A 72,089-nucleotide genomic window follows, 5' to 3' on the forward strand; every position below is an offset into this window, starting at 1 on the left:
CCTCTCGCTCCATTTGATAGCTGACTTTTGTGATAGATTTATCGTGAACCAATCCACATATAGTTTTCGCGTCTGACACATGAATAGCACTCCAAGACGAAAGAGACTCTCCCTTCCATAAGATCTTACACCGACCTCCGCTCCACTTCCTCACCTTGTCCGATAGAGTAAGAGATAAGTAGTAAATAACTTCCATCCATACATAATTTAAACGTAAAAATACCACGTTATTGTAGAAAAATATTCAGCACATACATCACAACATCGAATCATTGAAAATACCAATCCTACTTACCAGACAAGTATTCGGTGCCTATAATAAATCGTCTACTCAAAAATTTCCATTGTCCAGACACGAATATCTAGGTTATAGTCCTTCCCCAAACTTCATCCGAAGGATTCTAAGACTGTAAAGTCCTTCTTGGCATATCTATCCATGCGCGTAATTAAGACAGACCCATCTCTAGTCCTGTTAATCCATAATAGCAACCCTCATACAGTTATCCTACTGATCGGTTCCAACTCCCATAGTCCATTTCATTCGGTACTTACAACATAGTTCTTAACGTAGAACCCTAGTAATATCCTCCGAAAATCGTATCGGGCAGTAAGATCCATATATCCACAGCAAGATCCTAATTGATCAATTCGATTTTCTGAATAAATTCAATCTATTATCTCCATCGTCCTCATCTCTCTCTTATGTTATATTGTTCATTAGAGGAACCAGTGGTACTTAAGGAGTGAGATGTAACTATAGGGGCAAAACAGTAAATTGGCCTAACTATACTTACGAGCATTTATGAAGGGTCATCGTACTCATGATTGGTTATATCCGATGGACACATAAATATATCTGTGGTAAGAAGAGTTCAGTTGTTGATCTTTAATGGAATGTCTAACAGTTAACGAATGGTGGATCTCGTGGTTAAAGAGTTTAGTCAGTTATTCACGTACCGTTGTAACTTTGAGCCACAGGTCCATTAGGTCCCCTGGGTAGCTTGGATAAAGTCGAGAATTAGTGTTTGAGTCAGTTTGAAATGTTCAAATTGACAAGAGGGAGTTCGATTATATATGATATAACTGGACTGGTTAATTATATATGATATAATTGGCTAAATGTATGAATACATTATTTTGGAGGAAATCAAATATAAATATGATTTATATCAAGTGGAGGAGAAATTACTATAGTAGATATGTAATATCAAACTATAGGGTAAGAATATAATATGATTATATTCATTTATTATTAAATTGGTTAATTATATGATAATTGGCCGAAAACTTCTCCTCGGTCGTGCGTTAGTGGGAGAATCCGAAGTCAGTTATTGTAATCGAAGAATAAAATGAAATTTTGTTTCATTTTGCAAAGGTTCATAAATTCACAATCGGTGTGAAAATGTAACGATCGCCTAGTTTAAGAGCCTATACGATAGTTGCTATCGTCTAAACGATCGCACACCAGCGTCGAAACGATCGCTTAGCTTTCCTAAATGATCGCATAGCGTGCCATATTTTCTAAACGATTGTCTACCTTTTATTAAATGATCGCTTAGTAAAACTTACACGATCATATAGCTTCTTCTAAACGATAAGCATCCCCGGTATGCGATAGCTCTTTCTCTCCCACTTGCTTATTGTCTACACGATCTGTCTTTTCTCCTACCTCTACCAAATTCATCAAAGACCACACTTTGGATTCTCACTCCGAGAATACTAAGGGCTCCAACTGGTGGTGTCTTCCCCGCTGTTCACTTGTCATGACTGTTCGTGTAGACGATCGTGCTGCCACAGCCAACTGATTTGCTGGGCGATAGAGTTCGAGTAGAGGTTCTTCCACTGCTTTTGAGTTCGACGTTTGAAGAGAGTCTTCAACTGATATGAGAATTCTTTCCATTGTATTTTATTGTTCGAAGCATGCCGTTAATTAGTGTTAATTTGCATAACTGTCTGTTGGAATGTATGTGTCGTATTCGGTCACAATGAAATCGGAGAGATGTGAACGCACTCATGGATGCTCTTCATTAAGAGTTCCTTCAACCTCATCCCGCGCCACCCATGTACCACCCCGACTCATCGCACTACCCTTCCATAAATAACTACGTAACAGACGATCAACCTCATAAGTTACACATGCAGGCAACATGAAGATGTTACAACCTCCCAGCAAATGAGAGGGACCATGTTGCCTAACTTCTAATATGAGCTATAATTCTCTATATCAAAGGTGCACAATCCACAGCTTTCAACCGACCCACCAATAAAGGTAAACTTAGATACCTAACAGGCAACGAACCAAGAGAGAAATCCATAAACGCAGCTAGTTCCTCCACTTCTTAGACTCCAAATTCGCAACAAACAAGGAACTCTTCCCAACATTTGCAACTAACCTAGACAGCCCTGCAAAATCTGCCAAGACCTACCTCACAAACTCCAAAGAATCTCTCTTGGTGATAACAAGCAGAAATGCATGTTATTACAGTGCAAATAAGTAAAACAATGAGAGAATACGATGATAAAAATATACAAAATCATGTCCAAAAGCGTTAAACAAAGAATATTACGATCGCATGCGCCCATCGCATAAAAGCAACTAATTTACTTGTTTTGTACAGGAAAAATGCGTTGGCATAATGCAAATTGCGATCCAAGGAATTCGACGACCACACGCATTAAAAGATTGCGACCGCAAAGCCATGCGATCATATGCACTCGCAAGAATTTGCTCAAGAATGTGGCTACATAAAGACGACGCATCAAGGTGAAAGCATAATAAATCATGATGGGACGAAAAGCTGATGACGGTCGAATCCGAATTTAGTTGACAAGCCGTTAATGACACACTGTAGTAAGTACATTCAACTTTTCGGTGACCATTAATCGGCGTATCAGACAAAAGATTTAATGACCTCCCATCATTGCAATCATTATAGGAAAAGCTTCTTCACCTTGAGCTCTATTAATACCGAAGGCCACCACTGATAGAGGAGTTCACCACACATAGAAGATAGATAGTCGCAGTTGTTCATAGTTATTTTTATACTTAGAAAACGGAAATGAGCAAAAAGGAGAAGACGCCGAGAGGATATTCCTGGACAGTTCGGAAGACTGCCGGGAACCACTACTAAAGGAGAGAGGGCCAACACTTGCAGAAGCAAGGACATTCATCTGAGCAGAGTTGGAAAGAAAAGACAGTGTAAAAGGCCACGGGAAGCAAGACATTACTACCGGGCTTCTTATTTCTGCATTCTATTGTTATTTTGTATTCTGCATTTAATCTATAGACAATGGAAATCTTAATTCAACTTTTGCTCAATCTCTCTATATATCGCATGGGTAGCTAAATTTCTGAATGGGTTGAGAAGTACTTAGCTAGCACGACCTGAGATCTTCACTTTATGCGATCATCTTGTCTTATGTATGCGTCATTCATCCTTTAGAGATGCTTGAGAGGGTGGTCTAAAGATAGAATATAGGCTTGGGAAAGTCAGATTAGAATCTAGGCTCGGGAGAGTCAGATTAGAACTGCATAAGCAAGAGATAAAAACTTAGGAATAAGTTATGTTTTCTATTAATGCATCGCATGCACCCTAGAGATAGGATATGATAGTATGCGGTCACCTTGTGTATGTATACATCATTCATCATCGCATAAACAAGAATAGAGGCTTAGGAATAAGTCCTATCGACATTATGTATACATCGCATGCATCCTAGAAATAGGAATTATGGTATTTACATTGGAAGATGATTTGCTGTCATGTGTGTGTAGTATGATCGCATAACTTGAACGCAATCTTAGGAAGTGTTAGCTAAATCCCTTCTCAACTCGACACCGCATACTCATTCTTCTTCTCGTCTTCATCAACTCTTTACTCGAATTTGTCGCACAGTATTTATACTTAAACAAAACACCAACCAAACTTATTTCTTTTTGCCACCGCAAAGGAATCAAAATTTACTAACGCATAGTATCTCAGTAGTCCCTGTGTACGACCCTGGACTTACCAGGAAACCTAGTGAGATTTATACTCGGATTTTACTAGGGAAACTTGCATGTGCATCGCATAACTCATCAACGTAATTACACACCATTATTTCATCATATTTACAACGCATCACTCAGCTGCACAGAAAATCATCAAATCGTCTGCAAAAACAAAATGAGTCAGGCCCACACGCTTACATCGATCATGGAACCTAAACCACACAAGAGGTTTTCAACAACCTAAACAAGACCTCCATCACCATCACAAAACAAAAAAGGAGACAACGGATCTCCTTGCCTCAACCCCTTCCTACCAGGAAAAACCCCTTCAAGGGAACCATTAATCATCATAGAGAACTTAAGCGAAGTAACACAAGCCCTCACCCAACTAACAAATTGAAGGGGCGTACCTATAGCCAACAACACACGAAACAGAAAATCCCAATTGACCGAATTGTACGTCTTCTGAAGGTTTACCTTCAACACACTATGTGGCTTCCCTCTGCCTTCCTTATAGTCCCCCCACAAGCTCCTGACACAATAAAATTTTATCGAAAATTAACCTACTCGGAATAAATGCAAACTGGTTACCACTGATGAAAGCGGGCAACCACAACCGCAATCTCTCAGCTAAGATCCTCGAGATACACTTATACACAACATTGCAACAAGAAATAAGACGAAACTCCTTCATACGTTCCGCTCTCCACCTCTTTGGGATAAGAGTAAATAGTAGTAGAATTAACTCCACCAGGTAGGTAACAAGTCTAAAAAAAATTCAGCACAACATCACAAAAATCATCCAAAACCACACTCCAAGCAGCTCTATAAAAATCTACCAAAAATCCATCAGGCCTAGGAGCCTTCCCAAACTTCATCGAGAATAAAGCCTTTTGAATCTCATCCCGACTCACTAGCTTACCAAGCACCTCCACCCACTCATCGGACTAGTTGAACTACACAATATCCCCAATTCGGGCAGTAAGATCCATATATCCCACAGGCAAAGATCCTAAACAACCCTGAAAAAATTCTACCGCCATCCTTGCCACCCAGTCATGCACTGTCTGGCGAGTCCCCCAGCATCCACGACCGTAAATAAATCACTGCAACTGCAACTGCAACGAGAACGAACACAACGATGAAAAAAGCTGTGTTCATATCACCTAACTCCAGCCACCTCACCTTGCTCTTCTGCCGGAGCGACACCTCCTCCAATCTTGCCACTAATCAGAACACCTCAATGGCCCAAGCCGCCTCCACACACATCGACTCTGAAGCAGGATCCCTTTCTACCTCAGCCTGAGCAGCTTCTATAACCTGTTTAGTTGCCCGCACCTCATCAGCTAACACAGAGATACGCCTATCAAACGTTGCACGAAAAACTCGCTTCACTGCCATCAAATTTCACACAAAACTAACCATAGGAGACAGATCCTCAGACCTTCTCCACACTGACCTGATAGTATCAATAAGACCCTTAGCCTTCACCCAATGAGAAAAATAACGAAACGTAGGAGGCGGCCTACTTCTCGTCTCCCCTGTAGAAACCAAAAGAGGGTTATGATCAGAAATCTCCCACTGACCAACCCTAACCTCCGAATACAGAAAAGCTACCTTCCATGCCTTATTAGACAAGCATCGATCCAACCGGCGCAAGATACCATTCCCCTGAAGTTTACTAGTCCAAGTAAACCAGTTATCCATCACACCCAACTCAACCAGATCCGCCTCAAGTAATGCCCCATCAAACTTCTCCATCTTCTTCAAGCTAGGGCAACCACCAAAATCCTTCGAACTACTACGAATAGCATTAAAATCCCCCAAAACAACTCTAGGAAGTTGTCACGAGACGCACACATTAATCAACTGAGACCACAAATTCCTCTTCCCGCTCACGTGATTAGAGGCATACATAGCACCAATATATACCCTAGCACTAGATACAATATCCTTTAAGGTTCCAGAAATGAATTGATTCCCACTGACATCAATAGAAAAATCATAGACATTCTTCTGTTATATCACCCAAATCCTCTAAACTCCTCGCACACTATAGCTACTCACACAACTCCAAGTATCACCAAACCTACCCATCACCATACCAAAATTCTCGCGACAAACCCTCGTTTCAAGAAAATAGCAGAAAGTAACAGAGGAGGAAGCCCGAAAGTCTGCCATCACTGTACACTTGACAGGGTCATTCAATCCCCTAACATTCCAGGAACACCAAATCACGAACCTTGCAAGAAATCAGACCTACCACCTCCTACTGAGCCTTTTCCCGAACTCCCGAACATCCCATCCATAACAAACAACGGATTAGGATCTGTCTGCACTAGTGTCAATGCCAATGAGTCTTCCACCTCATCACACAAAACATCAAACTGATTATAATCATCAACATGCTTTACAAACCTCGTAATTCCAGGGAACCCATAAACTACTCTGCTCCTCAAGGGCACCGAACCCGATGACCCACTGCCAACCACTATGCCCTACACCTCCTCTATCACGCCTACGATGACTAACCATAGTAAATGAAGGGAAATCGAATCGCGAGGATTTCACATGAGCAGTGGAAAAAAGATCATTCTAAAATTATAACATGTTAAACATTACAATTACAGTCGTAACAAAACATACAGTTATGCAATCCATACATAAATTACAGCATGATAACTACAAATGAACAAGGAAAATGTTACGGAACATTTGTAGACTCCGTTTCCACGCTCCTTGCTTCACGAACACTCGAACACAGCAACCTCGAAATCTCGAACAACAATAACCGCTCCACAGCATGAACACTGCGCACTGGAACTCCGCGATCGCCTCGGTCACGAACACCCCAACTTCCTTTGAGATTCTTTTTCCGAGAGAAATCTTAAAAAACAATTTTGACAAAAACTTACTAAAATTAGGATAACATTTTTTTTCCTTTTATCTCAACAGTAACCATGAAACCACCAATAACCTCCAACTATCAATTGGTTAATTAGAGAAAAGATTTAATTACCAATAAATAATATTATTATAAAATATAAATGATAAACCACTTTCAATGACTATATTTATAACCTATAGTTTTAATATTTCATCTTCATGAAACATAAACCATAATTTTTTTTCTAATTCGCATGGTACTGTAAATGTAAATCTCATTATTACATCAATCTTCCACTAGACACTGTACTTCATACATCAAATAACCGATCATAATCATATTATAATGCAAAGAATACCTCTTGGTCAATTTGGGAACATTTCAATCACACCAGAAACTGATTCCTGCACTGATCCATTGTAGGCTATCAAAGGGGACCTTATGGACATATGTAGGCTCAAAGCTCCAACGATACGTGAAATAACATGACTAAAACTCTTTAATCACGGGATCCACCATCCGTTAAACTGCTAAGGTACCACCCACCCTTTAAAAAAAAAAAAAAAAATCCGACAAGCCTGAACAGTCTCCTTACCACAGATATATTATGTGTCCATCTTAACCAAATTAGCAGTGCGACAACCCTTCATCAGATCGCTTCGTAAGTACAGCTGGGCCATTAACCATTATGCCCCTGTAAGTTACATCTAACTTCTTCAAGTACCCACTTGATCCCTACTAATGAACATAAAAGTCGACTACTAATGATTGAGTCCTCTCTCCAAAGAAAAAGCTGCGGCCATTAATGTTACAGGGCCCCGGAATCAGCCCTTAAGGGAGCAATCTTCTCTTATTCCTACCTTTCGGGAAAGAGCGAATTCTTATCTTGTGGTTTGAGTTCCCAGCACATCCAGATGACAGGACAAGTCCCCAAAAAGGTAGACCCATGTTGAAGTCTTGGCAAATCTGGCCATATCTTACCTATACTTAATCAAAGGAATGGAAACCCCCCCCAGATCGGCTCTCAGAGGCATAGAGTTTCCAAAAACACTCATGGATTGAGGTTGTGTTCACCTATGGTCGTTTAGGTGAAGTGCAAGTCTCTAGTATCATGACATTATATAAACTGAGTGTAAGTCATCTCGTGGTCCGGATCTTATACAAATTATTTGTATAAGAGACCCCCCCGCTCACAACGTCTCTACAAATGTGAATAAGGTGCAAGGATCTACCCAAATTGTAGCAGTTTAACAAAACATTTGTTAAACCTCTACAAAAGCGGGCCGTATCCGTAAGTGTCCACTAGGATCAGGTATGCCTAACTTAAATCCTTTATAACTAACAAGACCTATTTAGGTTATCACTTAAGGCATGATCCACTTGTATATCACATATACATGCTTAAGTTCACATAAGATAACCAAGAAACTTTGTTTATTGGATATGAGTAAATGCCATAATTAAATAACAATTATTTTATTCATCAAACAATGTGTATCTTTACTAAACAACGAGACTCCAGGAGAATTAGGACACCAATTCCAACAGTAAACTCGTCATCACTCCTCATGCCCTTATTCCTATCCACTAGACTAACTTCCCTCGCACCAATACCCAAGTCCTGCCCCTTCCTCACACTCTCAATTCTCCCCTTCTCTCCAAACACCCCTCATTAACCACCACAATACACAACTCCTGACCCTTTTCCACACCCTGATTCTCACATACAGCCCCAGTATCCCAAAGGACCCACAACAAGCACACATACGAGGTTTCCACTCATACACTACTGGAATAATAAACTTTTGACCATGCATTCTAACAGTGAATGAATAGGGCATTAACGAATCACTATCCATCTGAACACAAACCCTCACATACGATAACCACCGCCGCTCTCTTGTTGCAACATCAAAAGAGACAGGTTTACCCACGACACTAGCTAGCACTGCTAAACCTCTATCCGTCCACAACTTCAGGGGAACACGCTCCAGTTTAATCCAAATAGGAACATAATAAAAAAACAAAAGTTTCAGGAACAATACCTGAGGACCACTGTCATAATAAGATGGGCTTGCCACCCAAGTGCCACGGACCATTCTCTAGCACCCAATCACGTGACTCTACCTTCTAGAATTTAAAGATATTCAAATTATTCTCCAACAAGGTAATAGTTGGCATCTTTACGCGTCCCCAAATTCTCTGAATAAGTCGACAAATAATAGAATACGAGAGTTTGACATCCACAAACTGACCCACCAAAGACTTCTCCTACAAACAAACACCCTCATCAATAATCTCCTTACAATGTTCAACAATAACTTTATCATTTTCAACCAATGGGGGAATGAACCCTAAATTTTCCCTCAACTTAGACCAAAAAAGGGTCGCCCACGAATTTTCCCCTTTCACGCCGGAACCAGAACCACCAAAACCACACCCCTCCTCCAACTAGTCCGACTTTGGACCAAACCCCCTAGCTAAACAGATTTTGGGAACTGGCTCCTCCCGTTCATGAAAGTTCCCGTGTGTCCACCGAATGACCCTCACTTCCAAAAAGCCCAGCCCATGAAATATCCTCATTGCCTGACTTCTGCCCCTCTGAGCCTCTCAACTCCGGCCCAGCACCACGCGGCCCACCCACCAAAGCCCCCGCGCCTTTCGACCCTTTCCCTAGCTCCCCTTGCACTAGTTCACTTCTTTCACTCAGCCTCAACTCACACCCAACAGGCCTGCTCACCCCATCTCCCTCAAGGCCCAACCCAACACTCTTCACAACCCGGTTTTCACCTTCCTCAGAACGACCATCAGACAACCCAAAATCCTTCACCTCCGCAAAACGAGCACCCAATCCCAAATCGATCTCCGGTCTAAGCAGACGAAAGGGTTGCCGAGCAACTCGACCTCCATTCTTCTCCTTCAGTCTTAAAGGCGACCGCTTATGCACCATCGTCACCAACTTTCACCGTGGTTAATCTCACACCTCAATACTATCAATGTCCGAACCTCAGAGCAAAGCCGCGGCTGAAAACGTACCAACAGAACACCTCACCTTCATCGCTTGCCAATACCTCAGATCTAAAATCGTCACTGTCTGCCAACAGATCGACTACTTAAAAACAAACGAAATAAGAAACCAGTCGCGAAGAACACCTCGAACGAAACACGAAAACTTCGAAACGGACGAACGGAAATCCCCGGCGAAGACGGTAAAACCTAGAGATAAAGCAAAACCTGACGATCCAAATTAACGTATATATTATTATCTAAAGTGTGGAGTGAGGGTATTGAACCTCAGACCTCGAGGTCGATAGTACAAGTACTATGCCAGTTGAGCTACGCTCATGTTGGCGATTTTTACATTGTTTTAATTTGTGTGGGAATAACACTTTTAATTAGGTCACAGATTTAAGATTGTTGTCTACTAAATTGTGATTAACAATATTAGAATAATTTAAATGTATTTTTATTTATTAAATTAAACAATATTTAAAATTAAATAAATTAAATAATAAAATAATTCAGTCACACATTTATTTATTCAACAGTATTTTGAACTAAATAAATCAAATCATTTTTAATGAAATCTTTCAATATATTGAATTTAATATTTGCAACTAAGAGATTAAACATATTTAAATGACTATTTTAAATTAGAGATCTTTCTATCTCAAATTAATAAAATAATGAGATAATGCATAATAAACATATTAATAGGATAATAAATTCTCTAATATATTGTGATTAATACCTATAAATTAAAGGTTATAGACCATCAATCTCTTTTTTATATTAGTCATAAAACTTTTAAGTGAATTGAAAGTATGTTATTGGAATAAGTGAAAATTATCTTATCTACTTTTCATATTTATTAATAGTCATATACAAAAATACTATTAGGGTTAGTTTGTAGTGCTGAGTTGAGATATAATATTTGGAGTTCATATGTCTATGTAGAGTTCATATGTATGTGTTTAGGGTGTATTATTAAGTTCATATGCTGGATATTTGATGTAGTTTTTCGAATTCTAAATGATATGCTTTTGTGATTATTATTTTTGTTTTGAAACTTTTTTATTCAATAATTTTACTTATCTTTGTTTGAATAAAATGTGGATTGTATTTTTTTTTAATTTTTAAAACTTTTTTTTTTAGCAATGAACAACAATTAACACATTACATTTATTGTAGAAATGTGGTTAAATAAAATGAGAAACCAAAGAGAAATCAAGACTTTTGATTCCAAGTAATTTTTCTCAATGAATTTCATTATCATCTTTTTCTTTTTCATCTTATTCTTATTGCTCTCTAATTTTACTATATCATGATTTTTTTAAATTAAATCTCCCACATCATGTTAACTGCCAATGGAAGATCACCACATTTCTTCAACAATTTCACTTTCAACTCCTCTAAATTTGGAGGATCATCAAAGAACAAATCTTTATTTTGAATTTTTCATTTTACAGTTTTTTTTTGTTTTATATTACATACTTTTCAACTACATACATATTTTTCGTCTAAGTATTCTTAACACTCATTTGGTATGTGAATTCAATTAAATAAAAATATTTTTTTTACAAATCGTTACGTATAAATATTACACTTGATGTAGACAAAATAATGTTTTTTATATAATCAACAACCCTACAACATGCTTTAACAGTCATCAGTCTTATAGTTGTCGAAATTGATTATCGAAGATGACTTTCACTGCAATTTGTAGTCGGAGGTGGTTGTTGGAGTCTAAACATGGTCACATAAAGGTGGTATTGGAGTTGGTTGTCGAAGTTTGTCATCGGAGGTAGTTTTCAAATCCCGGAGTTGGTCGGGAAAGTGGTTATCGAAGTTGATCATTGAAGATGATTTTCGCTGGAGATTGTAGTCGGAGGTAGCTGTCGGAGCCCGAAATTAGTCGCATGGAGATGGTATTAGAGTTGGTTGTCGGAGTCCATCGTCAGAGGTGGTTGTTGAAGTCCCGAGTTGGTCTTCGAAGTTGCTCGTTCAAAGGTGGTCATCGAATGTGATTTTCATTGGAGTTTTGTAGTTGGAAGTGGTTGTCAGAGTTGGTCATCGGAGTTTGTTGTCGGAGTCAATTGGTCGTCGGAGTTGGTAGTGCAAGGGTGGTCGGCGGAGTTGGGTCATCGGAGGTGGCTGCTGAAGGTCGAAATTGGTTGTCGGAGTTGGTCGCACGAAGGTTGTAGCAGACCAGAGTTGGTTGTCGGAGCAATCATCGGATGTGGTCGTCGGAGCCTGAATTTCATCTGAGATGGTTTGTCGAAGCCTGAAGTTGGTCGCCGGAGTTTTCATCGGAGGTGGTTGTATGAGCAGGGAGTTAGTTCATAGAATGTGACAATGGTCGATGGGTGAAACCATTAAAAACATTGAAAGAAGGGAGAGTTGAGGGTGGATTGGTAAAATATACCAACTCAATTCATGTTGGTGAGCCAAACACCCTCTTAGATCATTAAATGAATAACATATTAATAATATTTAATAAAATCAAATATAACTTATATAAAAGATGTTATATTTAAAAATTTTATAACACGTGCATCACATGTTGTAATAAAACTAGTTAGCCAAAAAGAGCATACCTCAATTGACATAAAACACATATTATGAACTTTTACGTCAAAGGTTTGATCCACTTGTTAAAAAAAAAAAATTGTTACTTTGCAAGTTATGAATTCATGTTATCCTTTTGAAAACATTGAAAAATGAGCGGTTGCAAATATAACAATCATGTTCGAAGTATTAATAGATATAACACAAGGTAGAAAAATTTGAAATTTTTTTTGAAGATGTAAAAAAAATTTAGATTTAGTTCTCAAGATCTTTCGTAGATAGATTTTGCTATATTTATAACTCTTTAAAAATATTATTATATACTTAATCATTAGTCTTAGAATATCATGTATTGCAATTGAAAAAAAAAACCCAAATTGTAGAATAAAATAAAAATAAATAAAAATATTCTTCACCTCACACGTACGTGCTCCCACCTTCATCTCCACGCCGTCTCCTCCTCCGTTTCAGGTCACCGCCGCCTTCCTTCTCGCAGGTTTGCACTGATTTTCTCTCTTTGTAGCATTGCAACTGGTATCCTCCCAATCTCCATCTATATCTTATCTCACCTGAAAAACCCAACTAGGAACTCGTCCAATGGAAGAATGGAGGAATTACAAAAAAATAAAAGAAAAGCAGCCTTTCAGCAAATTAGTACTTTTCGAACTGCCTTTGATTTATTGCATATGTCTGTATATCTCTAATTTTCCAGCATCTCCCTTCTTCTTTATTTATAATCAGTCGAAATAATCTATGGTATTGTCCAATTCTTTTTAGTCCCCGACTTGTTATAGTTATTTTGATTGTCCCTAGTTGGAAAGTAGACCTTGAGTTTTTCTTGAAAATTGAAATTCTTTCCCTTGGAATACTAATCACCAACGGTACTTCGAATCCCCCTCGAGATGGTGCTTTTTGGGTTCATCAATCTGAGATCATATCTCAAAAAAAAAAAAAAAAAGAAAAGATTTAATGTCCATTTGGGCTTCATGAACTCTCATATCATGTTAGGTAACACGAGGTTGATTTCAAAAACAATTGAGAATCACAGGGGTGACCCATTCGCTTGTGAGTTCCTTGAGTTTTCCAATGTGAGACCCCCAACAGAATTTTCTGGACACAAGAGTTGTCTAAAGATTCACCCCTTATAGAAAATTTTTAATATTGATTGAAACTAGAGCGGGAGTTTTGTAAATAGCTTGAGGTGGGAGATAGCTTTTGGGATTTTGCATATGAAACTGACTTTTTATCAAGCAATTATCTTGGAAATTTGAGAATTTTGATGGAGACTATCCAATAAACAGCTCTTCTAAGGGTGTTGTTGAAGATGAATGGAGATTAACTTTAGAATGTGCGGAAGTTGGTCTTCTATATTTACTTTATTACCACTTAATGTATCTTTTCTCAAGAATCAAAGAATTGTAGAAAACTTTTTTATTATTAAGTCCTAGTAGGACAACATTGCCTCTCTGAGCTTTATGCACAACAGAACAAATTGTTAGTGACCGTTGGTAAGTTCTGAAGACATTTCCCATTGTTGAATCAGTAAAAATTACATGATGCAAGAACCTTTGAATATGGGCGTTTATTTTAGCCTCGGTTGAATTACTGTCTGACTTGAATTTGGTTGGGAGCTTGAGTGTCGTTCCTTCCTGAATGTTTGGTTCCATCTTGTGAAAGAAATTTTATTTTTTTCCTGTCTGACTTGAATTTGGTTGGGAGCTTGAGTGTCGTTCCTTCCTGAATGTTTGGTTCCATCTTGTGCAAGAAATTTTATTTTTTTCTTAAATAACATTGAGTTGTTAATAATGATAAGAAAAAAACAAGAAGTCATGACCATGCTACTATTCTTTTTCAGCTTCCTTCCTTTCATTTTGGATTTTGTTTGTCATTTAGGATAAATTTTCTTTTATAATTCTCTTCGTTCTTTTGGATTTTTTTTTTCCTGAAGGGATAAATTGTACAATATAGAATTATAAAGTTGTAAGTTTGAATTCTGAACGGTACATAATTACAGGCATTCATAATTCTTGTTGCTGACTGTGAATGGGAGAAAGCTTTGATATGTTTTGAGATTTAAGTCGATAAAATTTATAATGTGTTGTTCTTTAAAATATTTTGCACCATTGGCTGCTTGATTTGGGTAACCTGATGGACAATTGGTATAAGAGACATTAGCACTTTTCTCAAAAGTCCTTGTGTGAAGGTCCAATACCTTTCCACTTTGTGGATTAATTTGTAGTTTATGATGGAAAAGTCTAAATTTATATAACGCTTTGTTTTGATTGAAATCTTGATTATGATCGTAGCTTATGTTCTAAATTTAGTAAATGTTTATAAAAGACGGCGTTGAGGAGGGTGGGCTGGTGGGGGCTTCATGGGAGGTGGTATCTGAGCTAGCTGACCTTAAAACTTCACAATGAAGCCTCATTTGTCAAGTGGTTGTGGTTGCACACTTAAGTATTCTTTGTTCTTTGCAGGAAGAGAAGGTGACAAAGGATCTTAATCACCTTCTTTGGAGTTGCCAGATGCTTGTTCGTTTTGGGATTGTTTTTTTCCCATACTTTTGGAGTTTGTTTGGCTCAATCTAAAAGGTTGCAAACCTATAGTGGATGAGGTGCTTTTGCATCTATTCCTTTGTGGGAAGGATCATTTACTTCATCTGGGTGGATTTTGTGCAGTTTTCTGGGGTCTTGGCTTGAGAGAAACATATAAATTTTCAAAGAAGTGTTCTTGAGAGGAGGTTTGGTCCTTCATTTGGTTCAATTCCTCTCCTTGGGCCTCGGTACACAAAGTCTTTTTGTTTTTGCTCTTCACATCTTTTTTTTGGTTGATTGAAGCCTTTTTTTAATCTTAGTTTGTCCGCTTTTTTTGTCCCCTCTTTTTTTGGTTGATTGTATTCTTTCATTCTTCCTCAAGGGAGACATAGTTACTTATAGAGAAAAAAAAAGGTGTGTGAGTCATCGAGGTAAGTCAAAGAGTGGCTATCTGATAGGATTGCTGTTTAAGTATTATAAGAGTATATTAGAAATTAGTGAGAAGAGTTTGTTATGGAATTTGGTTATAAATAGAGGCTAGGGAAATGAGGAAAGTAAGTAAGTGATTTAGGGCTTGAGAGAGATCTCAAGGAAGGGAGGGTCCAAGTCCCTCGAACGCTTAGTTTATCATGTAGTTTGGCTTTTCTTCTTCTTCTTCTTCTTTTTCTCTCTCTAAATTTTTTATAAATTTCAATATAATTGGGTTCTATCACTGATTCACTATCTAAATAGGTGAAGAAGAAACGAAGAAAGAAATCTTCTAAAGAAGTTCATTGATTTTAGTATTGGTGCTAGGATATTAAGGAAAGGTCCAAGTACATCGAATTCTTGATTTATCTTGTAGTTTGGTTACCTTTTATATTTCAATATAATTGGCTTCTATCACTATCTACATAGTGAAGTAGGGAAAAAAAAACAGAAGGAATCTTCTGAAGTTCATTGATTTTTGTATTGGTGCTAGGGTACTAAACTACTGTTTCTGATTAGTAGATGTGATTTCACTCTTTTTTTAAGTTTGTATTCTTTGAGCACCGGTCCTTTTCACTTCAACTTGTTCAAAAAAAAAAAAAAAAAAAAAAACACAAAACAAAATAGATATGATCTAAATTTATTTCCAATTAATTATATGTTTCATCATGTTCAATTTTTTTTTTAAAAAATAGTAGATATGATCTAAATTTATTTTCGATTATTATATGTTTTGTTGTGCTAACTAATAAAATTCTAATTGTATTTCCTCTTTTGTTGACTACTCAATTGGTTAACTTGCAGGGTTGAAGATATTATAGGAGAGTGAGCTGATCTTTATGCAGTTCATCCACAATGGACCGTCAATATTTTTTTAATGTCACTTAAAACTCCGCATAGGTTTGGTTATTTAGCATATGAAACAATGTTGCCTCAGAAACCATTTCTTTGGAGATTCAATCCTCTCTCCACTCCCTTTGTGTTTCCCATGCTTCCCGTCTCCAGTCGACAACCGATAGAGTCTTTTGCCACTTTGGAATTGATCTCATTGAGCTCATCACAAGTTTCGCCATCACATTCTTTGGCTTTTCTTTTAGAATCTGCAGACTATGTTAAGCTAGTTCAATCAGCTATTAAAACTGGGAACTTGAACCATGGCAAGCTTGTTCATTCCCATATGATTAAAACTTCTTTCAGGCCTTGTCTATTTTTGCAGAATAATCTTCTTAACATGTACTGCAAATGTGGGGATACACACTCTGCTGACAAATTGTTTGATAAAATGTCAAAACCAAACATTATAACTTACAACTCTTTGATTTCTGGATATATCCAGATAGGCACCCTTGACAAGGTCATGATTTTGTTTAATAAAGCAAGAAGACTTGGTTTGAAACTCGATAAGTACACTTGTGCAGGCGCTCTTACAGCATGTAGTCAAAGTGGGAATCTTTCTGCAGGTAAGATGATTCATGGGTTAATTTTAGTTCGTGGTTTAGGCTCCCAAGTTGTTTTGACCAATTCCCTTATTGATATGTATTCAAAATGCGGCCAGGTTGATCATGCAAGGATTTTGTTTGACCATTCTGATAAGTTAGATGGTGTTTCTTGGAATTCGTTGATTGCCGGTTATGTACAAAGTGGAAAATATGAGGAGCTGTTGACAATTCTGCAGAAAATGCATCAACATGGATTGGCGTTCAACACTTATACTCTAGGAAGTGCCCTGAAGGCTTGTAGCTCAAACTTCAATGGTTGTAAAATGTTTGGGACAATGTTACATGACCTCACAATCAAACTCGGTCTACATCTGGATGTTGTTGTTGGCACTGCATTGCTTGATATGTATGCAAAAACTGGAAGTTTGGATGATGCTATTCGAATCTTTGACCAAATGGTGGACAAAAATGTTGTGATGTATAATGCAATGATGGCTGGCTTGCTCCAACAAGAGACAATTGAAGATAAATTTGCGTACAAAGCCCTCAATCTTTTCTTTGAGATGAAAAGCTGTGGAATAAAACCTTCCATGTTTACATATTCAAGCTTAGTTAAAGCTTGTATTACTGTTGAGGATTTTGAATTTGCAAAGCAAGTTCATGCCTTAATGTGCAAGAACGGCCTTCAATCGGATGAGTACATTGGGAGTATTTTTATTGATTTGTATTCTCTGTTAGGTTCAATGAAGGATGCTTTATCATGCTTTAACTCAATTCATAATTTGACTATAGTCCCAATGACTGCCATGATTGTTGGTTATCTTCAAAAGGGAGAATTTGGAAGTGCATTGGGTTTGTTCTATGATCTTTTGACCTCCGAAGAGAAACCTGATGAGTTTATTTTGTCCACAATCTTGAGTGCTAGTGCAAATATGGGCATGTTAAGATCTGGAGAACAAATCCAGGGGTATGCAACCAAGATAGGCATCTCGAGATTCACCATTTTTCAGAATTCACAGATTTGGATGTATGCGAAGTCTGGAGATCTATATGCAGCCAATCTAACCTTTCAACAGATGGAAAATCCTGATATTGTGTCCTGGTCAACAATGATCTGCAGCAATGCACAGCATGGGCATGCAATGGAGGCTTTGAGATTTTTTGAGCTGATGAAGAGTTGTGGAATTGAGCCTAACCACTATGCCTTTCTTGGAGTTCTAATTGCGTGTAGTCACAGAGGGCTCGTTGAAGAAGGATTAAGGTAAGTTATGAAGTGTACTTGTTTTTTAATGTTGAAAGGCTTTGTGATAAAAGGATTATGGCAGGTGTTGTGGAGGGTTAGTCTAATCTAAAGTCCCTTGTCCTATAATTTTATGAAAAGGATTTGTTATTTTATTTTCTCTCTCTTCTGCTCCTGCTCCCTCTAGGCTTAAACAAGGTTTGGAGTTGGAGACTTCTGTCTCATACTCCTTTTAGTTTTTAGTTTTCATATTTGGTTTCTAAAGCAAAAAGTTGCTGGTGCCTTCTTTTGGTCTTTGATTTTTCCCCTGAAATTTAATCCAAAAAGCTCTGTTATATCATATATGGTTAATTTTTAAATCCAAATAGGTGAACAGTACTTTAACTCTCTGCTGTTTTGGAGAGTCACTCTTAGTCTCATGAATGAATATGTTTCTATTTCTTAATCCTTTCATTTGGTTTTGTTGGTGACAGGTACTTTGATTCCATGGAGAAAGATTACAATATGACAATTCATGTCAAGCACTGTGTTTGTGTTGTTGATCTACTTGGTCGAGCTGGAAGGTTGGCCGATGCAGAAAGTTTAATTTTGCGCTTAGGTCTCGAGCACGAACCAGTGGTGTGGCGAGCTTTACTAAGTGCCTGCAGGATCCACAAAGATACATTTACTGCACAACGTGTTGCACGGAAAGTAATGGAGCTTGAACCTCTAGCATCTGCATCTTATGTCCTTCTTTATAACATTTATATGGATGCTGGAAACAAGTCAGGTGCCTCAAAAGTTAGAAAGTTAATGGAAGATCGGATAATTAAGAAAGAACCTGGTCTAAGCTGGATACAAGTAGGAGATAAAGTCTACTCGTTTGTTTCGGGTGATCGATCTCACAAAAATAGTGAATTGATTTATGGAAAGTTAAACGAAATGTTAGCAAGGACAAAGAGATTAGATTCGGCAAAGGATGCATTATATTACAAATTTGAGCATGAATACATGACCAATGTGAACTATCACAGTGAAAAGCTGGCTGTGGCTTTTGGGGTTCTCCATTTGTCAGAATCAGCTCCAGTGAGAGTGATGAAGAACCTGAGAATTTGTTTGGACTGTCACATGGCTATGAAGCTCTTTTCAATAGTTGAGAAAAGAGAGATAATTCTTAGAGATTCAATTCGTTTCCATCATTTCAAAGACGGGTCTTGCTCTTGTGGGGACTATTGGTAGTTGAGATGGATTCATATTCGTCATTTACGTTGAAAATTGAAGTATCGGCAATCTGAAAAGGCTAAATCCAATTTTTTCTAGGCTATCTCATATTTAAAAGGATAGAGAACGATCTGTAAGTATGAAGATACAGACCATTTTTTTCTTCTTGCAAGTCTTCCATCTTCATAGATAGCAAATGCAATCTGGAGGGAGGCTGTTTCTTCTGAGATTGCCAAGGAACTTTAGATTTATCAAGCCTCAGAGAATAAGTTCTTCTGGTCACTGATAGTGAGCAGAGGTGTGTTGTGCAGTAACAGCAATGAAAGCTAAGATCATTTTTTCTTTTAAGTACCACTCTAGGATGAGGATCAAACCCCTAACTTCTAGAAAAGGAGGTCATATTAATTAACATTAAATTAAGCTCATTTGGCTGGTGAAAGTTAAGATCATCCATTAGTTTATATATGCAATTTTTTTATTAAACACTTTTGATTTTGGATCTGGTGTTATTCTTCATGCATTAGGAACTTCATTATGATGTCAAGGAAGACTATCCTCCTATGTACCTTACCACGCTTTTATCTCGGAAGTGAATCAATTTTGTGATGCTATGGAGGGCTGCTAAAGTGCGAAAGTGAACCTGGACTCGAATAAAAAAGGATTATGCACGTTGGGGCCCTTCAGGTATTGTATTTTTGCTTAGTTTATTGTACCTTTAGTTTTTATATAGTGTCATTTCTTCGTGCATATCTTAGTGGATAATGACATCAATTTCATTTCAAAAGTTGATAGTTTGATTTTTACTGGTCGTTGAACTAAAAGGATTTATATATTTGAGAACGAAATTGAGAACTAATTATTATTATTTATTTTTTTTAAAAAAAAAATTAATTAGAAACAAAGACATGCATGTGAAGCACATGCATGGTTTTTCCCCCATATTATTCTTTTAAGAACATACATGTGTAGATCTAGAGATAGTCATCTATTACTTTCTATCTTTTAAGAGGTGTTTGGCTCAAAAACTTTATATGTTGGTGGAGTTGAATTGATATATTTTTATAAACTCACTTCTCCTTTCTTCCAATACTTTAAATAACTCCACCCATTGGCCACTATTAGCGACTATCGCACTGCGACACTTCGAGAACCAACTCTGGGCTCTGACAACCACTTTCGATGACAACTCCGGTGACCAACTCCGGCTACCAATTTCGGATTTTGGTAACAACCTCCGATGACAACTATGGCGACCCAACTCCGACGACCATCTTCGCATGACTGACAACTACCTTCGACTATAAACTCCGATGAAAATCATTTTCGATGACCATCTTTGAGTAAGCAACTCCGATGCCAACTTAGGACTCCGACAACTACCTTCGGCGACGAAACTCCGACAACCAATTCCAATACCACCTTCATGCAACCAACTTCGAGCTCCAACAACCACCTTCGACGACAAACTTTGGTGAAAATCATCTTCAATGATCAACTTTGACAATCACCACCGCGACCAACTCCGACGACCAACTTTGGGCTCCGAAAATCACCTTTGACGACAAACTCCGGCTATTAACTCTAATACCACATTCATGTGACCGATTTTAAGCTCCAATAACCACCTCCAACTACAATTTTCAGCTAAAATCATCTTTGATAATCAACTTCGATAACCATTTGACTGTTATAAGAATGATGGCTGTTAAAATTTGTTGTAGGATGGTGATTATATAAATAATAGTATTTTGTCTACATTAATTGAATTCACATATTAATGAATGTTAATAATATTTGGAAAAGTATGTAACACATAATTAAAAAAAAAAAAAACCATAAAGTGGTGGATTTTTTCCTAGAACATTTTCTGACAAAAATAGTGAAAAATGAAGATTTGTTCTATGATGATCCTCTAAATTTGGAGGAATTGAAAGTGAGATTGTTGAAGAAATGGGGTGACATTTAATTGACTGCTAAGATGATGGATGAGATTTAATTAAAAAAAATTCATAACAAAGTAAAAATACAGAGCAATAATAGGAAGAAGAAAAAGAAGAAGATGATGGTGAAATTAAATTAGGAATCAAAAGTTTTGATTTCTCTCTGGTTTCCCATTTTATTTAATTATATTATTGCAAAAAATGTAGTAGGTTAATTATTGTTCATTATCCAAAATAGAGAAAGAAAGAAAAACTTTAAAAATTAAAAGAACAAAAATTACAATTCATATTTTATTAAACACAAATATCGATAGAATTATTGAATAAAAAAAATTTCAAAACAAAAATAGTTATTATAAAAGCAAATTATTTAGAGTTCAAAACCCTGATATTCCATATATATGAACTCAACTCTACATCCCAAATATGGACATATGAACTCAAACCAAATAATTCTACACCCTCAAACATAGATATATGAATTCTACAAACATATGAACACCAGATATTGTATCTCAACTTAGTGTCCCAAGTATTCTGATTGAGGTCTATTAACGATAGCCATCTATTATTGTACAATCTTTTTGGGTAGTTCGAAATGAGATGGAGTGCAATAATGTATAAGTTTTTTTTTCATAACAATTATTATGATTTCATTGTCTTCCATGAAAAACAATTATGGGAAGTTTAACCATGATTTCAAATTAATAAAAAAAAAGAAAAAAAATTGTGTAAGTTAATTATTTTGCTAATGTATGATAGAATTAAGTGTCATAGTGTGGTTGATGAGCACTTAAAAAGTGTCTTTAATTTAGCATTGCATAAATTGAGTTATTTAATGTCATTATGCTACGTGATTTTTAAAAAACCAAGATAAAGATTATTATTTAGAACATTGAAGTGAAAAATGGGGAAAAGAGTCTTAGATTGACTCGACGGCCATGGCGGTAGCAATTAAGACCCACTCATTTTTGTTTTTGGTCATAAAATTGTATTAATCTAGACGCACAAAGTAAAGATGAGTAGGTAATAATTGTTCGTGGAGTTAAAAAGTGTATAGTTTTTGTCATAAAAAATTTATTAATCTAGTCTTTCAATAAGTAGACGTTCTGATTTCTTTTTATTTATTTAGTATATGATCTGTCGAGTTAGTCATTAAAATTAGCGTCCAAAGTGATCGTCAGAGTTGGTCATGCAGAGATGTTCGTCGCCAGAATTGATCATCAAAGATAGTATTCATCAGAGTTGTCAAAGTTAGTTCATTGGTTGTACGAAGGTGGTAGTCAAATTTGGTTGATAGTAGGAATATTTGTTAAAACCAACCAAATCGAATCGAACAGAAAATTCGTTTTTTTTTTTTTTTAATTAAAGACTCAATTTGGTTGGATTCGATTTAAAATAATAAAAAAACTGAAAAACTTCGGTTTTGGTTTGATTTTAGATTAAAAGAAACTAAATTTAAACCGGACCGGACCGAACCATTATAATATATAGTTTGGGTCACTGAAAGTTTAGGTTTGCCCTCGCCGTCCTCCGATTTGCGTCTCCCGTTTCACAGTGACCGAGTCGCCACCTCACTCGTCTTTTTTCTCTTCTCCTCGACGTCTTCGTCTCCCTCCGGCCACCGTCGACCTCGTCGATTTCTCCTCAGTTCTGCGAGTAACGACTCACACCGTAAAGACTATTTTGTGAAATTGTTTTTACGATTTGCATATAAGTTAGAATATGCATTAACATTAATGATACAGGGTCAATATTATCAATCTTGGGACTGGAATGAAGAAACATAGTAGTTCTGTTCTTAGCTCTGGCAAACAAATCATGGAGGAAGAAAGTGAAGATTTTGAATCTTCTTCCTCAGACGATTCTCTTGACTCGGTATTTTTTATCAGTTAAATTTATGGCTGTGTTAAATTTTTAAAGGAATTCTTTTATTTGCAAGTTGATGTTCACTGTATTGTATAGGAAGAGGAGAATATAGAGCGTGAACTTGCAGATGTGACTTTTGAAGAGTTACAGAGAGCACGGTCTGATGGATCACATTCGATGTTCCAAAAGACCAAACAAGAGAAGAAAGGTGGGCGAGCAAACAAGAACAGGTAGCTTGTGGGTACTATTTTTGCTTTCTTAATTTATCTTTTACAACTTGCAAGTTAATGGAGTAAATGATTTTAATTTCTTTGTGAAGGCCAATGGAGGTTAGCAGTAGGAAACCAGTTAGTAGGTTTAGGGAGGTCATTCAGGCTCCTAAAAATGTGAGTTGGTTATTCATTTTTTATTTGTTTATTATCCAAATTTATGGCATTTGCATTGTTTGTATGGAGCTATGTTTACTGAACGATAATGAAAGTCACATCTCACTTTAATGGAGTTCTAGTGCAAGCTAAGAAATAGTTCTCTCTCTCTCTGCACTAACTGGAGCTTGTTTCATTGGTTATTTTTTGGTTTTCAGATGGTACGTGATCCCCGTTTTGAATCTTTATCTGGTACTCTTGATGTTGATGGGTGAGTTTTTCTTGATATGAGGTTTAACTCTCTGACATGTTGAAAGGAATGCTGTCATCCAACATAAAAAAATTTGTTTTAGATTTTTATTCACGCTATTTACTTCATAATTATCTTTCTTCAAATTGTAATGGTATGTTTGTATGCTTCTTTGAATCTTACAGATTTAAGAAGAGATATAGTTTCATATACGAGAATAAGCTTCCAGCTGAGAAAGAGGTCTATACTTTTCCTTTTCCTTGATATATCCCCCTATTAATATCATTTTTCATTTTTAGATTCTAAACCTAAATTCGACTGACCTAGATGCATTTTTTGTATTGAAACATTTACTGGTTCAACAGGAACTGAAAAAGCAGTTGAGGAAAACCAATGATCCAAATGTTGTTGAAGAACTAAAAAATCAATTATCTTGGATTGTAAGTATAGTTCTTTTGATTCATATCAACGAGTCTCATATTCTTTGTTTATTTATGTAATGCCATAGAAAGAGATGTTTTATGGTCTTTAATGCTAAAAATGGAAGAAAAATTAGAATGAAGTTTGTACTTGGTGATAGTTATTATGGAAAAGAAAGGCTCTAGCTTATTTTATAGGTTAAAGACAAAAACTTCTTACTTCATCATTACCAAGTTTCATTTGATCATAATCTGATTATTTTGTGTACACTGGTTCGCTGTATATAGATTTTAGACTGTTTCATGTATTTTCAGGACAAGCAATTCAAATCCGACTCCACAAAGCGTGTCGATGCTGCAATTCTGGCCAAACATAAGAAGAAAGAGAGAGAGGCAGCCAAACATGGGAAAAAGCCCTTCTATCTTAAGAAATGTAAAACTTTTTTCACTCTCTTTTTGAATGAGTCTTTTCCTCAGAGGTGTGCCCTTAAAATCTATAACATTACGGTCTTCTGCTTGAAACTTTTAAACCTCGGGTGACCTATGGTTAACTCTTAAAATCTAAAACATTCCAAATATGATATGTTTGTTTTTCCTAATGTCTATGTGGTATCCATGTCCTGAATTTATGTACAGGTCATGTCCTAGTTGTGCTTTGGTATCTGCAGTGTGGGTGGGTTTGTAGAAAATCATTAGTTTGGTAGTTCTTATGATTCAACTTTACCTTCTATTGTTGGCCTCTGTTTTTGTTGCTTTTTCAGTTACCTAGGGTTCTATTTAATAGGATCCTTGGTTGTCATTGACCGTGCTAATCACGATGTTTTATTAAAAGAGTCATATTTGGTTCCTTGTTAGATTTTATGTTTCTCTTTGAGTTTTGGCCTAGGAAGGGGAAGGAGGGTCCGAGTGATGTAAATATGCAAGGGTTGAGGGGTGTACGAGGGGGAACTCGTGAGCTGTGATTTTGTGGTTACCATTGGATTTGGGTAATTATACTTTTTAAATTGTGTGTCAGAGGGCTTCTTAAGGCCATTTCAGAGAGGAGAGGGTATCTTTTTGGTATTCCCTGCGTTGTAGCTCTTGTCGAGCATTGTGGAGAGGCAGGAGCTGTCAAAACTCCCTTGGCATTGCCAAAATAATGAATACATAATTCAAGCTCCATCAAAGTACCCTCCAGGTCTTATTTTATCGTATTGGAGCTTCTTTTTGTAGCTTGACTCTTCTATTGTCTTTATTTTTGTTTGGTCTTGGATTCTTTCATTTTTCACTATGAAAGTTCAATTATTCATAGAAAAAACAACGATTTCTTCGAAGAATTAATCTGATCAATGGGGAATCACATTATATTTGAAAAACTATGATTGCTTTTATCTTTAGCGCTTTAAGATGCTTCACTTGGTGGTTTTGCCTTTGTAATAGCCGGTGACATTGTCTTGTTTTTTCCAGCTGAAATTCGAAAGCAAAGGCTTATCGAAAAATACACCAGTCTCAAGGTATGAATCTGTCATATCTCAACATACTTCTGTTTCAACATGGTCAATTTAATGGTATTTATGCTTCTGAATTGGCAATTAACCATTCTGGAGTTTGAACAGTCCACTGGGAAGCTTGATGCTTATGTGGAAAGGAGGAGGAGGAAAAATGCTGCAAAGGATCGTAGATACATACCACATCAAAGGTCTAGTAAGCTTGATGAGCAAGATTGAAGTTAACAGGTCTTATCATGCTTGCTTTAAGGAGATTCATGTTCCATATATTTTAAATTTAGCCTGACTCAAGATTTTACTTTCCATTTCTTGGGTTATTGTGTTTGATATGTAAATCTGATGTTAGATTCCAAATATTTGAAATAACTTATTTGTCTTAGTTTCGCCGCATTTTTTTTTAAAGAAATAATGTGCATATTATCATATTATCAAAGTATGAACTTTTTCTTTTAAATAATCATCTCCATAGGAAGGAAAATCTTACCCAATACTGATTTTGTAGATGAATTGAACTTTTTTTTTAGGCCCTGATGAATTGAACTTGTTCCATTACTTATCTTGAAGTATATTACTTGTATAATAAGATCTTACTAGAACAGGATTTGTTCTATAGGTTGTACACTATGAAACACAAATACTTCATATGAGACAAAGAATCCGTATTAGACATGTAACGGATATCGATACTGTTATATACTTTTCAGATACGTATCTAACATGTGATTTGACGTATCTATTTTTATGTTTACCCTTTTCAAAGAAAAAAAGATAAGAAACTGATCTAATCTTTCTCAACTAAAAATAGATATCCTATTTAAAATGTTCACTACACGGGTGCAAAACTAAAAGGAAAAAGAAAAAGAAAATAAAAGATCAAATCCTAGAATATCTTCACATTTGAGTCTCCACAAAGTTTTCTAAAATATAATCAACTTAAATATCTTTAATAATTCGACGAAGAAGTTCTTTGTTTATCTTTATATTTCTCCCTCTAATCTTCTTCTTCTTCTCCAATCAATATGATTCACTTTTTTATTGCATTTTATTGACTATTTTACTTCAACATTTTAGATGTTTGTTGTATTGTATTTCAATGTTTGAATTGTATTTTGTACTTTTTTTTCATTAACTTGTATCTTAAATTTATCTATATTATGAATTTTTATTAAAGAAAAGAAAAAATGTTTTCAACGTATCAGTATTTTAATTTTTTAGAAATTGGTGTATTGTCGTATCCAATCATATATGTATCTCGTATATGTATTCGTATCTATGTTTCATAGATTGTACAACTGTGTTGCTTATACGATCATTGCTGGAAAAGGTAAAAGTTGAAACACCTGCTTTTGTTTGTTAAATTGTTAGAATTGAGTCTGGCAGAAAATGGGGAAATTGCTGAAGCTAAGACGACCATTTTTTTTTCTTGGTGAAATTATCTTTTACTCTAAGGATTGTAAACACATCAAATGTTCGAAATCTCTCTCCTCTCTCTTCTCTCCTTCACTCTGGTTTGAGCACCACAACTCAAAATTTTGGAAAAAAAAAACATTGTGTAATTGAAATAGATGGCTAAAATAATGACTTTTCGATTCAATGGTCAAACAAACTGTCTTCCAACACGTAGGTTCAAAAAAGTATACGGAAAAAAATCATCCAAATTGATCAATCAACTCAAAGCTATGACCTCTCAATCTAACACTAAAAAGTTAAAGTTGGTATACAAATTTAAATTACAAATTTTATTTCAAGTACATTGGATTTCTCCCATTGAATACAAATCGTGCATGTAAAAAATTGTATTGCGTGATAACGTGTGTTTAGTGTGTTAAGGACTGAGTGTGAAACAAAGAATGATTTAAGTAAAATAATCTTGTAAAGAAGACAAATATAAAGTTTATAAATAAAGGATGTGTTTGGGATTTATAGTTGGAGTAATGATTTAAAAAAAAGAGATTTGGGTACAATTTATGTTTGGTTCCGTAGCAATCAAATTTATATAAATGCTTAATAAAAGTTAATGATAGAGTAAAATATATGTTTCTTGAATATGTAACAATATAATTGAATTAGGCATCCATTGTTATTTCTATAAGATAGAATGTTGAACAATACTTTGGCTAAATCGATTCACCAGTTAGTATATGAGCTCTTTTGTTTTGTTTTTCTATTTTAAAGACATTACCAAGTTTGGTTATTTATTTCTTTGTATTTAGTTTTTTCTGTAGAAACATTACCAACTTTATTGTTCATATAAAAGTTCTTATTATGTTTGTACCTATTTCAAAATTGGAGCAGTTTATTTTGGGAAACATATGTATAATGATATGTATCAAATAAATAATTTTTCATTATTATAGGTATTTCTTTGACATTTAACAAAACTGTCATGAGATGTATTTATTTGACAATGTAATACTATCATCAACCGAACTTTTATGATGATATATTGGTTTAGTATGAACTGTGAATTAAATAATGTATCAGGATTAAGATATCCTTGACATAAAAAACATGACGCTGTTAAAGGTTTTTATGACAATGGCACAATGTCAATGTAAAAGTTCTGTTCATGGTTATTTTTAGTGGTTAATATCTATGTTGGGGGGGTAGAATAGTCAAATTCTTGAGTCATTTATTGACAATGATTAATTATCATAAAAAATTTGATAGTGACAATCTATTAATGTTAGCCGACAAAGTCATAAAATATTCAATAATGACCATTTTTTTTTAAGTGTCATCAATGTTCTTTTCTTGAGGGTTGATTTAAAAAAATTAAAGTCCCATTTCGCAACGATTTTGTTTTTGAAAATTAAACTTATAAATACTATTTATACCTTTAAATTTATTCATTTGTTATCTACTTTTATCGATGGTTTAAAAAATCAAACTAAAATTTGAAAACTAAAAAAGGTAGCTTTTAAAAACTTAATTTTGTTTTTAGGATTTGGTTAAGAATTCAACAATTGTAAATTTGTACTTAAGAAAGATGGTAAGAAATGGGAAGAAAATAGACTTAATTTTAAAAAACAAAAACAAACCAAAGGGTTACAAAATAAGATCTAAGAAATTCGGTTATGACTATTTCTAAGGGTTATGGAACTCCACATTTACAGTAATGATATTACATATAGTTAAGTAATGTTATTCCGAACATAATTTAACTGATTTAAGCATATGTATTCAATCGACAAGTCAAATGTTCGAATCTCCATGATAAACTAAAAAAACACTATAATGTTGAATGATTAGGAGCTTTAGATTTGGATAGAAATAATTCCAATTTCTAATTTTAAATATCACCACCCATAATCACCGATTCTTCAAGGTAGTATGACTATTAGTGGATCAAAAGAAAGTGTCTTCGTCCAATGAACAAAACCCAATCAATTAGATTGTTTTTATTGTTTAGGATAACACAACTCATCTCCAACATTTGTAATATATGGTTTAGCTTTGGTCAAAGTGTTTCTACATTTTATCGTTGTAAAATTTTACGTGGAATAATTTGGAAGTTTTCCCAAATTTGAAAAATTTTGAGTTGCTTGGAAGGCTTTTATATTAAGATATTTGTAATTATGTCACTTTTGCAAATATGTCACAAAATCAATAATCAATATGGCAGTTGCTTGAATTTTTAAATCAACTAGTGTTAGTGATAAACTCTTATAAACCTTTATGGTTTATAAATAATTTATTTATTTATGTTTATCACTAATAGACCATTCTACGTTTATCATGGATTGATGTCTTTTATTATCAACTATTTATATATCTATTATTTGATGAATAATTTTTATGTGTACTATCAATAAACTATTAATGTCCATTAATGATTTTTTAAAAAAATGTTTAATAGAACTATTTTATTTCCATCAGAAACCATTTTTACATGTTTGGTAGACTATTTTTATGTCTATTACTAATAGAAAATATAAACTGACGGTTACAATTTTGTAGATTTAAAATTGCTACTTCATTTGATAGATCTGAAAACAATTATTTTTCTTTTGCTTAAAGTCTTGTGGTTGCAATCTTTACATATTGAAAATTTTAAACTTTTGCTTTCAATTCTTTTCCTTATTTCATGAGGAAAATTGTAATATCGATTCCAATCATTATCTAACAAGTGCACCTTCAAAAAGGGTATAGTATTAACTTCGAGAAGCAACCAACGTGTGATGATTAACACTAAAGTTTTACCGAATTTGCTTTTAAGATACCGATTCTTTGAAATTTTGTTTTACATTTATCATATCCAAAAAAGAATTTTCTTTTTCTAATGGAGATGTTAAGGTTGTATCAAAATCTTCAACATTTGTTATTGATTCAAGACATGTTGGTTTCCTTGACTTCTTCTGTTTAGTCACAAAGGCCATTCTACAACCCATCAAAAGGGCAATCATGTATTCCACTCTAGAGCTTGTCAGTTTTTCTAGGTTAACTTTTTATTATAAATCATATAGTTTCTCCAAAAATCATGAAGCACATTGATGAGATTCTTTTTAAAGTTATGACAAGAAAAAAGAAAAAACTATCTTTCAAAGAAAACAACAACAATAGTAACCCGTCAAGTTTATCCTCTTTAAAGTTTTATCACCGATCTAATATAGCTTGTTGATACATACAAGTTCATTATATTGTTTAGCATTTAAAGGATTGATGTGCTACGATCTAATTATCTTAGTGTATGTTTCTGAGTAATTTTAAAATAACTTTTGTCGTGTTTAAAATCACTTTGAAACACACTTTTAATTGTTTATTTTCTTTTATACTTTCAAATATATTTTTTATACTATTAAAATTGATTTTAAATAATTAATACTTTCAAAATGATTCTAATAATTTTATATTAACATGCCATTAATATATCCTATCGAACCATCATACACGTTTAATAGAAATCAGAGGTGTTCATGGATTGGGTTGAAAGACTTTTTAAACTCAACTCAATTGTTCCGGTTGTAGATTTTTTCAACCCAAATAGCCCTTGTTAAAAAATGAACCCAACCCAACCCAATCAATGTGGGTTAGGTTGGTTCGGGTTAATCGGGTCATTTATTTAAAATTTTGTTGTAAAAAGAAACAAAGCGTAAATATGTAAAAATCCAATTTAATTATTTTCATATATTTAATTAAGATTAACAACTCAATTTCAATTTATATAGTGAAAATTTTCTTTCTAAAGTACAAAGAAACTACTTTTAAGAGTTTTTGAAAAATGAATTATTCAAAAAATATTGAAATTAAATAAAATTAAAATCAAAATATGTATAAATAATTGTGTTATAAGCAATAAAAAAATATATTTTAAAGTTAATAATAAATTCAGGTTGATTCGGATTAGTTTGGGTTATATTAGGTGAACCCATGAATCAACCCAACCCATAAAATGTTCATTTATTTGAACCCAACCCAATCCAAATGAATTGATAACCCAACCCAAACCGCATGGGTTGCGGTTAGATTGATCGGATCATCGAATTTTTTGAACGTCCTTAATAGAAATAAACACTAAAAAACATCCTTAAATAATCATAATAATTGTCTTCTTGTCTTGTTAGTATATTAATATTTTCAAAAAGGAAAAAGTTGATGGTCACGTCCACGTGTCATTTCCATGATAATAGTTAACATAAATTTCCAACCACAAGAGTGTATGCCACATTCACCCTCTTTCTTATGGTGAAGTGAAATAAAGGCATGATATGGAAATTCCAAATATGCCCTTATAGATAATGCATATCTCACACATTTATGCACATACATGTTCATCCTTTAAAATGTTATCCATAATTTGTTCACATTTGGTTGAGTCACGATTCTTCCTTAATCTCTTCTAGGAAAAGATGATCTTTTAGAATCTTATTGTCGTTAAATTTTCTTTATTTTTATGCATAGAAATCTCTTGTAGAATCACCAAGACATATAGTCATTTGTAATAATTTTAGTACTAAATTGGAAATAGATTGTTCGAAATTGTGTTTGGTTTAACTTTGTAATAGATATTCAAAATAAGTATAATTCAATTGACATAAAATTTGTATTATCGACCTCAAAGTTTAAGTTTGATTCTTGTAAGTAATAAAGAATAATAAAAATAACACTATTAAAAAAACTTTAGTGTGTTTGAAAAAAAAAACACTTTTGAAATAATTAGATAGGTTAGTCCTGGTGGACCTACATGAAAATACCATATTTTCTAACAAAAATATAAATATTGAGACATTTGTATATATGGCAATCTAACACAAAATTTTGTAGTTTTAGCATAATCTAAAACTATTTATAAATATATGACAAAATTTCAATGTGTGTTTTTAATTATCTATTGTGGAGAAATTATTTTAAATGATAAAATTGTTGAAAATATTTACAAAATATAACAAAATTTTAGAATTATCAATGATAGACACTGATGAACTTCTATCAATGTCTATCAATGTCACTGATAGACATGGATAGTCAGTGTCTATCATAGTCAGTGTCTATCAGCATCTATTATTGATAGTTATAAATTTTGCTATATTTTGTAAATATTTTGGTTCATTTTTCTATATTTAAAAAAAAATCCTTTAAGAATTATAGTTTTAAATATTTTGGGTTTTAGCTAAAAGAACAATCTCAAATCAACATACAAGCAAAATTAAAACAGGAAGAAAGCTAGCTCTTTAGGTGTTGTAAGTATCCCTGTAAACGAATAAAAAAACTGACCAATGATACCCCTTTAAAACTAACGAAAAACTTCCAATAATGCATTTTTTAAAAAATTACCGAATAATTGTAAGAGAAAAAAAACTTTTTGAGTATGTTTTTCTATAGAGAACATTGGTTCATATTCATCAAACTTGAACATCCTTCACAATGATTGATAAATGAATATCATAACTCAATTGTTTTCACTACATACTTTCAATTATCTGTTGTGGATTTTTCTTTTAAATAATTTTTGGGTGTCACATGTCTTATATTTAGGGTCCATGCCACAACTGTTGTGGATTATATGTCTGGCCAATTGGAGCGGTTCATGGCTCTGTCTAGAGCTTATTGGGCCTATACTAAGCTCTATGATGAACACTAAATTTTCATGCTCCTACTAATGAAGAAAAAGATGATGGAGCTTCCAAAGAAGATTAAAGGAGTTCTTAGTTTCCTTTTTCCCTTTTTTTATTTTTATTTTTATTCTTGCATAGTTTTGTTTGTCTTTTCGTAAATAGGTTAATTTAGTCTTTATTTTGTGTTAGAGCACCAAAACAAACCAAAATTATCTTGTTAATCATGTCAGTTTGAGCATGCTAGTCATTTGTTATGTAAGGTTGTACTTGATGATGATAATTAGAGTTTATCTCTTACTATCATGCTTTTCTATCAAACCCTAAAGAGCATAAAACTAAGAGTATTGTCTGAATTTGAGTGCAAAACCTCCTTAGGCTAGCCTTCCACATGTTCACATAACTTAATACACTAGGAATTCCTATCCCTTCGTTGAGCAATCTAGCCAAAGTGACAACCTATTGTTTTTTGTACTATTTATCCTTTTAGTCAATGAAGATATTGTCTCTCTCAAGTTTGCAAGGAGCACTTTTATGTTTTATTCTATCACAAGTAAAAATGTGCATTTAGTTATATATAAGAATTTATGTACGTGTGTTAGGCCTTATTAAGTAAGGAATAAAAAGTTAGGATGACACTTTTTGTTTTTGAGTTAACCAAAGTATAGCCAGGGGCAAGTAGGTAACATGTGCTTTCTTTTGTAGCAAATCGGTTAATGAAGGAAGTGAATGTTTTCCTTAAATATGACCCATGCTCGTAGTTAAATATCTTTCATGAGACCCATGTGGACAAACGGAGATGGTGAGGGTGACACTAGCGATCTTTTCTAGACAAGAATAAGAAAAGAAAAGAATAAAAACTTTTAAAATGGAAGCCTAGCAAAAGCACAAGTTTGACAGAGGAAGTATTTCCACTTAGGTATGAAGCTTGGTAAAACCGGAGAGTCATTAGGGACTACACTAGGTTTTATGTCTAGCAGCTAGATCAGTGTAGTATATTGGCTAATTAGTCGAGGGACGTTGAGTCTAAAGTTAGTAAAACTCTTGTGAGAGCCCTATTGGAAGTTTGAACAAGTAATGCATTAAGGTTTGAGACCTCTCCTGAAAGTTACATACTTTGCATTTACTCTTGACCAAACATGTTTATTTACTTCCACTATCTGTTATACAGTTTTGTTTGCTTGAGGACAAGCAAAGGTTCAAGTTTGGGGATGTGATAAATGTCAAAAAGTTCATGATTTCATTATATATTTTGTTACTTTTTCTTTAGTAAAGAAAGACTTCATATGATATTTTTAACCCTAAAATGGGCCTAAAATGAGTAAAATGAGAAAACATGTGTCTTTAAATTGTCATAAGTTATTTTTAACTGTTTTGAACCAATTTCATAAGCTTCACAGGGGTTTTGACTATTTTTGCATAAACGAGCAGTAATGCTCTTGCATCAAAACTCTAATTTTGATCAGATCGACCTCGATCATTCAAACTTGTGAGTTTCTCAGTCTACAGTAGTTTTTCAACTCCAAAACTACTTAGGGGATTTTAAAAACATGGATTTCGGTCATTCTTCATCTACCTTGGCCTATATAAAAGATTGGAAGCTTCATGGTTCCATAATATCCATTCTTAAGAAGAGATCTCACAAGTTACATCTAGAAATTCTTCAGGAACGAGCGTTCTTCTAAAAGGGAATAGTCTTTAAGTCTTCCCTACCCATGAGAGCATGTGTAGAGTGAGGATTCACTATTGAAAGAGGTTAATTAAATCTGTCCTAGAGTGCCTTTGAGAGTGAGGTTTTGACTCAAGGAGTTTATGTTACTATTTTTCCCGCACTTATCCATTCATTTCTTTTTGCTTTTAAATTTCTTTACGTTTTGCTCTTTAAATTAAGCATTTGTAATCCATACTTTTGAATTAATGAAGTTTATTCATTATTCTCTAGTCATGGGCTAATTTTCTAAGGGATTCGGTCATGTAGATACCTCAAGATAATATGGCTTGAGTTAATGCTATTGCAACACTTCACTTTATCATTTGTATTTCCTTTATTGCGTGAAGTGTGATTTTGTTAAGTTAAATCAACCATTTAATTTAACATGTTAGTTAAATCTTAATGCTTTAAGATAAAAATGAATTTTACAAAGGAATATGAGAAAATTGTACATAAGGCCTCTTTCTAGGGGCCTACATGAAAATTAGCCATGAGTTTTAAAACGAAAAATTTTGGCCTTATGCTTACGTCAGTGCCATATGGAATTACCACTTTGACCCCATGTGTATGCTTCTTCAAATTGAAACTCTCTTTTTTTTCTTTTTTTCTTTTTGAAATCTAATCTACAAATTTTTTTAAAAAGAAAAAAATTCTGGTAGTTCTTTTTCTTCAATCTACAACTTCTTCTTCTTCAATCGATTCTTTCTATTCTTCTTCGACTCAATCTATAATATTTTATTTTATTTATTTATATTATTTATTTTATTTTATTTTATTTCCCCTCTCTCTTCTTCTTCTCACGCACGCCTGAAACCCCCACGAGATCCTTGCTCCGTGCGTCGCCCAGCCCTTGTCGCCGTCGTGGTTGCCGTTGGATTTGTTGGATTTAGGTAAGTTGGTGTTTCTTTTCTCGAATTAGATCTACTGGCCATAATATTATGCTTCAATATTGTAATTCGCCTTTGTTTGGATTTTGAAATCGAGTTTTAGAAAAGCTTGGAAGTCAAAGGGGCACCGTCGAGGAAAGTTGGAAGTGATTTCGTCTTTGGGTAAGCTTTTGGGAATTTAAATTTTGGTTATCATTGCAATTTGTGGTGAATTGAGTATTTTGGATTTGGGTCTAAGGATTTAAATTTAGTTGTTTGGGCTGGAATTGAATGGTTGTATTCTTGTGATAGGACCGTTACCTTGAGTTGCTGTATTATTTTTGTTGCCAGATTAGATGTGAATCTTGATATCGAGGTAAGTAATCTTATTACTGGAACTGTCCACGTGTCAGACAATATAGTTATGATCTATTTTGTTGTTGACTGGATGTTCATATATACCTTATCTATTATGAGGATTTAAAAGACTAGATGCACATAGAGATATTTGAATGCTAGCATAATTTTATATATTATTATTCTATGAGATTCTATTTGATCTAAGGATGATGATATATATGTTTATGTTATAGAGTCATGTTATGATACCTTTGATGTTGTAAGAGTAATAGCATCCTCACTGTTAGTTAAATACCCACTAGAGATTGTGTTTCATTCGGGATTCACTAGAGGTGGTGATTTCCTTCAGGATCCACCAGAGGTTGTGTTTCCTTTGGGATTCACTAAAGATGGTACTTTCCTTCGAGATTCACCAAAGGTTGTGTTTTCTTTGAGATTCATTAGAGGTGGTACTTTCCTTTAGGATTCACAAGAGGTTGTGTTTCCTTCGGGATTCACTAGAGGTGGTGTTTCCTTTGGGGTTCACCAGAGGTTGTGGGTCCTACGGGACTTACTAGAGGTAGTGGGTATACTTAACTACAGTAGGATGAAATTCAAATATTCATGTATATATGTGTTCCATGAGGACTAAGAGCGTGTTTACGTCCCACCAAAGGTAGGCATCTAGAGGACATAGATGCTTAGCCTGATCCCAGTGGTGTTACTTACTGAGTATTTTATACTCACACTTTCTCATGTTTATGTGTCAGGTAAGGGCAGGGACGCGCCGGCGAATGACAAGAGGAATCTATGAACAAGCCACTGGGGACTAGTTTTATACTTCCGCTCATGATATTCATATTTGTTTTCATGTTTTTCAACTTTCAGTTTTGATGTTTGAGACTTACTATTAAGATTTATTTTCAGGCGTATTTATTATCATTTATGATTTATGGTAACCTATCAGTTGATTTTAATATTTGAATTTAATGGAGGTCTTTTAAATTTACCTTATTTATTTAGCATTTATTTCACTATAAAATGGCGCCGTTTTAAGTTCCATGCATGCATATGTTTAGTAACGGCCTAGCTTAAGTCCTAGGGGGTCGGATCGTTACATACTTTTCGGGAGGTGGAGTCCTTAGAGGTTACGAACATGAACATGAGCTTGTCATTGGATTCAAAGGTTTAAGGATTGCTTATTCCAACTCCATTTTCTCATCTATTTTTCTTCTTAATTCACTATTATGTTGTGTGTTTACCATCACACATACACCATCGCACTCTCCTCATATTTATTCGCTTTTTAGTTTATGATCTATACAATAACAATCATTTGACCATTATTTGATAAACACAACCTTGCATTTATAAATAGAAAGTCATTAATTGAATTTATTTTTCATTTAATTAATATCCCATGTTCAACCTTGGTCCTCATCGAGATTACCTCCTAATCGATTTATACTTGGGCTGTTTAGGAGAAAATTTGTGTGACTTTCACAGATTATTGCAGAACACATTTGAGCACGCAACATCCAAACAAAAATCCCAAGGAATATGGGACTATAAGAGCCTAGACATAGGTTGTCATGTAACATTAGATATAAGTTAAACCATAGGACTTAGAAATTGCATGAATCAATTTAAGTGTCAGTTAGCCATAGAAATATAGGACTAGCTGCTAGGGCTCCTAAAGGAACTTGTGAAACAAGACTGAATAAGAGTAGTTTTCTGTCCATAATCAGGTCAATGTTGACTTGATGTGGCTGCATAAGCTCAAGGTTTAACATTTGTAGGTTGAAGCTTAACTATAAGTCCTTGTTTTCATCTACTGTTTACTTTAATATGCAATATACAACCAAAAATCTCACTTAATTATTTCCATCGGTTACCTTCGATTTTGCATTGTGAATATTGTTTTAGAAAAAGTTGAATTGCAACTAGTCTCTTGGAATAAAATATTTGGAATACTATCAAGTTCTTTAAGACAGTGTATGTTTGCACTAGACCACTTTACATTATATATCTTAACACTCATACACTTTTGGTTGATCAGAAAGGGAGCTCTTTAGAAATGACCAATGGTCTCTCTTTAAACATGATGAAAAATTGCAAACACGACTCCTTAAAATATGACCGAACAATGATGAGAAAAGTAAACTTAAACTTGAATATCTACCAAAGTGAAATTGACAAATCATTATCATAGTTCGATTTTTTCACCATGTGCTTTTAATTATCTGTTGAAGACTTTCTTGTTTATTTTTTGGTGTTACAAGTTTTATATTTAGGGATTATGATTTTAGATATTTGGAGTTTTGTTTCTATAACAATCTTCGATCAATATACATGAAAATAAAAACGACAAAGAAGTTCTTTAGAAATGGTCAACGGTACTCCTTTAAAACTTATGAAAAACTACCAATGTTGCATTTTTAAAAACTGACTGAACAATGGCTAGAGCAAAAAATATTTTGGAATGTACTTTTCACAAAGAACATGGGTTCATATTCATTAAACTTGGCCAATTCCATAGCTAAATTGACAAATCATTACAGTGACTCATTTTTTTCATTACTTGTTTTCAATTATCTATCGTGGGATTTCTTGCTTAATTTCGGCTCTTATACTTAGGTATTATAGGTCTAAATATTTAGAGTTTTGTCTTTATAAGAACAATATTAGATCATTATACACGCAAATTAAGATGGAAAAGAAGCTATTTAGGAATGGAAAATTGTACCCTTAAAAACTAATGAAAGAACTGTCAATGTTACCCTTTAAAAACAACCAACCAATGGGCATAATGAAAAATCTCTGCAATATTTTCTTTTTGAAATTGACAAATGATAAATCATAATTCAGTTTTTTTCACCTTGTGCTTTAACTTAGGTCAACCTAAATTAAAACAACCTCATATCAATATATAACTAAATTAAATGAGCTCCTCTTTTGTTAGGGATTATTGTTTTAAATATTTGAAATTTTGCCTCTAGAACAACCTCACATCAATATATACCTAAATTAAAATGAGAAAGGAACTCTTTTAGTCTTCTTTATACGAATTAAAATACAATTCAATAAAATATTAGATTTAATAGGCAGAATGACAAAAGAATAACTTTAAAAAGAGGGAAGAAAAACTTAAGAGCGAGGGGAACAATTAAAAGCAAAAGATTAGAGAAAGAAGAAAAAAAACTCACTTGAAAATCATATCTCAAATAGTTGGTCCGGAATCACTTTAAGTGAATTTTGGATGCTCATCATCACAATTTTGGAGAAAAAACAATTTTAAGTGTGTCAAGATTTTTATCCTTCAAAAATTACTTTCAACCATACCTTAAAAAGTTTAACTAAAACTTATATTGGACGTGCAAAGAAAAGTGTGACTTATACATATATATGCTTCTTGGAAGAATATTAATTCTTGAGATTCTTGCTTTATTACATCTAAATCTAATTTTATGGTTGAAAAATTAATTTAAATATTTATAGGCTTCTTAAAAGATTCTTAATGCTTGAGATTCTTTACTTGTTTTATATTTTTAACAATATTATATCATTAAGATTCTTACATCTAAATCACATAATTTTAGTTCGATTTTTAATTTAAATACTATACGATTTAACTAAAGTTTTAGCAAACTTTTAAAAATAGTACCTAAATATTATTTTTAAAAAAATAGATCTATATTTTGAAAATCCTTTTACATATTTTCGTTAAGATTTCGATAAATAAACCAAAAAAAAAAATGTTAGTAATCTGATTTTGGAAACAAAAAGACAAGTCAAACCATATATTTCATGGTCCATTAAAACCATATAAAAAATTGGAGAAAATAAATTAAGTTTCACTCAAAGTTAACATTATCATATACAATATCTTGACTATTGAATAACTCTACCTAAGCTCATATGTTTTTTTATTAATAAGTTTCAATGTCATTTCTCCTTTTAAATCCGATCAATTTCAAATGAAAATCTTTTTTTTTTTCAAAGAAAAAAAGATAAAAATGGTAATACTTCTTATTCAAATAAATCCGATCGATTAAGAAAATTGACGCCTTAAATTATGATGGAAATAAATGTTAAATTAATGAAATGAAATCAAATAAAAATCATCTTTATTAGAAACTCTTAAATTTAAAGATAAAAGAGTTTTATTTTTTATTTATTTTTTAATTCCCTTTCAATATTTAAATAGCTTGTAAAAATATTAGATTGAATTAAAATTTTACAATTACAACAAATAATCGAGTTTAAGGTGTAAAGTTTAAGTATTTGATGGAATTGAAAGTTTGTATAAAAATTGATTCACATTGCCCAATTAGAAGTACGTAAGAGCAAATTAAAGTTCTAAATATATCATCAACGTTGACAGAATAAGATATAAATTAATACAAAAATTTGAGTGTTATTATTATTATTATTATTATTATTATTATTATTATTATTATTATTATTATTATTATTAATGGATAAGTGGTTATTAAATGTTGAGTTCACATATTATTTATGAGTTAAATGACCTGTTTTAGGTTTTTTCAACTTTTAAAAATTTTCTAATAGATTTTTTCAAACTTTTCAATTTTTGTCTAATAGATTCTATATCAACCCTTGAAACATTCAACAATTTTTTTAATTATCAAATTTTGTTTGATATAAAATTGTATTTGTTATCTAATTGACCAAATCATTTATCTTTGTATCTAATAAATTCATGAATTTTAAAAAATATCGAATAGATCACATACCTATTATATACAAAATTAAAACTTCAAAGATTTAACTATAAATAAAATTAAAAATTTGAAAATTTATTAAATATTTTTAGGTGGCATGTTTGGCAAGTGGTAGATTTGTTAAGTTTGAGGAGTTGATGGAAAAAATTCTTAGCACTACGGGAGTATTTATTCACACTATAAAATTATTTTCATAGATAATAATAAACTGCACACTAATGTCAGTGGACCACACTTTATTTTGAACAAAATACTACACTTAGTAAATAATAAATGAATGTAGTATAAAAATATTTTGATAATATCATATATGGTACAAGAAATTTTTCGACAATTGTTCAATCGTGAAGTTCACACTGTAAGAAGTTAATATGACTTAAAATAGATATTCATTGGAAGATTTAAAACTAAAGTTGAGAAGGTTAGAATTATAATTTTAACTTAAATTATATTACGCGAAATAAAATTTAAGTACGTTGAAACTTTGAAGGGAGAATTATTATTATTATTATTATTGTTATTATTATTATTATTATTATTATTATTATTTGGAAGATATGATTACGAGTAATTTTGTGTCATTAAATGTCCACCAAATTCCGGAATCTCTCTCACTATTTCCATAAATGACGTTTTCTTTTGCAACTCTCCAACTCTAAATTCTTCTTTCTCTATTTCACTTTCACAAACTTCATCCATTTTTAATAATAGTTTGTAAAATATGCTTTCTTTTCTTTTGTGGTTGGTCAATTATTGGAATTTTCTTTTTTGAAAAAAAGAGAAAACCGTCTATTGAGTATAAAAGGATTTTTAAAGAAAAAAAAAAACCGAATTTTAATAATCATTTGACTTTTTACTAATATCTTTTAAGTTGATTATTAGTATCATATCCATTAAATTATATTCAGATGAGCAAGATTAGTTAAGTTGAAATTTTGAATGCTAACCTAATATTCACAATCTTATATTCTCAAGAAAGAAAAAAAAATAATAATAACTCTAACATTTAGGATTATTAAGGAAAAGATTTGATCAAGGAATGAATGATTCAATCTCCCTCGCCGCTAATCCGAAAGATGATTGACATATCGATTATTTAAGAAAGAAAGATGAAAAAGGGCTTTCTTATATAGTTCAACGGGGGAGAGGGCGCAATATACATACATATACCCCTAATTAGAAGTCAGAGATTCTAATCTTGTTAACAAAATACATGTAGGAGTAAGAATTCAAGCTTATAACTACATGTCTTTAACGCATGTTTTGAGCTATGTCCAAGTGTTAATATTACTTTAATTGACAACAATATGTGAGGTAGAGATTCACGTATTAACATTTTAAGTCGATATTGGATTATGAATTATGTTGAAATTAACTTTTTTCCACGAGTTAATCTCTCTTGTTATAAATATTCCAAGATGATTCATTATAAAAATATCACAAATAAAAACAAAAATAAAAATTTCTCTCTCTCACATCAAAATAAGAAAAAGGTGTATGCATGGTGAAAGAAAAATGAGGTGGTTGATATGGGAAGTTTTCTTCATCCTAAGCGGTCTTTCCTCTTCACCTTCTCCGGCACCGGAAGCTTTCGTCGGAGTTCAAGACGGCCATTTTCAGTTAAATGGTTCTCCATTTGTGTTCAATGGCTTTAACTCTTACTGGATGATGTCCGTCGCCGCTGACCCGAACCAACGCCACAAAGTCTCCAATGTCTTCCACGATGCCGCCTCTGCCGCCCTCACCGTCTGCCGGACGTGGGCCTTCGCCGACGGCGGCTCCCCTGCCCTCCAAATCTCCCCCGGCGTTTATGATGAGATAGTTTTTCAGGTTCTTATTCTTTTCTTCTTCTTTTTCCTCTTTTTTATTCTTCTCTTTCCTGGGTAAAGGTATAATTTCATAAGTTAAAATACGGTAATATTTAATGGAGCCAAGATACACTCATATTCGTTATTTTTAATCATAAACGAAAAGAATAATACTTCTTAAAGAAAAAAAAATTATCACGTAATAATTTATGATTGAACACTTAAGTGAGATGTACAAAAATAATAATGTAGCTAAGTATACACTCCAAGATTTTTTTTTTTTTAAAAGAAAGTAAAATTACAAGTTTAGACTCATTGTTTTTAAGTTTGTATTTATCAATCTAATACACCCTTAAACTTTTCTTTTTCAGATAAAATCTCTTATCTATTTTAAAATTTTAAATACTAACTAATTTATTTGATATAAATTTGAATTCTATATTTAATAAATTCTTAAATTTTAATTTTGTGTCATGTTGAATCATTGATTTTTAAAAAAGTATAAAATACTTAAAATTGAAAATTGGTAGAGGTTCAAAATTTCTTTGATACTATTTAAAGTTAAAAGAATTTATAAAGACAAATAGATAGAAACCTATAAAAATTTAGAGAGTTATTAAACATGTAAATCAATCAATGTCATGGGTAAATTTTTTATTATTGCTTGTAATACGTGTATATATAACTATTATTTTAAATATTTAGGATTAATTTTATTTTGGAAACTCTCAAACGTCTGAAAAGTACGCAACAAAATCAACTTTTTCCTCTTTTTCTTCTTCTTATTATTATATTGACCTCCGAATTTTGGATCCTATTTCTTAATTAGGAAGTTAATGGGCTCGATCACCATTTAATATAAACATGTTCTATAAATAGTTTAAATATATAATTTTTTTCATTTGACAATATTAATTTATATCTCTAATCTTTTAAGTTACATCAAATAAAATTAAATAACAAAACAAATAAATTAGATTGAGTTACATAATCTTTTCGATTTGGTTTTCTATTTTTTCCTTAAAGATAATGTTTTGATAATTACGTGTATCCGTGCATTCTTTGCCTAACTAACTTGATCTGTTACACTTTTAAAATCTTGACCATTTTTTTTTAAAAGAAAAATTAAAACATAAATTTGGAAAAGTCATGAAAATCATTTGATATTTACTTTTTAAAATAAAGTTTATTAACATTGTTTTCACTCATAAATTTCTATGTTGTATAATCTATTTTCTATCCTGATTGTAAAAAGTAAGCCAATTAAAAAATTAGAAAAAAACCTTCGAAAGGAAATTCTGTTTTTTAGAATTTAACTCAAGATTATGTGAACACCAAAATAGAGAAATGCAAAGAAAACAAACATAAATATCAAAAATATAAAATGAAAAAAAGTTTTTTTCTCAAATAAATAAATAGTGATATTTGTTATACTTAAAATATTTTCACCAGTTTTACCATTTGAAATAATTACCAAAAAAAATTTATCATTCTCAAACGAAGCGTACTTTTTTTCTCTCAAAGAAGTTATAGAATTTTAAAAATGTTATACCAACAAATTAGTTTTAAAATAAAATCTATTAACAAATGGGCATAGTTTTGCTCAAATGAGTGTAGCTCAATTTGTATATACCATGTGTTAGCGACTAATAGATTGGAATCTCCTACCCATTATAGTACTAAAAAAGAATCCAAAATTTTAAATTTTAAATAAAAGTATATAAAACGAACCCTTAAAAAAATGTTATTTCGAGGATTTTATTATCAAATTATGAGGACAAAGTTTGAACTTCTAAGAAAATGGAGACTAATCTTGTGTTTAGATTGACTTTCTAAGTGCTTATAAGTAAAAAAAAATGTTTATAAACATTTAGAAAATCAATCCAAACATATTTTTAAATTTTAATTTTCTCCAAATTATAGATTTTAAGCAAACGATGTGGTTTTGAATGGTTAGGGACTTGACTTTGTGATATGTGAAGCCAAAAAGTATGGAATTAGAATGATATTGAGTTTGGTGAATAATTACAAAGACTACGGCGGAAGAGAACAGTATGTACGGTGGGCCAAAGCTGCCGGCGTTGATATTTATAATGACGATGACTTCTACACTAATCAACTTATCAAGAGCTACTACAAGAACCATGTTCAGGTTTCAACCTATACCCTATCTTAACTAATATTTTTATTCATATACTAATTAACTTTTAACTTTATTTGTGTACTATTTAATTAGTCTTTGAATTCTAATGTGTGCAATTAGAGTTGTTCATTTACCCTACACGGTTGGGACTTTGTGGGACCCACCCTCAAAAAGGTGAGAAATCTTATGGAGGGAGAGGGGAGAAATTTCTCTCCGTTGACGAAACGGAGACGGAGATGGAGACAGAGAATACATTTCTCATCCCCGATCTCGTCTCTACCCCGATAAATTTCTTTTTTCTCATGTATAGTATATATATACATATATATTATTTTCTTATATATGTATATTTTGTTATAATGAAATATATACACACATATATAAACTCACATTATGTGAGTACTGTGAATTTATTTTAATTTTTTTAATTAATTTTAATTAGTTTATTTTAAAATGCTTTAACAATTATTTTCTAATTTCCATCTAAATGTTTTTATATTTCAATACATGTATATATTTTTTATTACTCAAGATTTATTATTTTTAAATATCTAAATTGAAAGTTTAAATTTATAACATTTATATTTTATTTTTAAAAAAAAGTTATAGGATTAGATATTTTAATTATACTTTTGCATATAAAAAAATTATTATTTTATTAAGAAATCTTAATAGTGTTTATTTTTAGTAAAAAAAAAAGTGTATTGAAAATGATCCATTTAATATATAAAATTTTATAAAGGAGTATAAAATTTTACAAAATGAATAAACCAAAAAAATACAAATAGAAATTTTTTTTCCTACAAGGAACCTGATCCCCGTGAAAAATTTCGCGGGGATGGAGATTGAAATAGGGTGGTGGGGACGGGGACGGGGATGGGGAAGGCTTCCTTGTCCCCACCCTACCCCGTGGACATCCCTATGTGTAACAAATTTGTCCATGATATTTCAATTAGGGGTGAATACTAGAACCAACTAAATTCAATAGAAAAAAAATAGAAAATTGGTTTTTTTTGCTGAAGCACCGATTCGGTTCGGATTTAGAAGGATAAGAAACCCTAAATTTTTTATTCGCTTCAATTTTGGATTTGAGAATTGAACCCAAAATCGAACCAACCTATTTATATATATGTATATATAAAATAAAATTAACTGAATCGAACATTCATCGTTTGGTTTGATTTGGTATATATTTTCTCGAAAATATTTTATTCAGTTCAAACCAACCAACCCAAGAACACCCTTAGTTTCAATTATGAAAATATATCGTTAAAGTTTAATTAAGTTTCTTACCTATCTATATTAGTCAACATATTTGGGGTCAAATGTGTTTATTCTATGTTGTTGCGTAATAAAAGTTGACATGATGTTAGGATTTATTGTTGTACAATTCTTTTCAGAACATGTTGCCGTCGAGATTATTACAAAATTGAAAGAAATTAAATTTTAAAGTATATAAACTAAACTCTTAGTACTAAAGTTCAAGATTAGATTATTACGAAGAATTAAAATTTAGAGATTGAATTAATGGTTTTTATGAAAATTCAAGGACAAAAAGCATGTTCTTAACGTTTTTTAAATCTCATGTTTCTGTTTTCTCTATAGTTCAAGGACATGTTCAAATTTTGACTAGGACATGTGCCAAGCAACAACATTCAAATATTTAGGAAGACAATTAGAAATTTTTTAAGTTGATTAGACAAGATATACAATTTAATTATACTTAATTTATGTGTAAAACTCATGAACAACTAATTCAATTTTGAATCAATTGTTTAATGAGTAATAATATTCAACTTTTGTAGAGAGTATTGACAAGGAAGAACACAATTAGTGGTTTGAGATATATGGATGATCCAACGATTATGGGATGGGAACTTATGAATGAACCACGTTGTCAACTTGATTCATCAGGCAACACTATCAATGTAAGCTTCCAATAATTCATTCCTTTTTTTTTTTTTCTTCTTAATCACTTTTATTAGACGTCCCTAATTTGTTAACCACTTTTCATATTCATAACTAAGATTCGGTTTCATTTATAACTATAACGTTTATAGTTTTTAGTTTTCGGAAATCTAAGTTTGCTTCGTCCAAATTTACTTATAATAATTTTAACTTATCTCAAAAGAAACATTTGGAGTCTTAGTTAAAATTTTAAAAATAAAGATAACTTTTTTAAATTTATAGATACGAGTAGTTTTCTTGAGCTTAATTTTAAAATATATATATTAAAAATCAAATAGTAATTAAATGGAATCTAATTTATATGAACTAGTATATTTTAGAGTTGTCCATAGGATCGGGGTGGGACGGAGGATTCACCATCCCTGTCCCTGTGGAGATTTGTTATCCCCGTCCCCGCCCCACTCTCCATTTTGGGGAGTCGGGGTCGGGGAATCCTCATTCGGAGATTAGGTCCCCACGAAAACTTACCTGTTTATATCTTCATTTTTAATTTTTATTTTATTTAAAATCAATTAAATTTTGGTATTTATATTGAAATGGTAAATATTTTAAATAACAAATTATTATTATTATTTAATTTATCAAATTAATAACTAAAAATTATCTTAGATTTTTTTAATTATAAATTTAATAAAAATTTAAATTAATTATATTTTGAAATGAAAATTAAGAAAAAATAAAACAATATATATAAACAGTAGATAAGATACATATACACACACACATATATATACATATGTATATATTTATAATAAAAAGAATTTGGGTCGGGGACAGAGATGGGACAGGGATACCCTCCCCATCTCCGATCGGGGACCTCTTTTGTATCTTCGATTTGACTCCCATCCCTAGTCAAATCGAAGATTCAGGACAGGTACCCGCGGGGATCTGACACCACGAGGACTTTTGTCATCCCTAGTATATTTGATGTAATTGGTAATCACAGACTTTTTTTTTTTTTAGTTCAACTATTACAAAAGAAAAGAGTTAACTTGTCGACCTTTAAAATGATCATTAATATTTCATTCACTAAACCAAGTTAAAACTGATACATTTGACTTATTTGTATGTCATAATGTCTTTTAACCATTATTCATTAATGACAAGTAGAAATGTGGTCATTGTTATAATTTTGTGCTCCCTATTTTTTTTGTTTCTAATTTAAATAATTTTGTGTTGGTGAGTTATGATAGAGATGGGTAGAAGAAATGGGATCTTATGTGAAATCAATTGACAAACAACATTTGGTGGGAATTGGAATGGAAGGATTCTGTGGAGATTCAAGCCCAACCAAAATCAAATCCAACCCAAATAGTTACAGACTTGGCACAGATTTTCTCACTAATAATCTCAACAAAGACATAGACTTTGCAACAATTCATGCATATCCTGATGCTTGGTCAGTTCTTTTACTCCTCTCTCTCACATCACTAATATCCTATTTTCATAGGTGTTTTGAGGCTTCCATAATCTTTTAATTTTTATTCTCAATTTTGCTAATTAATTTTATAAAGTTCTCATTAACATTAGTTTTTTTTTAATATGACCTAAGGGAGATTTGAACCGCCATGAAAATTCTTATTGAGTTATGTCTACTTTGCTGATTTGTTGAAATTAATTAACAAAAGAGACGATATGTTTATAATAGTTTATTAACATCTTGAGAATGTCACATAAACATGACACTTGATGTTTTAGAGTCTTAACAATTATTTTCGTAAGTAAATGAGAAATATTAAGAGTAATCAAAAAGTATGGAGAATTATAAATTCCAAGGACCCAAAGTGTAAACAGTTAATAAGACAAAATTGATATTTTTTAATCATGGGTCCACAAACTCCTTGAGTTCACAACTTCATTCCCTCAACTTCTCCAACTGTTTGAGTCAAACATCCCGTCTGGGAAAAACGTTTCTATTGTAAACCACAGTAAAGAGAAATGCTTGAACCTAAAGCATGCATTGAGCCAAAACATAGTCAGAGAAGCAAATGGGAAAACAGTAATCAAACAAAGGCCCGACCATCAAATTAAACATCAAGAAGAGAGAGCATCTTAATTTGTTTTCCATTGTCACAGGCTACCAGGGCAAAGTGAAGCCACCAAAATGGCATTCTTGGAGGAATGGATAACAATTCACTGGACAGACTCCAAGACTATCTTAAAGAAGCCATTGATTTTTGAAGAATTTGGAAAGTCAACCAGAGGCCAAAACCAAACATCTAATGTAAGAGACAGAGATTCATTCTTAAGTAAGGTTTATTCAATTATCTACAACCTTGCAAGAAATGGAGCAACCATGGCTGGAGGTCTGGTCTGGCAAGTTATGGCTGAAGGAATGGAGTCGTATTACGATGGATACGAGATCGTTCTTCCCCAGAATCCTTCGACAAATGCCATTATAACACAACAGTCAAACAAGATGGCTGCCCTCAACATTAAAACTCAACATCACCTCAACAATAGATACTAAATACGTGTTCAGACTGTAATAATAAGTTTAGGTTAAGCTGAACTATAGGTTGGATTATGCTATTACTGGCTTATGGGTTAAGAGTAATGGCAAATGATAGCTTTCCAAGTGGATGTCCAAGTGCTAGGCACTTTGTAGTCAGTTTATTAGTTAGAAATAAAAATATTTATTTTCCTTCTGATATGACTATTTATGCCAGTCTCTTCATGGCTTAACTCTTTAAGCTTCTAATTCTCAAAAGGAAAGAAAATGGGCAAGAGGGATACAAGGGATCAAAGAAAGGAGGGAGGAGAAAGGGGGAGATGGAGAGAGATTGTGATAATTGGTACTACTAGGAAATATAATAAAATAAAAATCAATTGTTAGGGACGACGAAACTCCAGATATCTCCACTATGGTATGATATTGTCCACTTTGGACATGCACCCTCATAGTTTTGTTTTTGGTTTCACCCCAAAAGGCCTCTTATTATTGGAGATAGTTGTCATCCCTTACAAAATCACGATCATCCCCTTGTTTAACCGACTTTGAATGCATTCTCACCCAACATCAATCACATCCTGTTACCCATCAACAACTTAAAGGTAGGTATTAAGTTGATCATCTCATGACAAGGATTAGCTAAAAGCTACATTTTCATGAACTGCATATTATATATTGTGGATAATCTATAGTAAAGATTTTTCTAAAACCAAGAACTTCATCTCTTATAACTACACCAATATCTTATGTCTATAATTAATGCTTTGAAGGTAAACAATGAACAGCAGAGAAGTCTATATATAATATATAGGGGAGAGAGCTCAAGCGCATAAACTCTTTTGAAGCATCGTGAAGGCATGAATCATACATACTCTTTTCAACTTCCTTTATTTATTGTCTTTCAAAATCTAGTCACAAACTGGGAGTGGGACTATATATGAATGATACACTTTGAGAGGCATAAAAAATTTTCGATATAGACTAGTTCAAATTTTGACTATAAACAGAAAAAATGCATTTATCAAAAATCAGCTACAGGCATAACACAATAACCGCTTTAATATCAACTCGCACCCCCAACTTAACCTTTACATGCAAGGGTCAAAAAAATATACTCTCATACCTGATATGCAGTTCATCAAATCCATCTCTAGGTGCCACAAGATGACAAATCTACAAAAGACATCTGCATCTTCCAAATATTTCTGATAAACATAGAATTCACCCACTACAGTAAGTCCATTAGGGGAGGTTGTCCAGATGATGATTTATTTTGAGTAGAACGATATGTTGATGAAACCCCTCTCCCTCTTCCTCTTCCCCTACCAACAGTAGTTGAGGGAGGCGGGGCAAGTCTAGGTGCGATGTTATTCTCATTCTTACTCGGGGCAAATATGGATCCAAGATCAGTGAATTTTTTGTCCGCATCATATGCATGTTGAGATGATATGCCCTGGTTTTGCTTCTGGAATCCAATAGAACTTTGGGAATTGTGGGCCCCAGTCACCAGACTGCTTGAGTTGAAAGTCGAAGAGCCATGATTTTGTCTCATCGGTTCACCAGTATTTTTGTTGTTGACGGTCCAACTGGCATTGCTGTTCGTTTGAAAGTTCAAACTGTTTGGTGTACTCATGGATGAACTAGTTACATATTTGTTCATGGATGGCCCAACAGCCCCATTGTTGGAAGCTCCAAAAGCACCTCCTAATGATCCACTAGGGCGTGGAGGCCAGTCAGCAAAAGGGTCCACGTCATCCAAGTTTGAAGTGGATGATGCTCCAGCAGTTGCTTGCATCCCAGAATCAGCTATTCTGGGTGCACCAGCACTAGAGTTCCGGGGCGGCCACTCAATATTCACTGGAAGGCAGGATGCAACAGTTTGATTACTAGAGAGAGATGTTGTCACAACAGAATTTGTTTGTATAGAATTTCCTGTTATGGGTTGACCACCAAGAACAGCAGGAGCAGACGAGATATTGCTAGTAGAATTATGAGGGGGTGTATGTCCCTTAGAAATAGGCCCCCAATCTTCATCCCAAGCAGGTCGACTTTTTATAGTTGGAACGACGGTATCACTTGCTCTGCTTGACGATTGGGACAGTGCGCCATTAGAAACCAGAGTGGATTTCATCTCCGGTATTCCAGAATCAGAAACAGTGACTCCTCTTTTCTCTTCAATTTTCCTGCCATGGAAAAACACTGTTAGAATCAGATATGTACTAAGACTGTCCAAAACCCCGAGGCCGCATGCATGTGCAGTGTTTAGCAAACACTACACAAATGTTGGTTGCAGTGTTTAACAATATTACCTGAGAATGTCCTTGACAAAAAGCATATATTTAGCAAACTGCTGAACATTTAATTGTTGGGCTGTAAGAAGAGGTGTGAGTAAAGGAAGAACGTGCTCCGCAATAAATTCGATTCCATACTGAACAGAACGAGTTTTTGACAGAAGGTAAATTAGTTCAATTAATGCACAAAATCTTTGGCGACAGTATCCTTCCAAACAACAGGTTGAACTAGATATGGTAAGTACCTGCTTAAGGATTGAGTTTGCAACCCCAAGGGTACACATGAGCGTGGGAGCAGATCGGTCCACAGCTGTACAACGTTGAATTGTTTGCAAGATTTCTAGAACTGCATGTTTATCAAGCGTCTGAACCAATTCTCCAAAGCACAGCAAAGCATTGACTCTAACCTGTACATAGGAGGAAAAGCCAACATTATCGCTCACATCTTAACTTATGTAAAACACGTAACAAAATTCAGCAGTGAAGTGCAATTCATTGTAGGGATAACACTGGCGCACCGAAAACCAATAACTAGACCAAGATAGATTAAATTATATATACACAAACACTCATTTACGGGAGAAAGCTAGAATGTGTATATGCATGCAGATACTCATTATTCATTAATCAATAATGACAGAGAACAAATGCTAATTTACCACGAAGACACTCGTTTTTTTTTCCTAACTTCTTCGGTAATGCAAAGCAATAATCAGAAAGAAGCAGGGATCTTCGGTGAGTAATGCATGTCAACGTGGCCTTCAAAAAGCGACCATGTACCAATCTATTGTAAATAAACTTTTTTCTATTTTTCCTTTTTTTCTTTTTTTTTTCTTTCTTTTTTTTTTCTTTTTTTTTTGTGGGCAGCAGATGGTAATTCATTAGAAGGGGGGAATTACAAAAAAAGATGTCAACCAACCAAAATAAATAAACAAACAGTAAAGAACTTCAAAGCATGAAAAGCCACAAAGAACTGCAGATGCATACTTACCGCAGCAACTGTTGTCTTTAGAGCTAAAGCATGAACACGAGGCAAAATTGCTTGTTTCACTAGCTGTAAGAACACGATAATTTAAGTAAATGTGAATGCAAGCCTGCATACCATAAAAAAGGTCAAAACAGATAACCATTGATAATATATGCTACCATAGTTAATCGAAATAATGAATTTTATTGCACGTTGATTTCCTTTTTAGACAAGAAAATACGTATCAATGTAGTTACAGATTCAATGACAGGGAAAATTGCTCTAGGTGTGCAGTCCTGTGTTTGGCCCACGAGAGGTTTGAGACAGAGACCCGTTGTCACCCTTCCTCTTTATCCTAGTGGTGGATATTCTGACTAGACTAGTCCCTTCAGGATCAAAGAAGGGTGTGATCGATGGGTTTAAGGTGGTTAAGGAGCTAGTTCATCTAACCCACCTCCAATTTGCAAATGACACTATCATCTTGGTTTAGGGTAGGAAAGCACCTTCGTTAATCTACATCCGTTTCTGTCGTCTTTTTGCAAAGAAATTCAGGCTTGGGATTAATAGAGGTAAGAGTTCCTTGTTAGGTATAAATTGTCGTGCATTCAAGTTAAGCTTGTGAGCTTCTTGGTGGGTTGTCACATATGTCAATTCCCTTCCTCGTGAGTTCATTTCAGAGTTTGAAAACCAGATAATACTCAAAAACTTGATGAGACAACAGAAACTACCATTTCAATATTAGAAAAGGTTTTGAAGAATTAAAAAAAAAGGATTAGATTCCTCTACGGGAAGTTTGCCACTTTTGTCTCAATACCGTGGATGACTACACGCAAGATGCCATGGTTTTCTCTCTCTCTCTCTGGTGTTGCCCATGTCAGAATAGCTCTGAATCAGTAAATCACCTCCTCATCCATTGCCAATTTGCTCATGCTATATGGACAAAAGATTTCAGTGCCTTTGGATGGAACTTGGCTCCCCCTCTATACACTATGGATTGGATCAAATTATTGTTTTTGGACCACCCCTTCAAGGGTCACAAGGCTAGCTTATGGATTAGCGTCATTTGTGCAGTTTTGACAAAGATTTGGGAAGAGAGAAATGATTGCATTTTCAAAACCAGAGCAAAGCCGATGAAAGACATTCTTGAATCTTCTAAGTTTATTGCTCTTTTTTTACGTAAAGATTATCAACCTCTAAAAGACCACACAGCTTTGATTTTCTTGTTCCAAATTGGCCACATCTGTTGTACTCCCTCTAATAGAAATCTTCTTTACATTCTTTGGAGGATTCATATATCAATGGAGTTGTTTCTTAACAAAACAAAAAGAAAAACAGCTCTCGATGTATTTCCATAATGAAGGGGTTTGAGGGGATAAACTAGAAAGAAATCATAAACACAAGATATGGAGCTCTCACCTGTGTGTCAAGTTGCTTAGCAAGGGAAACTGATTTCCTCAGACCTTCCTCTTGTATGCGAGCATCATTATCATCATAAGCACGAACAATCAATGGCAGGACATTTGTTATTAATTGTTCTTGATTGGTCTAAAAAATGGCAGACTGGTTAAATGAGAAAAATTACATTTGAATATGCTGTCAAGTAAGATTGAAAAACAGAGGAAAGGGGAATATAAACACTGGAGGCTGAAGAACCAGCCACAGCAAAATAGATCTGGACTAGAGCACTACATATAATTAGCTACATTTTAGCTTGTAAATCAACCAACAAGCATCATCACACAAAAAGCACAATTACTTGAATTTACCTTGTTAATTATAAGATCGGCATGCTTCACAAGCAGCAACAATGTATCACCAGCAGCAGTACTCAGGACGGGAACAAGAGATGGCAAAGTTGATACCTCAAAATCATGTTTATCCTGCAAGCTTCAAGAAATTAATCTTATGTTCCAATACTACAGTCCAACAAAACTAATTAGGAAACAGATGAACAGCGGAAGACAACAAACATAAAACATCATGGACTCATTCATTAACAACTGGAATATACGAGAAAGGAATCTCCAATTGATCAAAAAAGAACCACTGGCAACCCTCGTCTCACACTTAGTACTAATTATTTATATGTAGAAAGAATATTTTTGTAAGCTCCTTGATATAGGGGTATAGTTTTCCTTTTTCTACACTTCATCCCATTAATGGGAAAAAAATCTGTTTTTCAGAACAGAGAAGGGGAAGATATCAACTAAGGAGAGAAGATAATAGTATGTCAGTCGCCTAAACATCATTTCCTCTCTTGTAACTGAACCATGAAATGTCTCTACTTTTTATCATAAGACGAATAAATAAAGCGACAAAATAGTCCTGCTAACATATCACAATTTCAATAAGCACTAGATTCAAGGCACTAAATCCATGTATTTCCACACAAATCCATAGAAATTCAATCTCCAGAATCCACAATCAATCTTTTTAAATCTCAACTCCTTGGCTAGTTTAAATACCTCAGACCCAAGGGTAATGCAAAAAACAATCTGAACCTAATGCTCAAAAGACACAAATTTCAATACAAGGAAAGAAAAATAATGAAATGAAAAAACAAAATTACAGAGGGCAACTTCAGATTATTAGTAGAACTACAGTATGCAAGGGAAACTCATTAGAAAAAAGTAAATGGAAATCAGGTACATAACACAAAATGAAACCCCTCGGGGCATCAATTATAAAATCTTCAACGCCAACTTTAGCATTAAGCCTTGGCAAGATTAATAAATAAATAATGAAAACATGAAGGTTTTTGTACCTGTGACTCTGCTATTGTGAGTACCATGGGAAGTATCATAGGCTGCATAACCAGATTCCGTAATTCTGCACAGAGAGGTGGAAGGACCTGCAAAAGACATAACAAAACTCTCAATTGGAGATCAATGACTTCATGAATATTCCTTTACTAAATGTCATGTATATTCGTTGGAAAGTGTAAGACTACTAGCAAACTCCTTGTTTAATCAATGTGTACGAGCATTTGATGAACTTATTCATATCCTTAACGTGTAGAGTAATTGGAATGAGATAACTTGTGACAGTGAAACATGGCACCATCTAAGGAAGACAAGTGTATGGCTGGAAATTGAATTATTAAGTGTGTATAATAAATAATCCAACCTATGAAGAGAAGAAAAAGAATGGGGGGACAACGATTGCTATCCGTGATGTTCATCACTGAGAATTCCAAATTTTGATGTTCTTCTTTGATAAGGCATCTTTGCAATAAAAAATAATATACAGTATCTTTGGTTCTTCCTCTTGCAGTAGCATCCATAAGGAGTTTCTCCAACTAAAGTTGTCTTTCATTTCATTTCTACAAAGTTACAAACTGGGGAAGTTTATTATAAATCCTTGGTTGTTCCTGTTCTTTTCTCTAATTATGAGCACTAAGACTAGCTTAGATGCATCTCACACCAACCACGGAGGACAACCACTTAAATGATAAAAATTTTGGCACAAGAGAAATGAGTAGGTGGTGGCTAGTAATACAGAATTTAAATCCATGATATCAACATAAGATCCTTATAGAAGCACTTGTATTTCCGTTTTGATCATTGTATAACTCTCTTGTACTATGAGCCTTAGCTCTTCTCCTGTCTCTTATACACATCTAGATGTGTATAAGAGACAGGCCTTAGCTCTTCTCTATATATTAATATAATGAACCGTTTCCTTTTCAAAAAAAAAAAAAAAACATAATGTCTGTAGCATGTGACCATGTCCCCTTGACCATTAGTCCCTTGGTCAACCAACAGTAGTTTTATTTAACTTGTTTCACATCCTCTTGCATATGTCATTCAATCGATGAATTTTTGTGTCAAACATAAGAGCCAAAAAAATTATAATCAAAATCAGAAAGCATGAGAATAACCAGCAAATTGATAGACCAAATTGGCAGAAACTCAGACCTTATACCGCAATATACGGGGATCAAAATCTTTCCACATATCAGATAGGGCCTTCAAGAAGTCAGACTTTTGCATGTTATCTCTTTCCTGAAAAGTATTAATGATAAGTTAATAGGTTTTCAATTTCAACTATCCTTTCATTGTAAGCAACTGCTTTCAATAACACTGAAACCCATCAGTAAAGCTGAAATGGAAACAATTACAAGCATGTGGTCAAGAAAGCGAAGAGCACGCAGCCTTGTGTCATCTCGGAAAAACGGGGAACCTGCAAAAATATCAAATAATGTAAATTTGAACTAACTACGACAGCACAAACAAAGAAACAATGTCTATAATGTGGTGCTTGGGGGGGGTGAGAATTCTTTTGTGAATCATCAACCATATAGGCTCCAGGTCTTTCCATGAAAAGCATGGCTGACTACCTATCAAAACTTCTATAACAATACATAATTTATCAAATACGACCATTCTGTTTTTGTTTTTCCAATTTTCCTTCTGAAAAAATATCTGACAGTTCATTAACATCCTGGGTATGTCACCACAGCTTTTCATGAAATGAAGTGGATAGTTAAGGACCGAGCATTAAGCATTACCAGTGACATAGTTAAAAGGAAAATGAAATCCAAATCTCATACTAGATTTCATCGTAATCACGTAATTTGTGCAATCCTTTCCATTTTACAACTTCCATGTACAGTATTAAATATTCAAAGTTACACTTGCAACTGACATCACCATAAGTTCCCTTGAAGCTAAAGGAGGATGTATCAATTAGATTGGAATATCAAATTGTATTACCCGTGAATTCCAATGCTGTTGGCCGGAAAGACTCATTTGATGATAGCATTCTCTGCAAGTCAGGAACTAACTCCGGAGGAATTGAAGCAAACGACTCAGTTGACAGGTAAGTTAAGGAATTCATGTACTAAGGGGGAAGGGGGNGGAAGAAACAAAAAAACAAAAGAAAAATACAAGAATTAGGAACTTCGATAAATGACATGACTTACAAGAATATTTGAGCCAATTACCTTTCATTTCCATATAAAAGCTCTTTCAACAGGTATATTATTCTCAGTCTATACCAATATTATTGAACAATTATGCATTCATATAGAGAGATGGAAAGTAACTCTATAATGAACACTTCGTACAAAAATAAAGACTCATTGCACCATTCACACGTGTACAAAACCAACCAATATATGACAGCATTATCAAGCTTCCAGCAAAATAATACCTAATGTGGTTTAAATACATAATTCAGCATCAATAACTTCCACTTCACTTAAGTTGAAAAGATTAGCCAATTGATTTGTGTCCCATGAGGCATGAATAAAAGGTAGTGGTACAGTAGCACACAAATGAGGACAATAAAACCATGCCTTAAACAATAACACACTAATAAAAATTATAGGCACACAAATAAAAGCGCAATAACATGAGCCACAGGGCAACAGCAGACTGGAACTTTCAGAATGTTCTGAATAAAATTATAGTAGACCTCCAACCGTACTTTTAAACAATATTTCATGACCAGTCATAAACACAAAGTTCCACCTAACCTCAAAAAAATACAATAAAAATTTTTTTAAAAAAATTAGAGTTTGTTTGGTAGGCGATCTATAAACACGTGCTTGGCAGATGTGATTTTTAAAGCTGTTTTCAGATTCTTTGATTTAAATAGTGCAAATTCCGAGGGGGAAAATGTTTCAATGCATCCAATTTTGAATTAAATTTGAAAATGCAGATTTATATCAAAAAGATTTCTAAAAAATTAATAAATATAGCATTTCACGTAATAAACTCAATTCATTTTTAGAAAAATAAAATAAGTATAATATATTCTAAAACCATTGCATTATTAGTGAAGCCTCATCCACAACATGCATGACAGATTCTTGGTTCAGTAATGGACCCCTCAAACATAGTTTTCCCCCAAACGACATTGCTGACTCTAGAGAAGCTCCCATTGCTGAGGTTTGGAATATTGGGGATCGGTAATGGACTTTGAATTTCAGAAGGAATCACAAAGATGAGGAAATTGTCGAATGGGCCACTTTCACACAACTTATTCCTTATGTTGATTTGTCCTTCAGACTGCATGCTTGGGTTTGGAAGCTTGACAAGAATGGGTTTTACTCCACAAAGTCATTGGATTTCCACCCAACATCAGTCAACCCCTCAATCTCCGAGGATCTTCTCAAGAAGATATGGAAGTTCCCCTGCCCTAAAAGATTAAATTCCTCCTTTGAGAACTAAACCGTTCTTGTCTCAACACCATGGATAGACTACAAAAACGCTGCCTTTGGATAAACCTCTCTCCCTCTTATAGCTTCCTTTGCCAGCAGGATTGTGAGACTCAAAATCACCTCTTCTTCAATTGCTCCTTTGTCGCAACTTTTGGGGCAGATTTGTTTGAAACTTTTCATTGCTCCAAGATCCCTCCATCTAACACACAAGGTTTGGCTAAGGATGTTGCTTATCGATCACACATTCAAAGCTACTAAAGAACACGAACATGTATGGTTAGCATTATTATAGCGGTTTTGTGTGAAGATCTGGGATGCAGAAATGCAAGAACACTCCAAGACAGTAAAATCTTCCAAGGAATTATTTGAATCGGCTATTATCAATGCATTCTTTTGGTAGTTTTTCTTTCCTTGTTGAAAACCCTATGATTGAGCCCATCTTTTTGTATATCTTTAGATATTTCATTCCATCCATAAAATGGCTTCTCATCCAAAATATATTTGAATATTCCATTCAATCAATGAAATACTACTTATCCAATATATGCGTATATGTGTGCACGTGTGTATTAATAATTATAAAGATAAAACTGTATAATATTGTAAAATAGTAATCATACAAAAAAATTAACATAAAACACATAAAGTAATTAACAATAGTTCATCTTCAACCTAATATTTAGTGAGAAAATACAACTAATTTTATGGTTTATAAATGTATTATAAATCACATTTGTACTATTCCTTAAATTGGATCCAATTTCTGAATTTGCTACTAAACACATATTTGAAAACGTGAAATACAACTTTATTTTTATTGATTTCCTTGTTTTCAAATTGCCAACCAAATAGACCCTTGCTAATTCTATAGGCCAATAAATCCACTTTAGTAACAGCACTGATTCTTAACTAACTAAACTAAAAACTGGAGAGAGTTTGTACTTAATTTAAGACCAGGCTTCTTTCTACACAAGAGACTTGAGACAATTGAAATATGTGAAGAAACACTAGAAAAATAAGAATTTCCAACTATTAATCAAAATGATCAAGGCGAGACTTTCCCACTTATCAGATATATATAAGCATAGAATGCAAAGTACACCATTGGCCAAGGTGATTGAGTTTAGAAAGAATGAACTTGGAAATACCATTTTAACATTGTTGTGGCAGTCAAACAAAGGCTTTCTAGCAACCAAATGGTAAGCAAGGCATCCAAAGCTGAAAATATCTGAGGAACAACCCGCCAAAGATGATTTACTCCTAACTAATTCAGGAGCAGTGTAATTTAGAGATGGCTGGAGAGGCAGCACAGAATCTTCAACGTCATATTCCTGTGCAATGCGACAAAATTAAGCATAGACACAGAAGCCTCAATTAGTTTTGGCAATGATGATCCTCGATTCATACCATATTATTGTATGAGCTAAATGTTTATAAAGAGAGGGGAAATTATAGAAAGATGGCTAGCTTGTACATCAACACGAAGGATAAAAGCTGCACAGTTATTTATAGATATAAAACACACTAATAGGATGTTAAAGTTACATGTAAACTGTAGGCTGGAGCATGAAACTGAAAGAGGATTTTTTTTTCCCTTTTTTTACGAACCAATAAAACAGGATTATAAAGAGTGAATAAAATGAAAAAGATTACAAAAGACTAAAAATTCATATAAATTGCAAGTTCCATAGCAAAAAGAGTTGACCTCCTTTTAAAATCTCAACTGCCTGACAAAGGCATCATCTAACAGTTGAGTAGTTTCCCTTATTCTCATTTTACAATGTTTAAAATTAACAAGCAACCAGTGGATATTGGACTCACGGCATAGTGGAATGCCTGCATGGTAGCCATGTCACCTGAAGTCTGATCTGCTGGAATTGCAAAGCCAAATCCAGCAAGTTTCCAAGCTCCATTTGAAGTGATAAGGACATTCTGCAAAGTCATATTTTCAAGCAACATAAACAGATCAAATCTATTAGAAACTCCATAATTATCTGCAGCTATTGAATCTTGATGTTGTCTCCATTTTTGAGGATCTGAGACCAATACAATATCAGCAACAACTCTTGCTCGATTGATACTTGTCTAAGATGTGGGCATTCTGTAATCTTCCTTTTTTTTTTTCTTTTTTTTTTTTTTTGGGGGGGGGGGGGGGGGGGGTTGTTGTTTTTCTCTCAATGGAGCAACAAAAAAAATCTCCATCACTATCCCAAGAAATTTAATAAAAGGTTTTAAGCAACCGAAAACAATGAGGTACTGAACAGAGAAGAAATTGTTTATAGAAAAACATCTTTACCAATTATCTTAGCCAATTCCAAAGCAGAAAAAGTTGAAATAAAATTGATACCTCCGGAGATATAGCCCGGTGAATGAGATGTGCATTGCTATGAAGAAAGTTTAAAGACTCTGCTATCTGAAGCAAACCATGCTTTATTTCCAGTAATCCCATTTCCTATTAAATGTAAATGAAGAACAAGCTGATGAGAACAGAGAAGCTTTTGTGAAAACCACACGCATCACATGATTAGAGATCCAAATGCCTAATCATGCATATGACACATATGAGAAATATATGTCAGAATTGGTTTTCTCAATCAACGAATGAAAGGGCCCATAAACCGCATAGAAGCTCTATCCCAGCAAATTTATCACAAATACTAAAATCACTTTAGGTCCTAAATTCATAATTTATCCACAAAACGAGCTCTTTACCATACTAGAAAAGGATCTTGGGCTGTGGCCCATAATGCTTCTCTTGCATTGGAGAATCTGCACAACCACTAATCCAACATATTCATTTCTTCTCTAAATATTACCAAATCCAGGCTGCAATCCATGGGAAGAAGCACTAGCATCTCTATTTTCCATTCCATTCGAAACTTAAATACGGGAAAAGAAATGATTTCCATAGAACATCGACTTCATCAAAAAGAAACCTAGAGACTTCTGGGAAAAAAACCTAAAAATTAGGCAGAACTCCGAATGTCACTTATCTTTTGACCTCCTCTCAGTGTACTCTTTCAAGATCCTTCTATACTTTTATAAGTACCAAGGTGAGCAACTTTTTCATAAGCTCTATTTGATTAGGATCGTCTCTACTCTTTTTCAAGCCTTCTACTCTTTTTTTTTTCATTTAAAAAAAAAAATGGTTGGTCTATGTCTCTCATAAAAAGGAAGGTACACATATATAATTGACGGAACAACACAAGCTTCTATCATTTCACAACTTCTTCAAAGCAAGAGCATATAAATTGGAAACTCGTGAAGAAGTCGTCTAAACATCAAGTTCAGTGATCATCGTATCCACAAAAATCAATTCAAATTCCTATAATATGTTGGCATTTACTAAATTACCTACTATCACAACTTTCAGACTAAAATTCAATTGAATAACATAAGAGGCTCCCCAAACTCAATCGGGTTTTGCATTTACTATACTAGTCCATATTGAAGAACACTCTGGGAAAAGAAAAAATCAAAAAAAATCGGCGAATTGTGGCTCTACATACCAAACCATTAAGCTCCTTAGGAACCTTGGCAACATTCTCCACATTCCCAACAACATTTGCCACCGACGCAAACAGCGGTTCGGTAACCATGGCCATGGCATTCTTATTCTCGTCCAACGCCTGCACCACATGAACCACACCTGGATGCCTCAGCCTCACCAACCGCCCCGCATCGGCTCGAATCAGATCCAAAAACGAATCCTCGACAGACTTCGACAACCCCGCGCGAGTCCTAGCCTCCGACAGAACCCTCTTATCCAAAACCCATACGCAAACAGTTGGATATTGCTGAGGCCGGGAAGAATCGCGAGCCTTGGCAGAATACAATTTCCAAGCCATGCCGGGACCGGCGGAGCCGATCTGATCGAGAAGCTCGTAATCCTGAAGGGGCTTGGGTCCGGTGACCTCCTGGACGGTGGTATGAACGGTTTTCTCGATCACCGCGGCGGTCTTGGCCAGGGCTTGGGTGAGGGTTTTCATATTCAACGCCATTTTTGTTCGTCTTCACCGACCAGTAGAAGTTGACCCACTAAAAATGACGAAGAATTGTGGATGAAGAAGATGATTTTGACGGAATGGAAGAAGGATTTGGGGTGTGATTCGAAGGAGAAGGAGATGGAGAATTTGGAAATTTGGATCAAAGCAACAGTGTTTGGGGCTCTTCCATTTCTCTGTCTCAGTCTCTTCGTGGTTTGGTTTCCTTAATTATTCTGCTTACTTCATTCTTTGCTGTTTACCGTTGAAAGGTTAAAATTATTATTATTATTTTTTTCCTTTAAGAAAGAAAAGGAGAAATTATCCAAAATAATCTCATTTACTTTTCACATTTCAAAAATAGCACAATTGTCACATCCCGCTCCAGACCACCTTCTTAGTCTAGAGAAAGGCGTGCAATAGTTACCAACCCTTGGGCTAACACTTAGTGCCTAATAACTCTTGCGGAATAACTCTGATACCAATTATAATTCATATGCAACGGGACGTCTTTAGGCCCACAATTTATTAACTTATAAACATAATATGTTTAGAGTCGTTACAACACTAGATTTACAAGTCCCGAAACCCACAAACCCTAGTCCCTATATGAACAATAGTAACATGTATACAATATTAACAGTAACCACCTAGCAAACAGTTACAAGTCTTTTGGTCCTTTAGTGACAGAGCAGATGCAGAGCTATCTTCAGAGGATTTGACTGCTACCTGAGGGGGAAAACAAAACATTTGAAAACGGGGTGAGCTTACGCCCAGTGAGTGACCGAGAAAACATAGTAAATTCTCATGTAGGATTTCAGTAATGAGTTTTTAACTGAAACATATAAAGCTGTTTTAATCATAAAACAGTAAAATCATTTCTCAATCCAACGTACCCTGCTATGGGTAAAACAATCCCAATACCAACTACTAGTCCAGAGAGAACCATTTTGCTCAATCTCGGACTCTATTCACCTGTGGCCACACTAAGTACCCTCACACATTAGGTACTTCTGCTCAGATACCTTTTCATTGTCTTTCAATATCGAGCTACTAGGATACCTTCTCAAACATCCTTCAGTATCTCGTTGGCTTGGTACCTTCTCAAACGTCCTTCAGTACCAATAGATACCTTCTCAAATGTCCTTCAGTATCTAGTTGGGTGAATACCTTCTCAAATGTCCTTCGGTATCGCATTTTAGTAAAACTAGTCATAAACGACTTTTCTCTTTAAAGCATGTAAAGTATAACACATATAAAATATGACTTTAAAGATGTTAACGCATGCTGATCAAATCAACACATATAAATAGTTTTTCAATAATTTCTTACACATGCATGCGTTCAAAACATAATTCACAACTTGCTTGGAAATCACTTAATAAAACTAGTAGGCATGAGAATATTCTTGAAAACGTGCTTTCTATAACACGTTGTAATCAAACAGTTTAAGCAAAATGTTTTAGTCAAAACATTTTAGCCATTCACCTTGACTTCCTAGGAGCTTTTCACTCTAGTAGCTCATCAGGCTCCTTTTCACCCCTAGAATCCAGACTCAAATTACAGCTTAGATTACTCATAGTTCTGAACCTTATTTTGAAATACTTCCTTCTACAAACTTATTCTAAGATGTATCAGGAAGCTTACCCTAAAATTTCAGCTCAGAAATCCTCGTCGTTTGGCCGGAATCACAGAATCTTCAAGACTGGCTCAGACTGATCCGACAGTCTGACCCTTCTGCCTTCTTTTCACGAGACTTTAGGGCATCAACCCCAACAATTAGTTTATTAGTTTGTGGTAAATGCAAATAAAATATCTCATATTTCATAGACAACAGTGAAGAAAATATCTCATATTATTACATCACAAGCGTTTGTTCATACAAGTGTTTATAAACTATAGATACCTACGAGATTTAAGGCATCAACCCCAACAATATCCCACTTGTCCTAAAGCGAGTGGGTGTACAAGATAACAATAAGCACAAAATAATAATCTATGGCACTAAAGCCCAGTACAAAAATCTTCTACTTGCCCTAGTCCAGCCGCGGGTGGTCCCGTAGACCCATGCTCTGAAGGTGACCCTAAAAAATTTTAAGAGAGCCTTCGTAAATGGGTCAGCAACGTTGTGCTCCAAAGCGATCTTTGTGACTTTCACATCTCCTCGATGCACTATCTCACAATATTTCTGCTCTATATGTTTGCCGCATTTGTGACTCCTAGTCTCCTAGAGTTCGCCACAGCACCACTATTTTCACAATAAAGGGTGATGGCCTAAACATGTCTAGAACAACTTCCAGATCCAGTGAAGAACTTACTGAGCCAAACGGCCTCCTTAGCAGTTTCACAAGCTGCTACATACTCAGCCTCCATCGTGGAGTCAGTGACGCACCCCTTCTTAGTGCTTCGCCATACTACAGTCCCTCCGTTAAGAGTGAACACTGAGCTTGAAGTGGATATCCGAGAATCCTTATCAATCTGAAAGTCAGAGTTCGCGTATCCAGTAAGGATCAAATCCTTAGATCCATACACGAGCATGTAGTCCCTCATTCTCCGAAGATACTTGAGGATGTTCTTGACGGTGGCCCAGTGACCCTATCCTAGATTAGACTGATATCTACTGACTATCCCCACAGCGTAGCAGATGTTCGGTCTAGTACACAACATCGCATACATCAAACTACCAACGGTGGAGGCATAGGGGACCCGTCTCATTTTCTCAACCTCTTGAGGTGTTTTAGGACACCATTCCTTAGATAATGTAACTCCATGCAGAAAAGACAGTAGACCCCTTTTGGAGTTCTGCATCGAGTACTTGAGCAACATCTTGTCAATGTACGATGCCTGAGACAGTGCTAACACTTTGTTCTTTCGATCCTGAAAGATCTGAATACCAAAAACAAACTGAGCATCTCCCAAATCTTTCATTTGGAATTGGGTCGCTAGCCAGTTCTTAATGAAGTCAATAAACCTACATAATTCCCAATGAGTAGGATATCGTCTACATACAACATTAGGAAAACTACTGAATTATTGATATTTTTTGTAGACACGAGGCTCATTAACATTTTGGTCAAAGCCGTACGATTTGATTATAGTATAAAACCGAATGTTCCAAGATCGAGATACCTGTTTCAACCCATAAATGGACCGATTCAATTTGCAAACTTTTTGCTCTTGATCTTCGGCTATGAATCTCTCGGGCTGCACCATATAAATGGTCTCCTCAAAATTACCATTCAGAAAGGTAGTATTGACATCCATTTGCCATATCTCATAGTCATAATATGAGGCAATGGATAGGAGGATACAGATAGACTTCAACATGGCAACAGGCGAGAAAGTCTTCTCATACTCAACTCCCTCCATCTAGGTATAACCCTTTGCCACAAGTCTAGGCTTGAAAGTTTGCACCTTCCCATCAGCACCCTGTTTCCTCTTGTAGATCCATTTATAACCTATGGGTTTTACCCCATTAGGTTGATCTACAAGATCCCATATTGAATTGAAGTACATAGACTCCATCTCAGATCCATGGCTTTGACCCATTCATCCCAATCAACATCCTCCATTGCCTTCTCATAAGGCAACGAATCCTCAACCTCGCCATCGGCTACCATAGCCAGAATTTTAGTAAAACCCATATAGCGAACAAGTGGGTTTGCAACCCTCCCACTACGTCGAGGTTCCCTCAACTCTTGAGGTGGATCGGTCCTACCAGATGAACTTCCATCAACAACTCTTGTTGATAGAGCAGGCCCTTCAACAACTCTTGTTGAAACTTCAGTAGTTTCGTTGGAAAGTTCATGCAACACGATCTTATTGTTGGGGTTGATGCCCTAAAGTCTCGTGTCCTATAGTTTGTAAATAGTTTGTACAAACGTTTGTGATGTATAATATGATATTTACTTCACTTCTTGATTTTGCTCATCTGATTGTTTTATTTTCTTTACCACAAACCAATAAACCTAAAATCCTTGGCTGTCTTTATGTAACTTAAGTATGTTAGTGGTGACATACAAGTAGATCATGTCTTAAGTGATAACCAAAATAGTCTGTAGTATATGGATATAGGAGGGAAACCTTATCTTGGTAACGCTATAGATGCAGCCCGCTTTGTGGAATAGTTACAAGTGTTGTGACTTGTCACAGATAGTCTGATCCTGATCATTCGTGTAGGGGACATGCGAGCGGAGGCGTCCTATACAAAGAGTTTGTATAAGACCTGACCACGAAGTGTTAACGTCTCGTTATATAAAACCGTTCATGACAGAGACTACATTTCACTAGAATGACCATAGGTAACATGACCTCAATCCTGAGTGAGTTGGGAACTCCTGCCACTGAAAGCGATCATTTGATTTGTATGGGTGCGAATGGCCAGGCCGTCGACTCAAACCTACCACTTTGGGGATTCGTCTGATTTGGGAGCTGGGAACTTAACTACACAAGATGAAATTAACTACTTCCTCGAAGCAGGGGCACGTAGATAGATAGCTCCCTTAAGGGTTGATTCCAGGGCTTGAACGATGTGGCGCCACACACCTTCTCATGGCCCAAGAGGCGTTCATACATAGTTAGACTATGTTGTATTGTTCATTAGAGGGATCAGTGGTACTTAAGGAGTGAGATGTAACTATAGGGGCAAAACGGTAAATTGGCTCAGCTGTACTTACGAACATCTATGAAGGGTTATCGTACTCATGATTAGTTATATCCAATGGACACATAAATATATCTATGGTAAGAAGAGTTCAACTGTCGGTTTTTAGTGGAATGCTTGGCAGTTAATGGATGGTGGATCTCGTAGCTAAAGAGTTTAATCGACTATTCATGAAGGAAATCGTGCACGAGAATTTCCATGAGTAGCGGAAAGATCATTCCAAATTACAATCATATATAAACTTTACAATTACAGTCATAAACAGAAACATACGGTTATGCATTCATTACAGAAATTACAGCATGAAACTACAAATAATCAAGGAGAAATGCTACACACATTTGTAGACTCATCGTCAACCTTCGGGAATGATTTAGAAGATCCAAAACAAAAAATAGTGGTATTTGCTTCCTTGATCACGAACGCTCGAACACAACAATCTCGAACGCTCGTCTAACACGACCACTACACTGCACGAACACTGCGCCCTCGAACTCAGCAATTGCCTTGGTCACGAACAACCCAATAGCATGAACAAACAACCTTCACAAAACCTCGACATGACACCACCAAAAAGGCTACCTTGGTATTATCGGTGTGAGAATCCATAGGATGGGCTCTGTATGGACTTGGTTTGAGGAAGAAAATGAGGAAACAATAATCGTGCAAACGATTGAGCAAGTGGGAGAAGGTTAAACCTATCGTATAGGTCGATGCCCAATCGTTTAGCAAAAGCTATGCGATCGTCTAGCAAAAGCTAAGTGATTGTTTAGCTCATCGCTTAGCTGCGTGTCCATCGCCTACAAACACTACACGATCGTTTACCTTAGTAAAGCTGTCGCTTAGTAAATCCCATTTACTTGACAACTTCACTGCGATTCTTTTTCGAGAGAGAAAATCTCATATTCACAAAAATTTATCATTACTAAAATTAGGAAAAAAAATTTCCTTTTATCTCACGGTTACCATGAAACCACCAATAACCTCCCACTCAAATGGTTATTAGAGAAAAAGAATTAATTATCCAATAATTAATATTATTATAAATATAAATGATAACCAACTTATCATACTATATTTATAACCCATAGTTTTAATATTTCATCTCATGAAACATATAAACCATGGTTCTTTTTCTATTCCATGGTACTTAATGTAAATCTCATTTACATTAATCCTTCACTAGATGTATCTCAAACATCATACCGATCATATCATATATAATCGAATTACCTCTTGTCAATTTGAACATTTCAAATCAACACCAAGAACTGATCCTTAACTGAATCCATTGAGCTACCAAGGTGTCACACCCTGCCCCAGACCACCCTCTTAGCCTAAAAAAGGACGTGACTGCAACAGTTATCAACCCTTTGGCTGAACTTACTGCCTAATAACTCTTACGAAATAACTTTGTTACCAAAATATAACTTATATACAACGAAATGTCTTTAAGCCAAAAATTTATTAATTTAGAAACATAACATATTTAGATTTATTACAACACTAGATTTATAAGTTCCAAAACCCAAAAACTCTAGTCCCTATATGAATAATAGTAACATGTGTACAATATTAACAGTAACCACCTAAACAGACGGGTTACGAATCTCTTTATCCTTTAGTGGCAGAGCAGATGCAGAGCTATCTCCATACACGAGCATGTAGTCCCTCGTTCTCCGTCTTGACCGTCATCCAGTGATCAAATCCTGGATTGGACTGATACCGACTGAAAATATCTACACATAGTAAATGTCGGGTCTGGTACATGATGCGTTATTTTATGAAGTAAAATTATGGATGATATGCGATGGTGAAATTTGCGTTGAGCACTCAAGTTTCCTCAGAATCTAATTGTAAACCCCACTGAGTTTCCTGGTAAGTCTAGGGTCGAACTTAGAGACTTGGGAAAATAGGTTGCAGTGGTAATTTTTGGAAAACTTTGCGGTAACCAAATAAATCAATAGTTGTTGAAGTTGTTGTTTGCGGTAATGAAAAATAAACAAATACGACGGATTTGAGAAAAGTCTGATTGTGTGATAGATGCACCGAGTATGCGGATGAACGGGTTGAGAAGGTCTTTAGCTAGCGTACTTGGGAATGCGTCAGACTATGCGATCATGCTACAACCATGCACAGCAAGTCATTTTCCAATGCAAATGCGATGCTCCTAAGTCTAGGACACATGTGTTGAATGCAAAAATGTCTATAGAGCTTATTCCTAAGTCTCTACTCTTGTCCTATGCGATGATGCAAGATGCACAAAGGTAAAGTGACAGCACATAATCATATCCTATCTCTAGGATGCATGCGATACATTAATAACAAATAGTGCTTATTCCTAAGCTCCTAACTCTTGATTATGCGTTCTAATCTGACTCTCTCGAGCCTAGATTCTAACCTGACCTTCCCAAGCCTAGATTCTATCCTTAGACTACCCTCCCAGGTATCTCTAATGGACGAATGAGCATACATAATACAAGATAATTGCATAGAATGAAGATTCCCAGTTGTGCTAGCTAAATACTTCTCAACCCATTCAACAGATTTAGCTACTCATGCATAAATAATAGAGAGTAAACAGATATAGAGAAGTAAATTCTATTACGATAATGAGTTGAGTACAAAATAACAATGGAAGATAAAGGTAGAGAGCCTGGTAGCAATTCCTTGCTGACCGAGGCTTTTACACTGTCAATCTCTATTCGGTTCAAAAGATATTCCTGCTTCCACAGGAGTCGGCCCTCTCTTTGTTTTTGAAGCTTCCGGCGCTCTCCCAAGCTTAACGGAACGATCTGTCGGCACAACCTTCTTCTCTCGCATCCGCCTTAAAGTAAAAGAAAATCTAAGAACAAGGCTAAACTATGAACAGAACTTGTGAACTCGTGAGACGGTGAACCCCTTTTCTGAAGGATGCCTTTGGTATTTAAAGAACTTTCAAGGTGAAAGGCGGTTTCTCTCTCATGATTGCACAGATGGGATGACTTTAATTCCCTAACTGATACGCCGAATATTTGTCACCGAAAAGATGAATGTACTTATTATCCTTAGCGACTGTCAACTTAATTCGGATTCGACTATCATCAGCTTTTTGTCCCATCGTGATAAATTATGCCTTTCACCCATATGCGCCCACCATGTTTCACTGACCAAGTTGCGGCAATCCTTCTTGAGAAAATGTTTGTGAACACAATCACCGCAAAGCCTTGCGATAATGCTGCACTTGACCAATGATTTCCTATAATCGCAATTTTCGTTTTGCGTCAACGCATATTCTGCATAAAAATACAAAAATAAATTGTTCCTATGCGATGAACGCATGCGACCGTAATATTATGAATTTGATGCTTTTTGGACGTAATTTAACATGTTTCATCAACGCAAGCAAACATTGTTTAAGAACTTAGCACTATGATAACATGCATTTCTGCCCGTTATCAGTACACAACATTATATGCATCAAGCTTCCTACAGCAAAAGCATAGGGAATTCGTCTCATCTCCTCAATCTCTTGAGGTGTCTTAGGACATTGATCCTTAGACAAAATGATTCCATGCCTGAAGGGTAACAAACCCCTCTTGGAATCTTGCATCCAGTACCTGATCAACATTTGATCAATGTATGATGCCTGAGACAAGGCTAATCGTTTGTTCTTACAATCCCGAATGATTTGGATGCCTAGAATATACTGCTCCTCACCCAAATCTTTCATTTGGAACTGGGCAGCTAGCCAATTCTTAATGTCAGTCAGATACCCTACATCATTCCCAATGAGTAGGATATCATCTACATATAGTACCAGGAAAGCTACTGAGCTGTTGATGATCTTCTTGTATACACAAGGCTCATCAATGTTCTGATCAAAGCCAAATGACTTGACAACAGTGTCAAATATGATTTTCCAAGATCTAGATGCTTGTTTTAACCCATAAATGGACCTATTAAGCTTGCAAACTCGTTGCTCTTGATCTGAAACTATGAACCCCTCTCGTTGAGTCATATAGATGGTCTCCTCAAGTTATTATTAAGAAAGACAATTTTGACATCCATTTGCCATATTTCATAAACATAAAATGTGGCTATGGATAGGAGAATCATGATAGACTTGAGCATGACAATAGGTGAGAAAGTTTCCTCATAGTCAACTCCCTCGACTTAGGTATAACCCTTTGCCATAAGTCTAGCCTTAAAGGTCTGCACCTTTTCATCTACACCTCTCTTTCGCTTATAGGTCCACTTACACCTAATAGGTCTTACCCAATAAGGGTGGATCAACAAGCTCTCAAACTTTATTGAAATACATAGACTCCATTTCTTGGTTCATGGATTTAACCTATTCATCTTTGTCAACATCCTTCATTACTTTCTTACAAGACAATGGATCCTCAACCCCATTAAACGAAATGATGTTTTGGGCTTTAGTCAAACCCATGTAGCGATCCGGTGGGTTCATAACCCTCCCACTACATCGAGGTAGTCTCAACTTTTTGAGCTGGTTGACTAGATGTTCCGACCTCAACAACTTTTGTTGATCTGTCGGCCTGTTCAACAACTCTTGTTGAATTCTCAGCAGTCTCAATCTCTTTAGAGATCTCATGCAAAACAAGCTTACTTCGTGGCTTATGATCCTTCATGTGGTCTTCTTCCAAGAAGATAGCATTTGTAAAAAACAAACACTTTGTTCTCACTCAGATCATAGAAGTATCCACCTCTCGTTTCCTTGGGGTAGCCTACAAAGAGGCAAACCATCGAACATAATTCCAACTTCTTTGGGTTAGTCACTAGCACATGTGTCGGACAACCCCAAATCTTAGAAGTGGCAAAACTACTTTTACGGCCATCTCCATAACTCAAAAAGTGTTTTAGAAACACTTTTCGAGGGAACGTTGTTCAGGATATAACATGCAGTCTCCACTGCAAAACCCAAAAACGAGTCTAGAAGATGAGCATAACTCATCATAGACCGAACCATGTCCAACAAGGCTTTGTTTCTCCTTTCAGATACACCATTTTGTTGAGGTGTACCAGGGGCCGAGAGTTGGGATTCAATCCCATGTTCTATCATATAGTTCTGGAATTAGAGGTCCATATACTTTTCACCACGATCAGATTGTAGTGTTTTTATCTACTTACCTAACAAGTTTTCAACTTCAGCCTTATACTCCTTGAACTTATCAAGGGCTTCAGACTTACGTTGCATTAGGTAGAGATACTCGAACCTTGAATAATCATCTATGAAAGAGATGGAATATTTATACCCACCCAGAGCTCTAACATT

General features: G+C 34.5%; 4 protein-coding genes across 10 annotated transcripts; 3 read left to right on the forward strand and 1 right to left on the reverse strand.

Moving 5' to 3' along the window:
• Positions 1 to 12,793: 12,793 nt before the first annotated feature.
• On the forward strand, positions 12,794 to 21,191 carry LOC120079725 (pentatricopeptide repeat-containing protein At3g13880). Of its 6 annotated transcripts, none has more exons than XR_005482336.1 (6): positions 12,794 to 12,942; positions 14,924 to 15,228; positions 16,253 to 18,148; positions 18,601 to 19,625; positions 19,852 to 20,011; positions 20,450 to 21,191. XR_005482336.1 is itself a non-coding variant. In XM_039034065.1 (5 exons), the coding sequence occupies exons 4-5, from the start codon at positions 16,326 to 16,328 to the stop codon at positions 19,343 to 19,345; spliced, it is 2,568 nt and encodes an 855-aa protein (XP_038889993.1). In that variant the 5' UTR covers positions 12,794 to 12,942; positions 14,924 to 15,037; positions 15,125 to 15,228; positions 16,253 to 16,325; the 3' UTR covers positions 19,346 to 19,681. The 6 variants fall into 6 exon arrangements, 4 of the variants coding, with proteins under 4 accessions (XP_038889993.1, XP_038889994.1, XP_038889992.1 ...); XR_005482337.1 differs by having other exon boundaries at positions 18,601 to 19,460; XM_039034065.1 differs by lacking the exons at positions 19,852 to 20,011; positions 20,450 to 21,191 and having other exon boundaries at positions 14,924 to 15,037; positions 15,125 to 15,228; positions 18,601 to 19,681.
• A 1,578-nt stretch (positions 21,192 to 22,769) lies between these two features.
• LOC120079439 (ribosomal RNA processing protein 36 homolog) lies at positions 22,770 to 26,036 on the forward strand. Of its 2 annotated transcripts, none has more exons than XM_039033614.1 (10): positions 22,770 to 22,926; positions 23,016 to 23,145; positions 23,233 to 23,366; positions 23,456 to 23,522; positions 23,720 to 23,772; positions 23,937 to 23,991; positions 24,117 to 24,191; positions 24,486 to 24,603; positions 25,617 to 25,663; positions 25,766 to 26,036. In XM_039033614.1, exons 2-10 carry the CDS (start codon positions 23,044 to 23,046, stop codon positions 25,874 to 25,876), a joined length of 762 nt encoding a protein of 253 aa, XP_038889542.1. In that variant the 5' UTR covers positions 22,770 to 22,926; positions 23,016 to 23,043; the 3' UTR covers positions 25,877 to 26,036. The 2 variants fall into 2 exon arrangements, with proteins under 2 accessions (XP_038889542.1, XP_038889543.1); XM_039033615.1 differs by having other exon boundaries at positions 22,779 to 22,941.
• Positions 26,037 to 41,703: 15,667 nt separating this feature from the next.
• LOC120080136 (mannan endo-1,4-beta-mannosidase 1-like) lies at positions 41,704 to 49,475 on the forward strand. The gene is made up of 5 exons (XM_039034706.1): positions 41,704 to 42,200; positions 44,136 to 44,330; positions 46,127 to 46,249; positions 47,483 to 47,688; positions 48,366 to 49,475. Exons 1-5 carry the CDS (start codon positions 41,868 to 41,870, stop codon positions 48,757 to 48,759), a joined length of 1,251 nt encoding a protein of 416 aa, XP_038890634.1. The 5' UTR covers positions 41,704 to 41,867; the 3' UTR covers positions 48,760 to 49,475.
• Positions 49,476 to 49,652: 177 nt separating this feature from the next.
• LOC120080135 (SCY1-like protein 2) lies at positions 49,653 to 62,390 on the reverse strand. The gene is made up of 14 exons (XM_039034705.1): positions 61,675 to 62,390; positions 60,513 to 60,617; positions 59,987 to 60,097; positions 59,314 to 59,496; positions 56,715 to 56,841; positions 56,120 to 56,181; positions 55,917 to 56,003; positions 54,764 to 54,850; positions 53,766 to 53,879; positions 53,416 to 53,544; positions 52,024 to 52,086; positions 51,278 to 51,439; positions 51,051 to 51,169; positions 49,653 to 50,924 (listed from the first exon to the last, which is right to left on the reverse strand). The coding sequence occupies exons 1-14, from the start codon at positions 62,164 to 62,166 to the stop codon at positions 49,970 to 49,972; spliced, it is 2,796 nt and encodes a 931-aa protein (XP_038890633.1). The 5' UTR covers positions 62,167 to 62,390; the 3' UTR covers positions 49,653 to 49,969.
• Positions 62,391 to 72,089: the final 9,699 nt, after the last annotated feature.

The sequence above is a fragment of the Benincasa hispida genome, chromosome 6 (genome assembly GCF_009727055.1).
Source record: "Benincasa hispida cultivar B227 chromosome 6, ASM972705v1, whole genome shotgun sequence".
Taxonomy (NCBI): domain Eukaryota; kingdom Viridiplantae; phylum Streptophyta; class Magnoliopsida; order Cucurbitales; family Cucurbitaceae; genus Benincasa; species Benincasa hispida.

Excerpts from the sequence above, each read along its gene's own strand:
- LOC120079725 (XM_039034065.1), top strand. The coding sequence starts at position 16,326 with ATGTCACTTAAAACTCCGCATAGGTTTGGTTATTTAGCATATGAAACA. Across the intron at positions 18,149-18,600 it reads CTCGTTGAAGAAGGATTAAG|GTACTTTGATTCCATGGAGA; the intron begins GTAAGTTATGAA and ends TGTTGGTGACAG.
- LOC120079439 (XM_039033614.1), top strand. The coding sequence starts at position 23,044 with ATGAAGAAACATAGTAGTTCTGTTCTTAGCTCTGGCAAACAAATCATG. Across the intron at positions 23,992-24,116 it reads AGCTTCCAGCTGAGAAAGAG|GAACTGAAAAAGCAGTTGAG; the intron begins GTCTATACTTTT and ends CTGGTTCAACAG. Across the intron at positions 25,664-25,765 it reads AAAAATACACCAGTCTCAAG|TCCACTGGGAAGCTTGATGC; the intron begins GTATGAATCTGT and ends GAGTTTGAACAG.
- LOC120080136 (XM_039034706.1), top strand. The coding sequence starts at position 41,868 with ATGCATGGTGAAAGAAAAATGAGGTGGTTGATATGGGAAGTTTTCTTC. Across the intron at positions 42,201-44,135 it reads ATGATGAGATAGTTTTTCAG|GGACTTGACTTTGTGATATG; the intron begins GTTCTTATTCTT and ends TTGAATGGTTAG. Across the intron at positions 44,331-46,126 it reads ACTACAAGAACCATGTTCAG|AGAGTATTGACAAGGAAGAA; the intron begins GTTTCAACCTAT and ends CAACTTTTGTAG.
- LOC120080135 (XM_039034705.1), bottom strand. The coding sequence starts at position 62,166 with ATGGCGTTGAATATGAAAACCCTCACCCAAGCCCTGGCCAAGACCGCC. Across the intron at positions 60,618-61,674 it reads CTAAGGAGCTTAATGGTTTG|GAAATGGGATTACTGGAAAT; the intron begins GTATGTAGAGCC and ends TACATTTAATAG. Across the intron at positions 56,004-56,119 it reads GCTTTCTTGACCACATGCTT|GAAAGAGATAACATGCAAAA; the intron begins GTAATTGTTTCC and ends AATACTTTTCAG.